The sequence below is a fragment of the Canis lupus genome, chromosome 6 (genome assembly GCF_011100685.1).
Source record: "Canis lupus familiaris isolate Mischka breed German Shepherd chromosome 6, alternate assembly UU_Cfam_GSD_1.0, whole genome shotgun sequence".
Lineage (NCBI taxonomy): Eukaryota > Metazoa > Chordata > Mammalia > Carnivora > Canidae > Canis > Canis lupus.
In genome coordinates, this window is record NC_049227.1 from 49,169,358 (window position 1) to 49,230,305 (window position 60,948).

Sequence of the window (60,948 nt, forward strand, 5' to 3'; positions counted from 1 at the left end):
GTTTTTGAAAGCCTTTATTTTTCCACGTTCTTGCCTTGGAATTGTCCCACTTTTAAATTTTCTCCGACCTAGTGGATTTACAATTGTTTATCATTGAAGTTTTGATAGGCTTTATTTGATTCCCAGTGGAGTTGAATACCATTCTAAATGTTCATTGGTTATTTAGATTTCCTCATCTTCGAAGTCTCTTGCCCATTTTTCTATTTTTCTCTTTAGTCTTTTCTTTTAAAACTGATTTATAATAATTCTCTACGTATTATGAATATTTTGGTTAAAATTGTTGCAAATGTGTTCTCCCTTTCTGTGGTTGCCTTTGCATTAGCTTAGTGGTGTATGTCAATGAACAGAACTTCTTAATTTTAATGGAAATTGATCGATCTTCTTTTAGTTAATGCCCTTTGTGTCATGCTTAAGAAATAATTTCCTATGTAAGGTCATGAAGATATTCCCTTTATTATCTAGTACAAGCTTCATTGTTTTGTTTTTTTTTATATGTAAGTCTATAATCCACCTGGAATTGATTTTTGTGTTAGGTATGACAGGAAGTCCAATTTCATTTTCTATAAGAAAGATGTCCAACTGTCCCAGCACCATTTATTAAGAATACCAGACTTTCCCCCACTGCTCTGCAGTGTCACTTTGTCATAAATCAACTGTCTATATATGCCTGGTCTTTGTTTTTCTGGATACTCTATTCTGTTCATTCCCCTGTCTATTCTTGTGCTAACACTACATGGTATAACTTAATGTAGATTTATATTAACTTGGCTCTTCTTTAATCTTTGTAGTTTCATATAAACTTTAGAAGTAACTTTTTACATTCCACAAGAACGAAAACAAAACTAGTGAAATTTGTATTGGATTTGATTAAATCCATAGATTGATTTAGAGAAGAGAGACATTTTGGCAAATTTGAATTTTCTAATCCATGATCAATGTCTATTTCTCCATTTATTTCAGCATTTTTAGTTTATCTTAATAAAGTTTCATAGTTCTATCTGTATATTTACTTCTAGGTACTTTGATACTTTAATTAAGCACCTTATTTAAACTTCAGTTTCTACTTGCTGCTAGTATATATAATTACTTTTGCATATTGGTCTTTTAGAGTTACTCTGCTAAATGATCATTAGTTCTAATCACTTACCTGATTAGAGTTAAATTTTCTGCATATAATGTTACTATTTCATCCAAGAATAATACAAATTTTGTTTTTTCTTTCAAATGAATAAAAGTTTTATTCAGTTTTGCTATTGTTTTGGTGATTTAGTGTTTTTGTTTTTGATGTATCACACCAGATAATACCTCCAGGATAAAAAAAAAAATCATATACAGCTAGTGATAGTGAGCAACCTTGTCTTGCTTTTAAACTAACAGGAAAATTCTATGAAGCTTTAGTATCAAACCATTAAACATTAAACGTGATATTGTTGTAGGTGTTTATTAAATACTTTTTATCAAATAAAAGAAGTTCCGTTCCATTCCTACTTTGCTACTTTTTCTGAACTTGATGAAAATATTGAATTTTGACAAGTATCTCTGTTCATTTATTAAAATTACCATATTTTCCAACTTTTACTCTGCAAATGTAATAAATTTCATTCATTTTGTATATCAACCACATACTCCTGAAATAAACTCAACTTGGTCACAATACACCATCCCTTTTATTTATCACAGTATTAGATTTACTAATATTTTGTTTAGAATATTTTCATCTGGGATGCTTGGGTGGCTCAGTGGTTGAGCGTCTGCCTTCAGCACAGGGTGTGATCCTGGAGTCCTGGGATCGAGTCCAATGTTGGGCTCCCTGCATGGAACCTGCTTCTCCCTCTACCTGTGTCTCTGCCTCTCTCTCTCTCTCTCTGTCTCTCATGAATAAATAAATAAAATTTTTTTAAAAAGACTTAGAATATTTTCATCTATGTTTATAGGTGATTTTTGCCTATTTATTTTCTTGTCAAGTTCTTCAGATTCATTATTAAAGTCATGATAACTTCATGATACTATGAATTGTAAGACAAGTCTTTAATCTCTGGGAAGTTTGTAAAAGATAGCAGTTACTTGTGTCAAAGCTTGACAGAAGTCAATAATTAAGTCACCTAGGCATGATATTTTCTCTATGGAAAGTTTTTAAATTATCTTTTCAATGTTTTATACAGTTATGCAATCATTCATATTTTCTATTTCTTTTTATGTCCATTTTGGTAAATGGTAATTTTCTAAGACTGTCTCTATTCTATTTGAATTTTCAGTGTTTTGTCATAAAATTGCTCATAATATCCTATCATCATTTTTTCTGATACTGCAGGATATGCAATAATATCCCATTTTTGATTCTTGGTCATTATTTTTCATGCTTTCATTGTTTTCCCTAACCAGTCTTGGAGGAGAAAAGAAAGCTGCACAAAGAATAGAATGGAGTTCCCTTGATATAATAAAAAGTATCTAATAAACAAACCCCTATACCACATGTTTTTTAATGGGTTTGGTTGATCCCCATTGTGTACTCCCTGATGCTGCCATAGTTTCATCTTGGGTATGTGAGGCATGTGCCAGAAGCTTCTACAAATGGTTACAACTGAGAGGTTGCCAGTTACCTTTCTCTTATTTTCAATTCTTCCTCATACACAACAGAACAAACTTTTCCTTTCAAGGAAAGCCAGGGACTTACTGATAAGGTAATTGCATTCACTCAACAAGAAGGCCACTGCCCTTGACAACTCTCTGGTCCCCCAGCTCACTGGGCCATGTCCTGGGCCTGTGAGATGCGTGAAGCCACAGGTTGCCAACCAGCAGAGTCAGCAGAAGATGGGAAATGACATGTGAGATCTCCATGAAGTACGTGTGGAAGATGGATGATCAGCTAATCTGCTGCAGAGCAAGAGTAGTGTGAACACTCTTGCAAAAAGTGGTTTTGTCATTATTTTTCAGTGCACATCTTAAATACATAACTATTTTATTGTTTTTCATTATTTTCCAATTTATAGCAAACCCTGTCGGCAATGAGTTCAGAAGAATGGAACTGTATGTTTAGTGAAAAAGTAAGTACTACGTAACTATCCCTGAGAAAGTGAATGAAAAATTGCCAAGATTTACCATCCTCTATGAAGGTAGTAGTGACATCACTGAACACGTAGACATAGATCTCCTGAAGAACGCTCAGAATCTATTTCAAAAGTGGGTAAGAAGACTGAGTTATGAAATAATAATCCAATACGTGAAGCTGCAGAAAGTGCATTTAAACAAGACTGTGAAGCTTATCTTTTCATTTAGAGCAAAGGCCTGTTCTTCTAAATTAATTTCAACTCATTTTGATTTCAGGCTTTTCTTGGGTATCTTCAAAATGCAGGGCAATATCTGTAAATGTGTGAGCTCCATTAGCAACAACAGACCCTTCCAATCCATCAAGTGATGCCAGTTTCATGGTATTTTACAGTATTTTCAGTTACTTTAAAGAGAAATAAGTTAGCGGTACCTGGGTGGTTCAGTGGTTGAGCATTGGTCTTTGGCTCAGGTTGTGATCCCAGGGTCCTGGGATTGAGTTCCGTAGCAGGCTCCCTGTAAGAGCCTCTGCTTATGTTTCTGCCTCTTTCTCTCTGTCTCTCATAAATAAATAAATAAAATCTTTTAGAAAGAGAGAGAGAAAAAATAAGTTAATTCCACTAATGTTTTTATTTTCTCATCCAGTTCAAGAAATTAAGAGTAAAGCTTTTGGAAGATCATTATGTCACTGGAGAATGACCTGGCATTGTTGAGCCTGGTATTGAAAATTGTTTAAAATTAATGATCATTAAAATATTAGTTTTATGGTGGTAATACACAAAATTTGGTGTTGTAAGGCATCATGGTAAAAAATGGTCTTACAAATATAATAAACACACTGAGATTTTAGTATGTGTGTACCTATATTAGTAAACTTCACCTATTTTGTGTGTGTATATATATGTATATATATATTTACAAACTTATTAAATAAAATTAGCAAACTTGACTATATATTTGAGTCAAAATTTAAATAAATTTAGGAAATTTGAACTGTTACCTATAATAAATATTACATATCATGTGTTATATAATATAAGGCATATTATGTGTAATTTTATAGTATATAATAATATATAATAAATATGATATATGTAATAATATAGTTATATAATATATTATGTATTATGTTATACATTCTATTATATTCATTGTTATATTATGCATTATGTATTGTATTATTTCTTATATATATAAAATAGGTCAAGTTTGCTAAATTGTTATTCATATCTTATATAATCTTGCAAGATGTTTTCAAGAGTCTTCATGTTCTATCAATTACTGAGAAAGACATATTAAAATGTCTTGTTATGACTGTAAATTTGTCCATTTCTCCTTACAGTTATGTTAGTTTTTATTTTGCAAGTTTCAGTACTGTTACTATGTGAATAAATGTAGATTTGTTTATCTTCAAGAAAAAAAAGAACTGTTTACCTTCTTACAAAATTATCTTCTTACAAAAATTGAACATTTATCAGAATGAACATTTATCAGAAGCAGATTCTCCACTTCTAGTAATGGTTTTCAACATTTCTGTAGTTTTGATGTTTAGGTATGTTTTAAATGACATTATGTTATTTTATTTTTTATCCAGTGTGTCAAACTTCAATTTTTAAACTAAAGGACTCGGCTCATTTAGGTTAGATTAAATTTAACACATATTTGAATGTAAATGACCATCTTATTATGTACTATTTGTCCTATCTATTTAATGTTCCTGTTTAACTCCTCTCCTACTTTCCTTCGGATTGAGAATTTTTTTATTATTCTATTTTCTCCTCTACTGCTTTGGAGATTTTATGCCCTTTTTCTATTATTTTTGGGAAATTACATCATACATTGTTGACTCCCCAATATAAGGAATACTAAGAAATATCTTAGTACATTTATCCCTCCCCCATTCATATTATATTATCATTGTATACTTTAATTACATAGATAATTATAGCTAAATACAATATGTTAATAGACATATATATCAATTATATTTACATATATTATGTGGCTATATTATATGTTATATGCACATTATATGTATGTTATATATTATTATACTCCATGTATGTCATTTTAAACCTCACAAGATATTTTATTATCATTTTATTTGGCCGATATTCATTCAGACTTACTAAATGTTTGCCCTTTTGTTGTTTTTATTCTTCCCTTCAGCTCTAGCTTTCTGTTTCTTTTCTTCTGCCTAATTAACACTCTTTAGTATTTCCTTTACTGTAGGTATGCTTGTAGCAAACCACCTCAGTTTTTATCAGCTGTTAATATCTGCATTTCAAATCATTATTAAATGATATTTTTAGTGGATACAAAAGTGGTTAGTAGTTTAAGTTGGCTGGCATTTCAGCACATTAAATTTATCATTTTATAGTCTTCCATTTTCCATTAATTCTGGTCAGAAGTCAGCTCGAAGTCTTACTTGTGTACCTATTTTAAAGGTAATTTGTCTTTTTTTGTTCTCTGACTATTTTTAGGATTTAAAAATATTTTTTTCTTTGTCTTCAATTTTCTGAAGTTCCACTCTAATGTATCTAATTGTGAATTTATTTTTATTTATCATCCTTAAGATTTGTTAGGGTTTCTGAACCTGTGTATTTCATCAGTTGGAGAAAAATAGAATGGCACAAGATAAAGATAAAAAAAATCAACAAGTATCAAGTGTGAAAAAGCTACGAAGTTATGATAAATCACAACTTCATGACTTTTATTTGAAATGCAATGAGATGCCTTCAAAATATCTTAAGCAAAGATGTCATACGGCAAATTGCATTTTAAAAGCTATTCTGGGGGCACCTGGGTGGCTCAGTTGGTTAAGCATCTGTCTTAAGCTCAGGTCATGATCCAGGGTCCTGAGATTGAGCCCCACGTGGAGTTCTCTGCTCAGAAGGAAAATCTCCTACTCCCTCTCTCTGCCCCTCTCCCCTGCTTGTGCTTTTTGTCTCTCTTTCTCTTTCTCAAATAAATAGTTCCTCTCTTTTAGGTAAGAAATATTAGAGAAACAAAGAATAGAAACAAGGAGACCCAGTGGAAGTTATTGCAGTTGTCCAGACAAGCTATAAAGTGGCCTGTTCTAGGGCATTGTCAATGAAGATGAAGAATAGTGGACATACTCAAAATATATTTTACAAGTTAAAAAAAAGAAGCTGATAGGCTGCTTACAAGATTTAGGGAAAGAGAATATCATGAATGACTATTGTTACTCTGACTTGAGTGATTTGATGGAGCCAGTTACTAAGATGGGAAGGAACAGAAGTAGAACAGATGACGAATATAAACAATTCAAACTTTTGATTTGGAAGTATCGTTGAGACATCCAAGTGAGATGTCAGGTTGATATAATAGATAGATGAACTAGAGATAGATATAGACAAATGGGTGAATAGATAGATAAATAGATATTGACTGAAATTCAAAGAATAGTTGAGTTTGAGATAGAAATGTAGCATTCCGCAGTATAATAGATGGAATTTAAAGTCATGGATATATATTATAATACCTAGAAGAAAATATAACTAGAGGAGAAAAGAAGTTCCAAGACTGAGTCCTGAAAAGCTTTAAGATTTAGATGTCAGGTATAGGAGAAGTACACTAAGAAGTAGACAAGGAGGAAAATCATGAGATTGTGATGTCTTAGCCACCAAGAGAGGAGAATTTCCACATAAAGAAAATGTCCACTGTGTGGAAGGATTCTAGAGATCAAGTAAGTTGAAGGCAGATAAACAACCTTTTAAGTGAGTCACATAAAGGCCCTTGGTGTCCCATACAAGAATATTTTCAATGCAATCAAGGTGCAGAAGTTAAGCTAAAGTTTTTAGTTTAAAAAATAATTGAAAACTGAATTAATTATACTTTTCTATAATGTCACTATTATTTTGAGATTATTTCTATCATAACACTTCTTATTTTATAATACAGATAACCATTCTCCTTTCAGAATCTAAAGTCAGGGGCAGCCTAGTGGCTCAACGGTTTAGTGCCACCTTCAGCCCAGGGTGTGATCCTGGAGACCTGGGATCAAGTCCCACATCAGGCTCCCTGCGTGGAGCCTGCTTCTCCCTCTGCCTGTGTCTCTGCCTCTCTTTTTCTCTGTGTCTCTCATGAATAAATAAATAAAATCTTAAAAAAAAAAAAAAAAAAAAGACGGATGCCTGTGTGGCTCAGTGGTTGAGCGTCTGCCTTTGGCTCAGGGTGTGATCCCAGATCCTGGGATCGAGTCCCACATCAGGCTCCCTGCATGGAGCCTGCTTCTCTCTCTGCCTGTGTCTCTGTCTCTCTCTCTGTGTCTCTCATGAATAAATAAATAAAATCTTTAAAAAAAAAAAAAGAATCTAATGTCATATGAGCTAGATCTATATCTCACAGATCCCTATGTCCTATAAAGCTGACACATGATAGGTTTTCAATTTAAGTTTGTTGAATAAACAAATTGGGGAGTGAATTAGTCTAATTAATTAATTAGTTAATGAATTAGTTCCCTAAAGCAAGCTACCTAGGGAAAAATGGGAATCAAAGGGGCAATTAAAGGAGCTGGCCTATGTCATGTTACAATTTTGCTTCTTTAGGCCAATATATTAGTTAATCTAAAAGAAATGGATAAATTTCTAGAAACATATAACCTATCAAGACTGACTGATGGGGCAGCCCGGGTGGCTCAGCGGTTTAGCGCCGCCTTCAGCCCAGGGCCTGATCCTGGAGACCCGGGATCGAGTCCCACATCGGGCTTCCTGCGAGGAGCCTGCTTCTCCCTCTGCCTGTGTCTCTCTGCCTCTCCTTCTCTCTGTGTCTCTCATGAATAAATAAATAAATAAAATAAAATAAAATAAAATAAAAATCTATTTAAAAAAAAAAAAAGACTGACTGATGAAGAAATAGAAAATCTGAACAGAACACTTATGAATAAAGATTGAATCAGTAATCAAAACCTCCCACCAATAGAAGCCCAGGACCTGATGATTTCATTGGTGAATTCCACCAAACATTTAAGAAGAACTAAAGCCAATTCTTTTCAAACCCTCCCAAAAAATTGAAGAGGAGAAATGACTTTCAAACTCATTTTACAATTCCCACATCCCCCTAATACAAAAGCCAGATGAAAATACTACAAGAGTCAATATTCACGATTAACCTAGATGCAAAAATCCTCAACAAAATATCAGCAAACCAAATTCAACAACACATTAAAAAGATCATACCTAGATCAAGAGGTACTTATCCCTAGGATGTAAGGATAGTTTTAAAATGTGATATACTACATAAACAGAATAAAGAATAAAAATCATATGATAATCTGAATAGATACAGAAAAAGCACTTGACAAAATTCTACAGCAGCATTACCTGATTTCAAAATAAACTATAAAACTATAGTAATCCAAACAGCATGACACTGGCATAAAAACAGACATCTAAACCCATAAAGCCAAATAGAGAGTTCAGAAATAGATCCATGTATTTATGGTCAATAGATCTTCAAAAAAGATGCCAAGGACACACAATGAGGAAGGGACAATGTCTTCATTGAGCATGGAGCTCATGACCCTGAGATCACGACTTGAGAGGAAACTAAGAGTCAGATGCTCAACTGACTGTGACACCCAGATGCCCCTATTTTAGAATGTATTTTTAAAAATATTCAGCCCCCAAAGTCTGGAGGGAATGTTGGACTCTTCCCAGGGGAACCATCGGCAATGCCCTGTGCTTCTCTGATGATTTGTCTCCTCTCCCTCATACCACAGAATTTTTATCTACCTGGATATCAGAAAAGCTCACTCTGACCCACAATATATTCCTCCAAATCTGCACTTTGGGCATAAATTCTGCCTACTGATCTCAGGGCTAAGGCCTCTGATGCTCAAATTCCAGATTCTTGCAACTCATGAACCAGAAGCTTCTCTCTTACTTTAGAAATAGGCTCTAAAACCCTTCCCAAGAGGCACCTGGGTGGCTCAGTCAATTAAGCATCTGCCTTTGGCTCCGGTCCTGATCCCAGAGTCCTGGGATTGCGCGTCACAGCAGTCTCCTTGCTTAGCTGGGAGCCTGCTTCTCCTTCTTCCTCTGACCCTCCCCCTGCTTGTGCTCTCTCGTTCTCTCTCTCTCTCTCTCTTTCAAAAAAAAAATAAAATAAAATATTTAAAAAATAATAATAAATAGATAAAAATCAAAACCCACCCTGAGCTAATTAATGACCTTGACTACATGGAAGAAGGTCAAGAGTTCAAGATACAAAGAGGTAGGGAGACGCACATGTCAAAACAGCTAAAATATTCATTGGAATATGATAATCTTATAGCTATCAGACTGTGTTCTACTAGAACCTTAAGACATAATTACATTTTCTAAACATGATTCTTAAATTGCCACATTATTTGCTAATATAAATGTAACACACATAATTTATTAATAGAAACAAACTACACTGAAGTCTGCCTTTATGCTTGTTGGGATGAACAATCTCTAGCCAGTAAATCACTGAAACCTCCAGAAGCAAATTGTTGGAGACCTGTCAAGTCCTCTGAGACTCTCCAGAGTTTCCTTAAGAAAGAGTTTTCTCCCTGGGGCTCCATTCAGCTGGGAGCATGGAGAGGGTCACAGAAAGGGCACAAGAATTGCCACCAGACATACTTGGTTTTCAATCCTAACCCTACCATGTTCTTGTTGTGAGAAACTAAGAAAGTTACACAGTTTCTCAGAACTTACTTCTCATATGTTAAAAATAAATAAATAAGAAGAAGAAGAAGAAGAAGAAGAAGAAGAAGAAGAAGAAGAAGAAGAAGAAGAAGAAGAAAAGGGAATAACACCCCCTGCCTCTCATGGTTATTTGAGAATCAATGACATACTGTCTCAGTAGAACACAACAGAGGGCCAGACATGGGCTAAGTACTAAGTGAACGACAGTCACCCTTCCTTGTCTTTCTTTCAACCAGTCTCCAAACCTCATAGAAAGGACTGTTCCAGGGACACCAGGGTGGCTCAGTGGTTGAGCGTCTACCTTTAGCTCAAGTGGTGATCCCAGGGTCCTGGGATGGAGATTCACATTGGGTTCCCTGCAGGGAGCCTGCTTCTCCCTCTGCCTATGTCTCTGCCTCTCTCTGTGTGTCTTTCATGAATAAATAAGTGAAATATTTAAAAGAAGAAAAAAAGAAAGAGAAGAAAGAAAGGAAAGAAAGAAAGAAGAAAGAAAGAAAGAAAGAAAGAAAGAAAGAAAGAAAGAAAGAAAGAAAGAAAGAAAAGAAAGAAACTGTTCCAGCTCATAGTGAATCCCAGCTTCCACAGAAGGTACCCTATCTACAACCACATATGCTCAAATATAGAAAAGGCATGTTTTGTGCATATGTTTGGTGCCCTTAATTGTATCTTCTTCTAAATAGCTTCTCCACCTCTACCCTGCCCTCTCATTTGGAAGTCCTTCACAGGGTTCCGATTGGCTCTGACCCTAAAACAACTTACTTTTGCTTCTGATAGTCCATTACAAAAAAATAAATAAATAAATACACATTTTTATAGAATATAATAGAGAGGCTGCCAGCAAAAGGGAGAATCTGACATAAGACTCAGCCTGCCGCAGTTCCCCGTCAGCCACACTACAGAGCACGTCATGCATAATAAACAGCTGCTTTTTAGCCTGATGGAGCATGCAGAAAATATGAAATGATGGGATGCGGCTACAGACCAGTCGCAGGGGAATGTGCCGGGGTGGGGGGGACCGAAACGTGGGTGCCACTGACGGAAATGCCAGAAATCAATTCTGACCAGCACACATTTCTTTATCAGGCAACCTGTGGGAGATGACAAAGCACAGGTCCACTCGGCCCTTCAGGGAAGAGGACCACTGTCCAGAGCGTGCTCCTCCATCAATTGGTAACAAATCTACTTTCCTCCACCTGGGGATGCTACTAAATACACATATAACATGGATAAAAGTAAATTATCTGGAAAGCTTATTTTTCATGTTAAATTAGCAAGGATATATGAGGATTCATTTCATGGCTTTAATCCATGCATCCCCCTCCCTTCTCTTTTTCTGAAACAGACCAAATTTCTCTTTGTGACATTATCTGTCTTGGGAGCATTTGTTACAGCACGAAAACGGGAACTGGTCGGCCAGCAAGCCAGAAGGGGCAGATGATGTAAACCCCATAAGGCAAAAGTGAGTGTGGGAGAGAATCCGAGTTCACACTCCTCTCCTCTGACCGCTACTGCATTTCCTGAAAGACCATCAAAATTGCCTCATCTATGGCAGTTCGAGGGTAGTGATCCCCACATTCCAGCAGAGAGAACAGAAGTTGCCAAGTACATGTCAATTGCTAATGCCTTTCCTAATAGTATTTTAACCCTTTCTTTTCAGAATACAATACTTCTGTGATTTCATTTTGTCCTGTTCCATGATGACTTTCTGATCCAACTGTGACAGAATGTCACGGAATAACATCCTGCTGGAATCGTCAAATTACAGAGTATGTGCCTCAGATTATGTCTAGCCAAATTAAAGTTGAGCATTTCATAGGAATAAAACCCTCTCCGATGACCTAGGTATTTCCCATCTTCCAATTCTTTATGTTTGGTATTTCAGGTCAATTCTTATTTCCTCGCACAATCCAAGTAATTGCCACAATTCCCGGTTTTACTTTGCTGGTATTCACACAAAGTAAGCAGACAATTTACAATAACCCACCACAACCAGTTAAAGCTGGTTCTACATCCAGTGACCTTACTGTCCGAACCAAAACTGGGACACATGGGATGCCAGTGAAATAGATTGCTTTCCATCCAGTCTATACCCCTGAATCAGGCTCAGCTTCCATCAAATGAGTCCTCAAAACTGCCACTGGGATTATCTTCCTAAAATTGAAATCTTATCAAGTCACAGCCCTGCTTTAAACCTTTTGACATCTTCCTCTTTCTCTGTAGGATGAAATCTAAACTTGTTGGTCGAGCAAGCAAAGCTCCAAATAGCCTGGGGCAAGCCATCTCTTTCATCGTTCCATCTCATAAACCCTCCCAACCAGCCATTCTGCACTTCTCAGCAGGTCTTTCTTTTCTTTTTTTATTTTTAAAGATCTATTTATTTATTCATGAAAGACACAGAAAGAGAGAGACAGAGGCAGAGACATAGGCAGAGGGAGAAGCAGGCTCCTCGCAGGAGCCCGATGTGGGACTCGATCCTGTACCCCAGGATCACGACCTGAGCTGAAGGCAGCCACCCACTGGCTGAGCCACCCAGGTGTCCCTCTCAGCAGGTCTTAGCATGGCCCTTCCTAGATTGCATATTTTTGCACCTGTTATCCTGTCTGTGGAAATACTGTTCCCCGTACCCCCACCCATACCCCTACTTATCCTTTAAGACAAACTCAAGTGTCCCCTCTGAATATCTTTCCTAGACCCTCCCATGCAATCAGGTGTTTCTGAACAACTTATTTGTCTCTCTATCAAAACATGTACACATTTTATCTATTTATGTGTTTAGGTGTCTCCTCAGCTGAAACTTACCATAATTTTAAATAAAGTGCACCAAGAGATAACTCCAAGTTATAACTGTCTGCTGTTTGCTGGAGTCTCTGTTTTGATCTAGCACTAGCTGTGTTCTATTGTGGTTAAGACTACCACTTGGGGGAGATGTTGTAAAGATGGTACCAGCACTGAATGGGTAAGGGGACAGTAACCTTTAATAACTCTATTTTAATAATCTTCCAAGCCTAAGATGATAAGTGTACAGGAATAGAAATAATCAGTGTGGAGACAGTTCAGTCGTTTCATCAATAACCAGCACCTGCAAAACCAGGGTTTCCATCGAGTCTCACTGTGTAGAAAGGCAGTGTATATATGGCTCATTCATTAGGTTGAAACTCCACACTCAACATAGCTTGGTAAGGTTTAATAGGTATGACTGATTTATCTCTTGAAATATAATTACAAAGACTATCATTCCCTTTTTCGTTGGTAATTTAAACAGTTTAAGGAGGTGAATGTATTGGGGAAGTGTGAGAAGTTAGGGTTCATTTGGATAGTGCTAATTCCAAAGAGAGCACAATAATAACAAAAAGGCTTTCTTTTCCTTCCACAGAAGTTCTCTTTGAACACAAATATTAACTCTAGGCGAAATGCTTTGGCTCAAACATTTAAACTCCTGCTGACAACCGGAGTCAATGGCGGACTGATGTCATGCCAAAGGACATGCAGTGTAAGCCCTTAACTCAGAGCTTCTAAGGCTAATTAGACAGAACAATTATACCAAGCCACATCCAGTTCTGGGATCTGTACGCCAACTCCAGAATCTGATAACAACTATGTACGGTGTCACATCTTCGGACCTGACCTGAGACAAAGAATAAAATACTTTGAAAAGAATTCCTAAAGAACAGAAGAGGATTCAGCTGACTTGACTCTTCACAGACATCTAAAACAAAGAGAGAAAGAGAGAGATAAAAGGGTTACTGTGCCTTCAACAAGCAAATCTTTCTCATTTCTCAATTTTTATCCACTTGATTTACAAGTTATTTTTTCCCCTCTCCTCCTGGCAGTAGAACAATAAAAACATAAGCCTCTTGTATTCAGTTTCTAGTATAATGCAATACAGTGCCAACATTTGTTCCCAGAGCTCAAGACCCCATACCAGCCCTGGGATCCCCACATGTGCTCTCTCCAATAACCATGGGCCCTGGAATTTAGGAAAGGTGCTGTCAGCTGACCTAGGCTGTTCTCACCCTTGCCCAGAGTCTGAGGCCAGTCCTGTCCTCAGTGCCCTCCTCACACATGGGGGATACTGATCTATTTGATTCTAAATCCCAGTTTCCCATAAGCTTTGGTGACTTGGACTAGAATCCTGCTCCACCTCTTCCTCCTGGGGAGCCTGCATACCACCAGTTTGTCCTGCAGGGAGGTTAACAGAGTTTTTCCAGAAGCAATCATCTAAACCAAACCTCCATCATCCAAAAAAGCATAGCCAAGAGGTAATCAGAAAATAAGTTTCTAGGAGAAGAGAGGTATCGGAGATCACTGATCACAGCATCTGCTGAAAATTTCTTATCATCTCCAGACAGCCAAAATTATCAAAATAATGGGCCCATTATAAAGTTGCTCTTTTTCTTATCAGTACATTTGAAGAAAACGACAGGCCTTGGTCCTACGGTGCTCATTCAGCTATGGAATTCAGTTCACCAGAAGCTCTACAATTTGAGTGTTCTAACTGCCTCTTTCCAGAATCATTGAAAAGTCATTTATTTAGTGCTGATATGGGAACCAGATAGAAGTGGTTCTGAGATAAATATTACTGGGGCCAATTTATTTTAATGTGAAGTATGTTAATACTAATAGCTTTTCAAAAGTATAAACACGGAGAGCTTAGGGAGCAAGCTGAAGCAATCTTGTATCAAATAAATAACCATGTCTTTTGACCTACTTTTCCATAGAAACAGTAGGAACTCAAGTCGCGCATCCCGAGGAAGCAGCAGAGGCCACAGTGGCATCTGGTATCCCAAACCTAGCCTGTTTCACTCCCTTCTTACAATTACGGTTCTGTTTGCCCTTATCCTAGTGATAAGAGCCAGAATAAAATCTCAAAATCAAATGTTAAAACCCGACATTATTTATAGCTGCCCAATTTCTTAATACGGCTCCATTAGATTTCATTCAATTGTATGTGACTGGGAAAATTAAGCACAAAGCATGATTTTCAATCTACTCCTCTAGTATCTGGGGTGCTTTCCTGCAATTCAACATGTGTGCACTTTCTTTTTGGTGGAAAAAAAAAAATACAAAGATGGATGGCATCACCTGAAAAGTAAAAGAAGTGAGGGCCTCTACGCCCGTGGAGGCAGTTTAATCACCTGCAAGCAGTTTATCATTCAACATAATAACACAGGGCCTTAAAAAGCCTGCTCTGACACTCTCATTTGTCCTGTGATAGAGTGCTCACTGCATGGGAATTTAATATCCCCAATGCAATCAAACTTTGCAAGGCACAAAATGTGCCCATCATCCGTAAGCTGGAAGTCACAGTACAACCCACTTCAGCGACCAGGGGAAGGCCAGCGTCGGTTTCCCACAGGGAGGTCTTAACCCCACTTTACACATAAGACTCATTTCTGGATGCCAAGGCCCCACCTCAAAGTGCATGATGCCAGGACTTGGACATTTTTTTCCAGAGCTAAGGCAGATGGTTCTGACATAGAGCTGCATCGAGAATCACAGGGATGCGGTGCTGACCTTTTAGCACCACTGCTGGTGCATTGTTTTGAAATTCTGTCCAAGGGTTGGTGAACCCTGCCTTCAAGAAAACGAAGCTGGCCCCATTTGAGGAGGTGTGCGATGCAGGTGGGCAGCACCCCCTCCCCGGAAGTTCTCTGATGGGGTATAAATCTGCCTTTCAAAGAAACAAGCAAATCTGCTGCCTGTTCCTGATTCGCCTGGGACAAAATATCTTGTTCCAGGGAAAGTAGGTGCTATTATCCTCATTTTATAAATAAAGAAATGGAAAATCTAAGTTCCATACTACTGGCTTAAAAAGTAGCTGGCTCAAGGCAAGATTAGGATGTCCTATTTCTAAGCATATTTTTTTTTAATTTTAATGCATTTCCTATTGTGTTATCTTCACATATGAATAAAATTTCAGGGTTAGGAAAACAGGATGTCCTCTTTAAAAAAAATAAAAAGTAGTTTATTTTAGAGCAGTGGTTCTCAAAGTGTAGTCCCTGAATGAGCAGCGTGAGAGAATCACTTGGGAATTTGTTAGAAATGCAAATTCTCAGTCCTCGCCCTGATCTTGAGAATCAGAACCTCTGGGAGTAGGGTCAGCCCTTCAGGCAATTCTGAAAGTTTAAGAACCACTCTTTTAGACAAAAGCCAAACCATAAATCCCTTCCCCAAATTCTTGTTGAAATAGGACCCCATACAAATATAAAAAAAAAAAAAAAAAAAAAAAAAACAGAGGTAAAACTAGAGAGATGAAGTCGTTTTCACAGAAAACTAGCAGAGGTGGGGTCTTTTTGGCTAGAAAATAATCATTGGACACTTATGGGAAATCACCCCCAAATCACATTTCTTTTTTCTCTTGAAGAGAGAAAGTATTTAAGTAAAAGAGCAAGCAAGCAGAAACAGTTTTTAAAAAAATATGTTGGATTTATGGGACACCTGGGTGGCTCAGTGGTTGAGCATCTGCCTTCTGCTCAGGGTGTGATCCCTGGGTTGGAGATGGAGTCCACATGAGGCTCCCCATAGGGAGCCTGCTTCTCCCTCTGCCTATATCTCTGCTTCTCTCTGTGTCTCTCATGAATGAATGAATGAATGAATAAATAAATAAATCTTTAAAAAAAAAAGAAAATATATTGAATTTAAAAATATATATATAATTCTCTGGCAAGGAAGATACTAGGGCTTCATTAGGTCCTCAAAGTAGCAGAAGATATGGAAAAAGACCCCAGGGAGAGCGATGGGCAAGTTTACCAAACTTATTTCCCTTTCTACTTGGGTACACAGTCAGCCTACATTCCCAAGCCTCCCTGCAATGGCCCTAGGACTGAGCTCTGACCACAGAATGTGAGTGGAAAGGGTGGGCACTACTTCTACAGTGCGTGTAGTCCAATCAATGCAAAAAGCCTCCTTCATAAGGCCTTCTTTTCTCTCATCTCCCACTGACTGGCTGCAAGAAAAAGATTAGCATAGGCCCCACAGCTCTAGCTGGAGACTACTAGATAGAGGGGTTCTGAGCTCATGGATCACATTCGAGAAAGCTGCTGGCCACCCACTTGCACAGAAATACTATGTGAATGAGACTTCAATTCCATTGGGCTAAGCCAGTAAAGTTTGGGGATCATTATAGGCAGCACCTACCATGTGCCATTTAAGGCTTTACCACAGTAATTAAAACAAACAAATATTTAGCCAAAGCAGCAACTTTCATTCCCTGTTCTGAAGCCTACGCATCACAGTGGTTATAGAGCAAAAGCTGTGAATTCCTAAAGATCAAAGTCCAACGGGCTCCACAAGTATCAGCCACACACATCTGCAACTGGTTTCCTCTGTGAGGCCTCCCCAGTAACACAAGTTCCCACTGTTCCTGTTTCCCAGATTGTCCCTTCTGGAATTTGCCATCATATCCACACGATGCTTAGAAGACAGAACGGTGACCCACGTAGGGCTAAAATTTTAAGTCTAACACTAATAATTGATCACAAACCTCATGATGAATATGTTTTCAGAAATCTTCCATTCTCTCCTCAATCCTGCCTTTTGCTGTGACTGCCCCCATTTTCCCTTAATGCCCTATTTCACAACTCTTGCTCAATATTCATTCACTGATTAAAAAATTATTTATTAAAAGCCTACCATGAGCCAAAGCTATTAGTTCCTCTGGGAACAATAGTGAACATATGAAGTTTACACACTAGTAGAGGAAATAGACAATCCTTTTTTCATTCTCTTCTTTGCTTCTGACATGCATGAATGTTCTCTGGCTTACTCCTATTCTCTGGCATTTCCTTCTCTCTGCTTCACATGGTCATCCTTCTCCATCCAATAATTAACTGATGTTAAATGATGGAACTTCTTCAAGTCTCTGTCTTAGCCTCTCTCTCTTTCCAGTTTCTATATTCAGGCTATTGTACCTACTTACATCAATGTCTTTAATTTTCACCTACTCACACATAATTCACAAATTTGTGAATATTCCTCAGGCACACACCTTTCTTTGATGCCCCAGATTTATATAACCAATTATTTATAAATGTTCCTACTTGGATATCTCAAAGGCATTTCAAGTACAACATACCACAAAATTGAGTTCATTGTCTCTAGCCCACCTCCGTAGTTGTCTTGCAGTGTGACCATTATCAGTGAATGACACAAGCTTCCACTCTGATAAGTGAATCAGAAACCTCAGGATCATCCTTGATACTTCCCTCTCCCTCACTCCAATGTCTATTCCAAGGCCACGTCTTATTGATTTGACTACTGAAACATCACCTGAATCTGCCTACTGCACTATATGTCTTCTACAGTGTCCTAATCCAAACTACCTACATCTCTTGCTTGAATGTGGCAGGACTCTTCCCACTTAAACCATTCTCTACAATGGACGATTGTATGGTTGATTCTCTGGCCCATTCTCTACAATGCAGACTGATCTCTTTCAAATTGCAAGTCTGATCACATCATTCCACTACTGCTTACAACTCCTCAGGGGCCCGCATCAATGCTAGCCAGTGACCCAAATGTTTAACATTGTCCACAAGATCCTGCCTTGGCCTGGATCCCACCTGCTGCCCAGCCTCATCTCAAAGCCTTTCCTTCACTTTCTCTCTGCAAGTCCACCACAGCAGCTTTTTTCTTGAATGGGCATGTTTCTCGAACCTTGGAATTTGGAACATACACCTTCTTCGGTCTTAATCCCCCTACCCATCTCATCTCTCTTTCACATCTTTTACATTTTATCTCACCCTGTTGCCCTTTCTGAGGGAGCCTAGTGTGACCTCCACTTTGTGGTTAATTGCCTCATTCCTAAGGGCCCCTAGAGCCTCACCATCTCCACATTTATCATAGTTGAAAATTCCCATGAAATTGTAGGATTCTTTCATTACTGCCTATCGCCCTCACTAAACTACAAGCAGCCCCATAAAATCAAGAACCACATCAAATTCTGTCCCACCATAGTATCATAAGTCTCTATCTCATTGAACAAATAGTCAGGTGTCAGGAAATATTCTAGCTGCTGAGGACATAGTTACAACAAGACAGAAAAGTTTCCATCTCTTGTGGTACTTACAGTATAATGGGAAGAGATAGGCAATGACAAACACTTTTTTTTAAATAAGAAAAATAACCGACAATAATTGCTATGCAGAGAATTAAAATAGGATGACATGATAGAATGTGGCTAGATGGTTACCTCAGATTGAAAAAAAAGACCTTTTTGGAGTGGTGAAATCGAAATTTCAATTAAGATTTGAATTACAGGGTGAGACCAATCATGTAAAGATCAAAGAGAACATTCTAGGCAGAGAGAACAACTATAGAGGCCCTAAGATGGGAGCCTGGCACAATGCCAGACCCATCATAAATGTTCGATAAATATTAATTGGCTGTTGTAACAGTCAATGAGCAGGTAAGCAGAACCCTCTGAGAGGCCACTCCCCCAGACTTCTCTTCTTCAAGCTGTGAGACGGGGAGGGGGACAAAGCAGAAAGGGGCAGGGGATGTGAATGGTTTCTGTTGTAGCTTCTATTGACTGGTAGATCCTCACACAGCTTTGCAGGGAAGCGAGGTGTGACACATAGATTTCTGTAACTTCTATCGTGAGATAGGGATGACGAGTCTCATTGACAAGAGTGATTCAGTAACTTGTACGCAGTAAGACCCTGGGCAGGCTGAGGGAAAAGCTGCGTCTGCTGTAACTATTACTATTTTGCTCAAATTATGGCTGACTCCAAAACATTGCTTTGAACTAGGCACGGTTTAGTTGAAATGATTTTCTTGATTTAAGGTTCTCCTTTCAAAGTTAAGCTAAGTGTGTCAACAAATTCAAAATATCTAGGGGGTACTTTGAACATAAAATATAATTTCCAAGTCTAGCATCATCTCATATCTGCTTCCCAGCCCTTGGGTACTCTCCCAAATTGCAGTTGTCCTCAGTGATTTTTCTCCTCCTCTAACTGTGGAGTAACAATAAAACTTTACACATTGACTGATGACATGCTCTTCCCCAGGCAGAAAATAGGATCAGAGCACAGTATGTTACTCAAGTCATCAGCCCTTTTAGAAAGCAAATGTTTCTTCACAGGATGAACTAAAATATTTAAGGTTTAAAAAATACAGTCTGGAAAGTCCTTTAAAGTTGTTCAATTGCATAAATAAATTGTTCTGTTGAGTAAGAGTTTTAAGACAATCAGTTTTCATATTTTAAAAAATGTCTGTGTGTGTGTGCATGTGTGTGCATATCACAAAAAGGAGGAAAGACTTAGAAAACTTTCTAAATAAAATTATTTAGATAAAAGACCTGGTATGCCTTTCCTTTTGAAAAGTAATTCTTGATGACAGAATTTGAACATGCTTCAGTTATTCCAGATCATTATCATTAATGAACTAATAATCAACCTTATGTTAACCAAATCAGCTTATTAAATGGCACTTCCTTTGGGAAAGTTACGTATTCTCCCTGAGTCTCAGCATCCTAATCTGCAAATTGTAATAATATTACTTTCCTCACATTTAGATAATACCAACAGCATCTAATACATCACTTACATGTGCAAGGTATAAAGGTAAAGATAATTTTTATTAGCATGATGTCTTCTTTGGACAAAGGAGAATCAGACTTAGCAACTCGAAGAAAAGCAGTAGGGAATACATTTAGATGAAATACTTAACCAGCAGTCTACTGACATGACCAATCAGTTGTTTTCTGGGAATGCCACCTAACAAGTTGTTCTCCATTCTCGCTGATCATCCGAATCACCTGGGGAGTATTTTTTCAAGGACAAATTCCCAAAGGAATCTGATAGATTTGGGAACTGAGTTGCAATATTGTAGCAACTAATACTGTAGAACATTTCTTAGGGATCCCTGGGTGGCGCAGCGGTTTGGCGCCTGCCTTTGGCCCAGGGCGCGATCCTGGAGACCTGGGATCGAATCCCACATTGGGCTCCCGGTGCATGGAGCCTGCTTCTCCCTCTGCCTATGTCTCTGCCTCTCTCTCTCTCTCTGTGACTATCATAAATAAAAAAATAAAAAAAAAGAACATTTCTTACATATTACCTCTTGTAAAGCTCATGACTACTCTTAATTGCATTGAAAGAAGAAGGGAATTTGGAGTTAAAAGAACTGGACTTGGAGTTCTCACCATGTTACTTTTTAGCTGCATGAGTTACTTCACCTCTGTGATTCTCACTTTCTTATGAATAAAATGGAAATAAAGTGTAGTTATATCTGCCCTACATGACTGCTAGGCCTTTTGTAAGTGCCTAAGCAACTGCAAGTATAAGGCATAATTATTAAAAATGATAAATATTGTCCTTATTGGGAGGAGTTATGTGTCCTGAGTGTCTTTATTAAACAGTAAAGCTAAGTAAGAACAGTAAGAACATGGGCATCTGAAGGAAGAAGATGTATGAATGCGTTCGTGTGTGTGTGTGTGTTTATGACACTAGTAGAGCTAAATTGAGCCCAAGATTTTTAGATAGCATCATATTTAATAGCACTCATTTTTTTCTCTCAAGATGTCTAATTGTTTGGAAGACCAGTTTGAGTGTTAAAATATCTCAGTGTTTTGTTTTGTTCTGTTTTTTAAGATTCTGTTTTTAAGTAATCTCTATACCCAACGTGAGGCTAAAACTCACAACCCCAAGATCAAGAGTCACAGGCTCTACTAACTGAGCCAGCCAGGCACCCCAAATTATCTGTTTTAAATCTGAGCTTTGGAAGAAAATTATCCTCTAGAATGAGAGACAATATCCCTATATTAAATTATTTGGGGAAAAACAAATTATTTGGGAAAACTATTGTCATTCTTTAACTTTTTATGTTGTATTGTGAACTATTCTAAGAGCTTATAATAAGAAATCATTATGGGATTCTCAACCTCTTCTATAAAATAACTTTAATTTTTGGTTGGTTTTATTTTAATAGTTTCCATTCTTCTAAATCACCGCCTAAATTAGATTTTGTAGTAAATGGGAACACTTACAAAAGAAAAGAATAAAATTAAAAAGTCATATGGTTTTTAATGCATATGCTACAGAAACTAATTTTTTCCTATGGATAGAGAATCAACTTTCACTTATGAGCCTAGATTATGGGTTATAAGGCAATTGCAATGGCTATGTGAAATGAGCAGATAACCGTAATGCCAGCCTTAAGAAGGATGTATATTACTCTTCACATAGAGAATAGACAGTGAATACTTAAGGCCTCAAAGTAAAGTGTCCTCCTATTATTTTTTTTTAACGCTGGATATAAAAATCAGAAAACAGGTGGAAAGAGCGAAGGCATAAAAAAGACATACTCTCTGGGACTAAAAGTAATCCACACAGAATGAATACGATCCATTGGCACCTAGAAAACATCCCAGAAGCAATTAGGAGATGGTCCATCGAAAACGTACTCATCGTAAAATTGGATGTTGACATTGTAAAGATGTTTGGAAGGTACCACAGTGAGGTATAGAGCTGAGACAGGAGTTGGGTTTGGGGCCTATGCAGGGGCTATAGAAAAGAAAGTTGGAAGAGAATATTTTAGACATGTGTTTCAGCCATGTCCAATGGAAGAGATAATCTGAGTTTTTTTTTTTTTAAAGTCCAAATTATGGATCAAAAAAAATTCTAGAAAAAATAAAGAGATTTCACCAAATCAAAGTGATTTTTAAAAACTATCCATTCCCTTTGCTCTAAGTCTGAATCTTCAAGCTCTATTTTCTTACACCATTTGGTTCCTAAGTGAATCAAGCCACACAGAAACCTCAACGATAATAGGCCAAAATATTTCCTGTAAATCAATATTAACTTTCTGAATTACAAAAAGGCCTCTTGAGAGTTTGGTTAATATCAAGAAATCTCACAGAGATTGATGAAGTAGAGGAGTAAGAGTACCACAGAAGTAACTATGACAAAATGCAGTTATCAGGAAGCACCATCTCTCTCCCTCAAATGCACATACATACAAGCACATATATAAATACAAGAAAAGAAAGCCCTCAAATCTGGGAGGCTTTCAATCTCAGAAAATAGACCCTCAAAATTAGGATCCACAGATTTAGCAAATAAAAATACAGGATGCCCAGTTAAATTTGAAATTAATTAAGTTTGGAGTGGGATCCACAAATCAGAATTTTTAATAAGCACCTAGGAAATTATAATGCAGGAAGTTTGGGGACCACCTTTTGAGAATATTGGCATATTGAAAAAGACTTTTCACAACACGTGGTGTAGGATTTTGGTTAGATTAGGTAACCTACAAATCCCATTGTCAATAAAATTCCATGTTCTTCACATCTATGTCTGCAGAATCTACAGCTGTCTATTCAGTTGGGTATTCCATGTGCAATAAAATTCAGTGAAAAGACCAATAAACTTCATGGGGTCAAAAGACCCCATGACTTCATCTTCTGTGCTAATCCAATCCTATACTAGCCCAGCCTAAAGGGTACCAGTCTGAACTGAAAGTGTCCAGTAGTTCTACCCCAAGAGAGAGGGACTCAAATTAGTCTTAAGGTCTACACAAAGATCCTGAGTGGGAGGAGTCATTGACTAAAACAACAAATCAGGTAAGGCATATAATATTTTTTAAAATATCAAATTGCTGAATTCAGGCATATTTCTATATGGTCACTCTAGTATTTAGCAATATTTCATTTGCCTCATATTTGTAATATTAATGCATTGAATTTCAAGCACAAAATGTAAATTCTCCAGTGTTAAAAATTTTACAGCAAATGAAATTTTATGACAGAATTAGCAAGCATAACCAACTACTGAATTTTAGAAGGTAAATATTAAATGTAATACACTGGATTGAACGTCGCCCTTTCACTAGAAGCAATGTTTAAAAATGAGAATTAAGGGTAAATGCATGTACCAGCTAGTGCATGATGATCACATAGATGATGATCCTGAAATCCTAAACTATTGCAATCACTCTAAAAGTACAGCAGAGTTGTAACCCACTATACATTCCAGACCCTCATCACAAGAGTAATCTGTCTGAAGTCTTGTATTACCTACTACTATAATTATACTTTCCTTCAGCTGAATCAGTCAATCTGAGAAGATCAGGACAAAAAAATAAGATTAAGCAAGCATGTTCTTAATTCAGGGACAAATTTTCTGTCACCTTTAAAAAGAAAGCATTCATCCTCATGTCCTAGAGACATTTTTCAACATTTTTCAACATTTTTTCTATGGTATGTTGATTAAAATAAGCAATATTCTTGATTTCATGACATTGTAATCAATAGTTCCCATTAAATGTATTTTATTCAATTTCCCCACTCAATGAAAACTTTTTATATTACCAATACTGAAGACAGAATTAATACTCATCTTTAAGCCACAGATATTACATCAAGCCTTCAGCTAATGCAGTGAAAATTCAAGGGACATTATTTGACAACACATTATTGATGGTATGACAGGTAGAAGGATAGATAGATAGATAGGCAGGAAGGCAGGCAATAGCAGTAGTAATGTGATTCTCTCATTTATTCTTTTTTTTTTAATTTTTTATTTATTTATGATAGTCACAGAGAGAGAGAGAGAGGCAGAGACACAGGCAGAGGGAGAAGCAGGCTCCATGCACCGGGAGCCCGATGTGGGATTCGATCCCGGGTCTCCAGGATCGTGCCCTGGGCCAAAGGCAGGCGCCAAACCGCTGCGCCACCCAGGGATCCCTTCTTTTTTTTTTTTTTTTTTTTTTTTTTTTTATGATAGTCACAGAGAGAGAGAGAGAGAGGCAGAGACACAGGCAGAGGGAGAAGAGGCTCCATGCGGGGAGCCTGATGTGGGACTTGATTACGGGACTCCAGAATCACGCCCTGGGCGGAAGGCAGGTGCTAAACCGCTGGGCTACCCAAGGATCCCCAAGAAACAGACTCTTAATCATAAAGAACAAACTGATGTTTACCAGAGGGGCGGGGATAGGGAATGGATAAAATAAGCGATGGGATTAAGGAGGGCACTTGTTGTGATGAGCACTGGGTGTTGTAAGAAAGTGCTGAATCGCTATATTGTACACCTGAAACTAATATTACTCTGTATGTTAACTATACTAGAACTAAAAATTTTTAAATAAATAAAATGCAACCTAGCGCACATATAAGCATCCGTCCAGTCCCATCCACATCACTTCTGCAAGACTCAGGGACAAGTGGAACTGATGCACGTAGCCCAGTGCTCATGCTGCCTGCTGCTTCCTAGGTAATGAGGTCCTTCATCCCTGAGCCAGGATTTGTCCCTGAGCCAGGATACTCTTATCTTCAGCCAGCATCCATGAAACGTGTTCATTTGCAAGCAGGTTAAAATCTCAGACCCTTCGCAGTTCGTGATACATATGACTGCTATCATCAGCAATATCCTCCCATGAAAGCTCATTATCTTCTTATCTAAGGTGCCATTGTTTATGAGATGCCTCACTGATTTAAAAATAGCATTCAACAGAGGAGTGGAAACTGAGGTACTTAAGGTACACATTTAATATACAACATATTCCAATTTCAAAATAGTTACCAAAAATATCAAAATTAAGCAAAAAAATTACTAAATTTTTAAGATTTGGCTTGAAAATCAGCCTAGAAATCTCCAAAAAAAAAAAAAATTGAAATTCTCATGCACTTAGTTGACAAATACTGATTATCTCTTATGTCCCAGGCATGGCTCTAGGTGTTGAGAATATAGCATTGAATAAATTAGATAAGAATTCCAACTCCCATGACACTTTCATTCTAGTAGGGAAATCAGATGGTAAAGAGGAAAGTAAAATATATCATATATAATATATTATGATTAGTGCCAAGGAAAAAAAATGAAAAGGGAATAGGAAATGTTGGGAAGGAACACCGAATTTTTTAAAGGAGGGACTAAGATTAGAAAGCCTTCACAGAAGATTATTATGGAGTAAAAATGTGGGGAAAAAGTAGGGGACCCAGCCCTGTGGATATCTGCAGAACTAGCATTCTAGTCAGAAGAAATTGCAAACACAAAGACATTGAGATAGACACAGCTAGGAGGCCAGTGTGGCTGAATCAATGTGATTTAGGGAGTGATAGGAGCACATGAAGACAGAGAGCTATTGGTAGAGAGTTTCAAGGTAGAGGAGATAAGGGATAATTGTGTAGGGCCTTGAGTTCATCCTAAGGATTTGGCTTTTATAGGACTGAGACGAGAAGCCAATGCATGGCTTGCAAAAGAGAAGAAATATAATGTATCTGTATGCAGCTTTTCCAGAGAAACAATATACATATTTGCATTTGTTTTTATTTTATTTGTATTTTTATATATATTATATATATATATATATTTGTATTCTTTATATCATATCATAATAGAAAAGAATTATTTTAAGGAACTGGCTCAAGTGATTGTGGAGGTTTGGCAAGTCCAAAGTCGGACAGGCAAGTCCAGCAGGCTAGAGACCCAGGAAAGAGTTCAAGTTCAAGTCCAAAGGCAGGGTGCAGTAGGACCAGGAAGCAGAGGCAGCATGAGCATTGACCCATCTGCATCAGGGAAGCCATGTTGTAAATGAAATCAAGAGACAGCTGGAGAATTTTCTTTCTCAAGGGAGATTCAGCCTTTTGTTCTGTTCGGGCCTTCAACTAATTGAACATAACCTGCCACATGTTGGAGAGTCATTTGCTTTTCTCAAGGACACCTACACCCCGATGTTTCTAGCAGCAATGTCCACAACAGCCAAACTGTGGAAGGAGCCTCAGTGTCCATCAAAAGATGAATGGGTAAAGAAGATGTGGTCTATGTATACAGTGGAATATTCCTCAGCCATTAGAAACGACAAATACCCACTATTTGCTTCGACATGGATAGAACTGGAGGGTATTATGCTGAATGAAATAAGTCAATCGGAGAAGGACAAACATTATATGGTCTTATTCATTTGGGGAATATAAAAAATAGTGAAAGGGAATAAAGGGGAAAGGAGAAAAAATGAGTGGGAAATTTCAGAAAGGGAGACAGAACATGAGAGACTCCTAACTCTGGGAAACGAACAAGGGGTGGTGGAAAGGGAGGTGGGCGGGGGGTGGGGATGACTGGGTGACAGGCACTGAGGGGGCCATTTGTTGGGATGAGCACTGGGTGTTATGCTATATGTTGGCATATTGAACTCCAATTAAAAAAAAAGAAAGAGAAAGATAAATAAATAAATAAATAAATAAATAAATAAATAAATAAATAAATATCCACCAATTTAAATATAAATCTTATCCAAAAACAATCCCACAGAAACATCCAGAATATACTTGAACACGTTTCTGGGCATTGTGGCCCAGAAAAGTTGACATGTAAAATTAACCATCACCTCATCTGAAAAGATGGATGGAGTGGAAGAAAAAATAGAGTTGTTCTGGCAGGTGAAGACAGTAGAGCTTGTTCCTGTGGGTGGTGGTTACAATTAGGTAAATCTGTTTCATATCAAGAACTACTACTTCATAAACAATTCAAGTAAAACTTGTGTGATATTTGAAAAAAAATTATTACTGCCTTAGTAGGCGGAGCCACATGAATAAGTTTCTGTCTCACCCATGAATCTCATCACTCTGTGATTTGTTCAGGTGATGTACCAACAGAATTGACACAATGCTTCAAAATTTCTGACTCTCAAATGGAAACATCAGTTCATGCCAAATGAACCACATCTTTCAGAGGAAATCCTGATATTTAGTTCTTAACTATAGTGATAATGTATCAACTGTCTTAGCTCTGGCTGCCATAACCAAATACCATAGGCTGGGTGGCTTAGACAAAAGAAATTTATTCTCTCACAGTTCCAGAGGCTAGAAGTCCCATATCCAGGTGCTGGCTGGTTCAGTTCTTAGTGAGAGCTCTCTTCCTGGCTGATAGACAGCTACCTTCCCCCCATGTTTTTACAGAGAGAGAGGCAACCAGGCAAGCTCTCTTGTGTTTCTTTTCTTTTTTCTTTTAAAGGTTTTATTTATTTGAGAAACAGAAAGAGAACACAAGCAGTGGGGAGGGGCAGGGGGAAAGGTCGAAGCAGGTTGCCCCTGAGTAAGAAACCAATTGTGGGGCTAATCCCAGAACCCTGAGGTCATGACCTGAGCTGAAGGCAGATGCATAACCATTTGAAGCACCCAGGCACCCCTCTTGTGCCTCTTCTTATGAGGACACCTATTCCACAAGCAAGGGCCCTCACCCTTATTACCTCATTTAACCTTAATTACATCCATAAGGACCCCATCTCCAAAAACAGTCCAAATATTGGGGTTGAGACTTCAACATATAAATTGGGAGGTAGGGGTGTTGGGCAGCAGAATACATTTAGTCCATGGTACCAATTATTTCTTTCTGCAAATTGCCAACTCAGTAGGATTTATATAAACATAAGAGAATTTATGGTGCTCATCAAAGTGAAACAGATTCTAATACCTCTCTATTCCTGCTGGTGGCAGTATGGGGACCCTGAGAGGTAAAGTGACATCTAGCTTGTCATCTCCAGCCAGTTGTGGCTACCTGGGGCACTGTACTGAAAGGCTCAGCTACAGGGTCATAATCTGTTAATAATGCCTGCCAAGGCTATGGCCACATATTTAGCACATACCTAGCATGGACCTAAAGGACTCTAAACAAAAACATAATTATACCATTACCTTAGCCTGTTCACCCAATGTAATGCAATGTTTTATTATAATAGCGAAAACAATAGTAGGGGTTAATTTAGGTTAAGTTATCTCTCCTCAATGCAAGAATATCAACCATAAAATATGATTTAGATATTTGTTAGATGATGGGAAAGATGTTTATGATGGATTTATTATGTGAAAAAGTGGATTTCAAACCATATGAAATATGATCACATTTTTAAATAGATTGTTGAGATAGGAAATATTTTAGGAAAGTATTTATGTATATATGAGTATAAGGCAAGTCAGAATTTTCTTCCTCCCTCACCTTTCTTTTTATTTTTATGTAATCTCTCCACCCAACATGGGGCTCAGATTTATAACCTCAAGATCCAGAGTTACATGTTCTACCAAAGGAGCCATCCAGGCACCCTACTCCCTCGCCTTCATGTTTTCTTTTCCCTTCTACTTCTTCCTGGGAGGAGTTTTGCATTTTGTTATGTCGTTACTATTGTTGTAGTGATTCTTTTGTTCTATTTTATTTTGTTTATGCCCTTTTAAGGCAGGAAATAAAGAGATAGGAAATCTATTTAGCCTAGTAAAGTACTGAATTTATTCTATTAAAGTCATCAATATAACAAAAGCTCTTGTTTGCCCTGTAAATGTTTCACTCTGAATAAGTAAAGGTCCCCTTCCAATGCAGCACAGGATAAATGGTGCTGACACCACCTCTCTGGAAGGTGAAGCCAGTCAAACCAATAAAGCAGGAGGGAGGGGGACAAAGGTAAAAATTCTAAGACAGGAGGGAGGCCAGAAGAAGTCAGAATGAGGCAAACCTGGATGAACAGACACAAAACTCAAAAGAGAAAGCAGAGGAATGTTCTACGGCCTCCTTAGAATTCTGAGTGTATTCCAAACATCAAGTCATGCCACTTTCTTAAAGCACTGAACCATAATACCCTTTGAGATGTCACTGACATAACGAAAGGGTGTATGTGTGTGTGTGTTTTCAGAAAAAAATTGTCAGAGACTGTATACATCAAGATGTTAATAGTAGTTATCCGAAGAGTGGTGAAATTATACAGACATAATGTTCATTATTTTTTAACCTATTTATTTTAATTTTTCTCTATGGTAAATATGCAGAGTTTTGACTAAATTTTTTTTTAATTATAACTCAGATTTTAAGAGAGAGAGACTGCAAGAGAGATTCAGACAAGGCAACTCTGACACTCTGCACTTTTTTTCCTGCACAGCAAGCAATAAAACATGTTGTGTACTTCTGGACATTGTAAAGCTGGAAGGGATCTTAGAGGTTGATAGGTTTCCTTGCTCTCATTGTAGAGATAAAGGAAATCAGGCCTGGAGATGCTTGGTATTGTACCCAGTAAAGATCCACAACAGCAAGGTAAGGAAATAATTCAGATTTGTTGATTCTTAATCCAATACTTTTATGAGGTAGGAGGAGAAGCAACATGGTAACAATCTAAAGTTCTATAGTATCTCCAATTCATTCTGTCCAGAAATTAAAAAAAAAAAAAAAAAGTTAAAAATGTGAGTTCTTTTGGCCAACAACAAAGGAATGGAATCAGTAAAGCTTGCAAGTGTAGGTCCAATCAATTTGGAGACATCTCAAGTCAATGGCCAATCTCCCAGGATGCATTGAAAGGATATGCATGCCCCTCCTCAAACGAAACACAAGTCTCTGTCCTGTATTCTCTTCCTTTAGAACACTCTTCCTGAGTGAAGCCTGCCTTGTGGATCGGATCACTGATGACCTCTTCATACCATCCCAAGAGAGTGAAAGAAAGTTATTATTATTAAAACCCCAGCTTTTTTTCTGTGTCATATTTTAAATTATGGCTAACTGATATATAGGCAGTATTTTCCTTTTATCTTTCTCTTACACTTGAAAGTAGAGCTTTAAAGAAAATTTTACAAAAATACATGCCTCCAACTTGTCTCCAGTAAAAGGAATGTGACAAAACCAACAAAATACCTTGAGCTCCCAAGACACAGACGTCAGGCATGAACAGTACAGGAGCCTTGTGCTCATGAAAGGTTATCTGCTGAACCTGGCAAGCCACGAACCATAAAATAACTTTCCAGCAGCCCATCTGTATTTCCCAACTAAATACAGAAACTGAAACTAGGAACCAGTAGTTTGGGGCAGAATCAAATGCCAAAATTGTTCTGCAGCCTGGGCAAGAAAAAAGGTGAGAGGCACAAAGGGGAAGCTCTGTGAGGGCACATAGCCTAATGAAGTTGACTTTCAAAATTAACTTCTTCCTTTCCCACGTACTCTAAATCTAACATCTTTCCCAGAGACCTGCAGATGGTGCCTCGAGGGTGGCTCTCACTGATCGCTCAAGGGTAAAACTGGAACTGAAACCCACAAGCCTTGCACCTGCAGGGTCAGTTTCATTAACAGTGAGACCCTGCTGGTCTCCAAAACCGACCCCAATGTCACTCCCAGCAAAGGGCATCTAGAACCCTTCCTTCTCTTTAGTGGGCCAGTTTCAAATCTTGCTCTGCATTGATCCAAGATGGGTGTCTTAAGTCAACCTTGATCTCTCTTCAGTACAACTTGAGATGGATACTTTCTGATTGACACATTTCACCCAGCAGAGGAAAGTTTAACTGCCAATTTACATCTTGGGCCTCAGTTAACATTTTTTGTATGTTTTTGAAAAGTAATTAATTACCAGAAAATCATGCCTCTACCTTTCCTCAGTCTCTATCACCCTGATTTTCCGATTTTTACTCTGCTTGTAATAAGAACATGCAGAGAACACATAGGTAAGCTCAGCTAGCTGTCTTACCGCACATAAATTGCCATTTTCTGCACTAGGAGCTGTTCCCACATATAGGGGAAATCTGGAGAATCCTGTGAATAGCAGATTAGACCATATCTACTTTGGATACAGGGAAGCTATGGAGTAGAGGTAGAACTGCCAGGAATTTCTGAAAAGAAAAAGGATCATGGGGCAACCTGGGTGGCTCAGCGGTTTAGCGCCACCTTCGGCCCAGGGCCTGATCCTGGAGACCTGGGATCAAGTCCCACGTGGGGCTCCCTGCATGGGGCCTGCTTCTCCCTCTGCCTGGGTCTCTGCTTCTGTGTGTGTGTGTGTGTGATGAATAGATAAATAAAATATTTTTAAAAAAGAAAAAAAAAGGATCATGAGCTTGTCCACAATACTCGCTCACCACTTTACAGAACAAAAAACCTAGGTATAATGAGGTTAATTTGCCCAGATTAAACAACTAAATTATAAATTTTTCTATAAATATTTTTTCAGTATGTAAAGCATGTTATACATTTATTGAAACATTTAGCATTACTGAGTAATTGTCTTTCTAACAATTTAGGACCTTATGTTTTAAGAAATAAAGAATGAAATTGTTAATTTTGAGGAAGGCTTTGGGCTGGCAGTGAATCCAGATGACGGTTTTATACAATTTGAGAACAGCAGCTCTTTGCATGGTAGTCCTTAATCACAAGACAAACTTGGCCCTAGGGCACAAATGACTGTTTTACTTAAATTCCAAATATCTATTGAATACTTACCATGAACTAATCCCCAGTACTATACTGGTATGCCACAGAGATATGGCCATCCTTTCTTTTTACAAAATTCTCAAAATCAAATAAGGGTTGAGAAATAACCAACTATAACATAATGCAGAATAAAGAAGTCTCTAAATAAAATTGAAAGTGAAGAACATTTGGGACACAGAGGAAGTAGTACAATGACCAAGGAAAATTTTAAGAACTCCTTGTCCAACATTAGCTTTCCAGCCATAATACCGACCTGAGCACTGCCCTCCCACCCCACCCAACCCAAAAGAATAAGCTGTTAAATACAGGATTGAGCTGGAGATAATTTGGCCCCTACATGGTGCTGGCAAGGTGCAATGATTAGAGGAATTCCACAAAGGTTTCCTGGAGGAGGGTAGACACTCAGAGAACAAATTAAGATGTGGTAGGGTTTGCTGTTCAACAGAAGAGAGAATGGTTTATACACAGTGGACAGTCAGCAGGAAGTCAAAAGAAAGGAAAGAGAAATAAAAAGCAACATGGCTAAAACCTAGTTTAAGCCATTTAATCGGTGGCTTCTATTTAATGCAGAGATAAATGGAGGGAGAATAAAACCATCAGGATGAGCAGAACAGAAAACTCCTAAGCACCATGGTGCCCTCATTGGTGGCAGTTTTCGGAGAGCTTCGCTATGTGCGGAACATCATGTGTCGTCGCACTCAGTCCGCAAGGCAGAGAGAAGACAGCCTTTGCTTTGGAAGAACACACAGTGTAGTTAGGGCCCCAGGAAATGCCAAATGAGAGTTATATAAATAATAATAATAATAATAATAATAACAACAACAACAACAATAATAATAATAATAATAATAATAGTGTGTTGGTTAGCAGAGGATGAAGTAATCAGGAATCTAGAAGCCAAAAAGAGAAGCAAGTAAGGGGCTATGGTGAACCAAGGTTGGGATAGTGGGCCCCAAGAGTGAAGGGGGTTAGGAAACACTTTGCAATGAAAGTAGAGAAAGAGGAATTTGACACAATGTTAAAAAGCTATAAAGATACTCAAGTATAATATTCTGTGGTTCATAACACCTTCACTTACACACACTGAAACTATTTAGGCCCCAGGGACTTTTCCGGGCTATGAAATTGCAAATAGGTCCTCAAAGAGTTAGAAAACGGTTCATTGAAAATATGTGTATGCTTTTTAAAAATCCTATTTTCACATAGACACACCATACTTGCCCTATGATGGCCAAAGGCAGGTCCCATTTTAGAGAACAGAGAATGATGAATGTCTCTCATACAAGTGACACAATTAGTCAGCAACATATTCTGTGAGATATTTATCTATGAATCCTGTGTTTCTGCATTCAACTATTCAGATGTATTGCTTTTACACATGGTAACTTGCAGAGAATACCTTACAGCTAGCATGGGGTGGGAGCAATCTTGCATTTAGAAAATGTGAAGTCAGTCTCTGTTGTTTAGAAGATGCAGTGTAAAATGAATATGCTCATTTGGAAAGTGTTTTATTTCTGCCAATACACATTGTACTTATGTAGTAAATAATTAATTTACTTCCTACTACAATCAAGATTCAATCATCTCCCAGATATCTTACGGTCCTCTTTGAAGTACCAAACACATCTCATACTTTCCATTCAAATTGTATATAAAACACCTATAAGAACTTTCAAACCACTTTTTTGTTGTTTTTGTTTTTTGTTTTTATTCTCTTAGTACCACTTTGCTTGGCAATCAGTAAGATGATTGTGGATATCTGAGCAGAGGTGAAAGTAAGTATCTGCCATCTGGGGTATCTAAAATTATAGGGTTCCCAAAGATCTCCACATCCTAGTCTCTCAAACCTATGAATATGTTGCCTTGTAAGATGCAAAGGTGGCTTTTCAGATGTACTAAGTTAAAGATCTTGAGGTGAGGAGATTATCCAGGTGATTCAATGTAAGGGTTCTTAGAAGAGAGAGATAGGAGGGTCAGAGTCAGAGAAGGAGATGTGACCATGGAAGCTAAGGTCCAAATGATGAGAAGAGGGGCCAGGGCCATGAGCCAGTGAATGGAGGCAGCCTCTAGGAGTTGGAGAGGGCAAAGAAATAGAGTATCCCCTGAAGTCTCCTGAAGGAACACAGCCCTGCCACCCCATTTTAGACTTCTGACCTCCAGAACACAATAATCTTCTGTTGTCTTAAAGCATTAAGTTCACGGTAGTTTGTTATAGCAGCAATAAGAAATTAATACATGATCCATTTTGAAAGTCAAAATCCTGTGTTTACTTGGCTCATCTTACTCACTCCAGGTCAAGTCTACACAACATGTGTGGGGTACTGTTCCCACTAATGGAAAGGCATTGAGGAATAGTATCTGACCAGCCATGACTGTTTATGAGGAAGGTTTCTGGGGCTGGATGTATGAAATTTAAATTAAAATTTAGGACTTTGACCTCACCATGTTCTAATCAAATAGCAAACTTTTTTTGTTAAAAGTCAGATAGTGAATCCTTTCGGTTTTGTGGGTGATACAGTCTTTGTCACAATTAAATTCTGTTACAGTGCAAAAGCAGCCACAGACAATGGAAAAATGAATGGGCTAGCTGGCTGAGTTCCAATAAAACTTTATTTATGAAAAAGGTGGTGGGTCAGATTTGGCCAAAGGCTAACCCCAGAACCACATATTGACATCAATCAGTAATATACAGAAGATTAAATAGCTGTCCTTTGCAAGGGCTTAATATCTGGGGGAGAATCGGAGCTCATGGATGGAAACTTTTGCCTAAGCAAAGGAAGAACCTTGGAGACTTCACACCAACATACCAGAAGAGTCTAAGACACCAGTATGAAAAAGGCTTAGTACATGGGATTACAGGGGCATTTATCACCAAGTCTAGGCAGGGGATGAAAGGAGCCTAATTTGCATTTCAGGATCCTGTCTGTTTTGGATACATTTCTTTCAACCCCTTGACTCACTCCTGACCAGTACAGATCATCCCAGATTTTCTCTTACGAAAGTGCTTTTAGCCCAAAGAATTCTTCACTCCTAGTGTCGCTATGGCAAAGCTTAATTTCAGTTTATAGGCAAGGCTCATAGCCATCTTGGGAGGGTTAACGGTGGACACCCTGCATCTCTTCCTTTGTTCTCTGTGTACCATTTAGTCTCTGAATTTTTTACTTTGGAGCATATGAAATGTTTCAACTCCAATTATCTCCACAGGAATAAGGACTTTGTCCTCCTCTTACATTACAGTTCAGAGAGAACTGCATATCCATTGTGGTGGCAAAAGATTCTTTCAAAGAGGGGAAAGAAAACTCCCTACAAGAAGAGCGTTCTCAATAAATAATTTCTCCCAGTATTTTCAGTTATTGCATTTAGTATCCTTTGCTCAAAAGAAATCGCAGGAAGAGTTCAGTAGAAAAATGCAAAGCTTCTCATTTTAATTTCAAGCACTCTTAAAAAGCCCTAGAGTCATTGTCCTAAAAACAGGGTCCAAATGCTACTCATCTTGTTCCCCACCACTCCCTCTGCTTCCAAGTGTTTCTCTGTCATTTTCCATCCATTCTCTTGAGCAAATCAATCCTTCAGCAGGCAAGTAGCATCATTTATAATGAATTCTTCTGGGAAGGGTGTTTATCTCACACCTAGACAATGGCAACCTTTCCAGTGGCTCCTCCATTTCTGTCCTGATGTGCCTTCTTAGAGTTTCAGTTCCTGAATATGGTATCGAACAGGGAGCAGGATAAAAGGACACAGAAGAGCTCTGCATAATAGATGCACTTAAGAGTCTGAGATACTTGCCGATGCATAAGACAAATCTCCAATGTTCCCGTGCTCGCACATTAGAATAATGTCAGGGAAAGTGCAAACTCACAAGACTGAGTTGGGAAAGATTTGAGATTGTACCTATATTACAAAGAAATGTTGAAAGGTTAACAGATGCCCAAGTGGTCAATTTAGATTAAAATACAACTCTGATGACAGACATTCGATATAGAAGTCAATAGACTTGGGCTGATTGAAGTAACTAGCACTTCAGGACTTGAATCTTAACAGAATGCTTCTCTCCCCACACAAAATTTTGCATACATATATATTTATAAATACATATATTTTATAAATTACGTGCAAAGGTATATATGTAAATATAACAAGTAGGCTATGTTTTTTTTTTAATCCCACACATTGTTTTAAAATGGACCAAAGGAATCATCCCAAACCAGTAACAGTACCAAGGAGTGATTTTTGTCACTATAGGCTTCTATATTTCCAAATGTTCTTTAGTAAGTAAATATAACTTTTATAATAAAAAAAATAATCAGCAGTAGTGGGTGGCTCAGTCAGTTAAGTGTCCAACTCTTGATCTCAGTTCAAGTCTTGATCTCAGGATCGTGAGTTCAAGCCCTGTGTTGGGCTTCATGCTGGGTGCGGTGCTTGCTTAAAAGAAAAAAAAAAAATAGCGTTAGTAAAAACCCTCTTCTTCATTGCTTTTCTTAATCCTTATGGATTTCATTTCATCCTCAGGGCTAGTGGTACTTTTATTAATCGCATGTTACTTAGCAAAAAAACAAAAACAAACAAACAAACAAAAAAAGCTCAGGAAAGGAAATGATCCTGGGTTCACACAGAGAGAATGCAAACCCAGGTCTGTCTGGCTCCCAGCTGTGTCACACAAACCCCTCTCTGAAGAGTTAGGTCCGGCTCACACACAGAAGACCAGAGGGACAAGTTGTGTTACTATACAAATTGCTTACAAGCTCTATTATTTATATTTCTCCAACCTAACTTTGTATTTTAATTAAATAGCAGATTTGATGGATATGTTCTGTATATGTCTTATTGCTAAGGAACTCTGAGGAAAGAAAAGAGGTCAGCGTATTTTAGCAGTTCTGTTTTGAGCAATGCTGGTGACAAAGGGGGGAAATCAATAAAGAAAACTGTGCATTAGGAAAGAAACACTGGACTAGTGGTAAATCAGAATGTCTTAAGCAGAAACCAGACAAAACTGGATCTACTTAATGCCTTCCCACAGTTTTTCAAAGCCCATGTAACAGAATTAAAGGGGAAATAATTTATATTGGTTTGGGTGAGAGAGAGAGAACTGATTTCAACCATTTCTTGTAAATTTGTGCTTGTACCCAAGAACTTCTGTCCTCCCCTTCCGGCCAGCAGCCTCTGTGCTCACTGGGAAAGTGCAAATGTGCCCAGTCAGGAGGAAAGAGCTCTTAGCTTGCAGAATATCCAGGAGCAAGGTACCAGAGAGCCAATCTAATAAGCCTGACACCCAAGAAAGGCAGAGTCATCTGAGAGCTTTGGAAGTGTCCCAGGAATGTGATGGGCCTTTGAACTAGTTGACAGAAACTGATTTTATTTTGTTTGCTTTACAATGACACACTAACATATGATGTGGTGTGTGTGATATGCTTACATATGTGGTTTTGTATGTGATGTGTAGTGTGTCCATGTGCAAGACAGATATTGTGTACATATATATGATGTAGTATATGTGCGATTATGATTTGTGATTGTGTGTGTGTAAATATGATGAGAATCTATATCAGAGACAGAAAGCAACTGCCCCTCTACTCAGTGAGGGGAATACACTGCAGCAAGAGACCAACGATGACCAGCAATGCACCAAAGAGCAGGACAGGGCAGAGACAGGGAGCAAGGGAGGATTCCCATTGGGAATCAACAGAGCCTTTGACTGCAGGAAACACAACCAGATCTGGATTCAGAAAAAAACAGTTCTTATGTAAATTACAGTGAAACTAAACATTGGTCTTCGCCTATCAGTTTGATCAATATTAAAAACAGTGATAATATTGAGGGCACCTGGGTGGCTCAGTGGTTGAGCATCTGCCTTTGGCTCAGGTCATGATCCCGGGGTCCTGGGATTGAGTCTGGCATCAGGGTCTCACCACAGGGAGCCGGCTTCTCCCTCTGCCTATGTTTCTGCCTCTCTCTGTGTGTCTCTAGTGAATAAATACATAAATCTTTAAAAAAAGATTAATAATATCTAATTTTGGCAAAGGTATATAAGCCATTTGTACACATCTGGTGGGAGTGTATCTACGACATTTCTGAAGGGCCATATATAATGTATATAATGGGCCATTATATCCTATAATGTAAATCATGTACATGTTTAACTCAGCAATACCTCTTTGGGGAAATGAAATATCATAGAAAGGAATATCACAGGAATCAAATATCATAGGAAATGAAGGGATGACTGTGGAAAGATGTAAGTGAAAAAATATTCTTTCCAACACCCTATGTAATGGGAGGCAATGCCCATCACTGAAGGATCTATTAAATAAATAACAATATTGCTGTTGGAAGGATGAGTTGTAGGTCTGGAGATAATTACCCAGAAAAGTGACCAATATATGGTGTTAGGTAAAAGATCACATTGCAAAATGGAAAGTGTTGCATCTTTTGTTTCAGAAAAAAAAAAATTTACATTTACATTTATAGAAAATATTTGGAATGATCTATAACAATATGTCAACAATGGGTTTTGTCTGGTAGGTGATAACATTGCCAGAGAGGGGAGAGAATTGCATTTTCTACTTTATATGTAGTCTTTTAATTTCTACATTTGGGGGGAAATAACAGTAAGGATTTTGCCATTGAGGAAAAGAAGGAAGTTTTCTCATACACTATCGTAGAGCAGACTCAGTCTTTCCATTTTTGATCTGAGACCACAGCCAGATTACTAGGCTACACAAAAAACTGAAACATTGCATTCTCCAGATTTCCAAATCTGTTTTCCGACTGATTCGTAGCCTGGTACTTCCTGAGCAGGCTGTGCTCCTGCAACCATCTCTCTGCAAAACGGAGCTGCTATGCTAGACAAGCAGGAGACAAGTCTTTTTCTGAGAGCCCAGCTAGCTAATACGCACTGACAAATAGAAAGAAAAGAAGAGCTTTGGCTCTTTAGGACCTTATGGATGGTTTAATTTGCTCCAATAGTAAAAATGAAAGCAAAGGGTAAATATGCTCTTAAAACAAAACCACCAAACAGCATTAAGAATGCATGCTACTCAGCGTACAGATGTACAGATCACCTTTTTATATATAGCAATAATGTTTAGATTTCAAAGTGTATAGTAGAATAATGAAGCAGCATCCTACATCCAACAATGCTGTAGCTCTATCCAATTGCTTGGGGCTTTGTTTTCTGCCTGTGACTTGCTGAAATAGAGCCTTCATCATTTATCGCATGTCTTGCTTTCACAAAGCACACTACCATAGCTCTCCCGTCTGCGAAAAAATGGCTTTTATTACAGGGGAAAAGACACTGCAAGCCATAAAAGGTTTCATTTTCTATCACAATTTTTCCGAAGTTATTATGAATTTAATATTTTTCTGATGGCCTAACAATTTTCCAAGTGGGTTTTTAAAATTCTTTTATTGATCTTTAATCACTGTGATTTCCTAAAACATTTTCTCTTTCTCTCTCTGCCCTCTCTTCTTCACCATCATCACTTCTCATTTCTTTGTAATCTATAAATAAAATCCTAAGTATATTAGACGCATTCTATTTAAAAGAATTCTGGGAGAAAAGCCTTTTGGGAAACAAAGAATTATGTAGGCCAACTCTATAACTTAACCTGTTTTGCAAATTCCCCCCATTTGAATCTGGATTGCTTATTAAATGATTATGCATCCACATTTTCCTTTTTCTTGTGTATAAAAAAATAAGTAGGAGGAGAGAAGGAAGACCTTGAGACAATTTGCAAATTAATGGCAATTGAATCAGGAACCCTAATTCTCAGTTACAAACAAGGACTAATCCACAGAAATTAAAAAAAAAAAAAAAATCCTGAAAACAGATAACTTCCTTGAGGGAAAACATGCAACTATTAGCTCGTGCTAATTTCTCTGACAAGACTATTGGTCAGGTTTACCTGGGATGCAGCTTCTTTTTCTTGGGTAAAGACTTCTTTAATCTTCCTGACATCAACATTTTGTCAGTGACCTGAAGGAGGACATGAGGAAGCAGTAAAGCAAAAGTAAATAACTATAGCCTCATATACAGAGTCTGGAATTAAAGGAATGGAGCCAGAAAGACAGTCCATATGGTCATCTCTCTTTGTATATGTTCACATCACAACAGGAAAATATGCGAGGTGCCTATAGGTGCATATTTTGACACCAGACAAAATACATGGCAAAGGATTCTGAATTAGGTCTAGCTCTTTGACTTTGAATCTTACGTGACCTTGTAGCTGGTGTACAGCAACTCTCAGCCTCAAGTCTCTCTCAGTTGCTTGGAATCTTATTGTGGAAGATTCAAACACTACAGAGACTTAAGTAGACTGGAGTCTCTTTCACATTTCTAGTCCCACACCAGGGGACTACTGATACTTTGGCGTTCAGGACTTTTCCATCTCACCACATAGATATAAATACAGAAAAACATTTCCTTTTTATTGTATTCGTAGACTTCTACAGCTTTGGTGATCGCTTCTACAGCTTTTACAGCAAATTATTGCCCACTGTCGGTTCCCCTCGCTGAATGGGTAGCATACATGGCTGCCCACTGCTATGTGATTTGTGGTCTCTCCCAAAAGGTACATTTGAGACCGTGGAAATTTGCATATGCAATTGGAACACCCCAGATGGATCTCAGGCAAGTTGGAAATAATGTGATGTGAAAATTTGGGCATTGTCGTATGAATGATGGTGCTGTTCTCTGAATAAGGGAGCCACAGAGAGGGGCCAGTACTCCATTTACTGTGGCTACATAATAAATTACCCCAAAACTTAGTGCCTTACAATGATAATGAAATTTAACGTTTCCTCACATGGTTCTGGGATTTAATTGGGCCCAGCTGGGCAGTTCCCCTTCAGGCTTGCTCAAATGTTTGCCGGCAGAGGGTGGCTCACTCACTCATATGTCTGATACTTGGGCTGGAAAGACTAGAACATCTGGGGATCTTCTGACATTTTTCTTTGTCCATTTGATATATCCACATGATCTCTCCAGCATGGTGGCTGTAGAGTAGCTGGACATCTTACCTGATGGCTCGGGACTTCCAAGGTACATATTCCAAGGGAGAGCAAGTCATGTACAAGCTGCATCCTCACTATGGGCTAGCCTTGGAAGTCACACAACATCACCTCTGCTGCACACTGTCAGTCCAAACAGCAGTCACTGAAAAACAACATTCAAGGGGAGAGAGCATAGACCCCCACCTCTTGGTGAGAGAACTGTCTCAGTTTAAGAAGCACATGGGAAGTGGGATATATATCTAGCCATTTTTGGAAAACACAGTCTGCCACAGCCAGATTTAAGAACGGCAAAATGAGCTCGTAGAGATCATGTCAAAATTCTTGTGAGCTGAAAATTATTATTGCCACTATTAAAATGACTACTTATTTAAAAATTCTCACCCAAACTACTGGTGAATATGAGATGATTAGTATTGAAATTGATTTATAATTATGCTTTTATTTGTCATTAAGGGGAGGTATTTTGCCCATCTTCATGTCACTTTAATCAGTATATTAATAACCATTTATATGAATAAAATTCATTGATCCCTGCTTCTCAGAGCTTTTTTTTTGCATAACCTTTTGCGAAGACAATTACTGAAAACATGTAAAGTACAGTATAAATAAGATTAATGGGAAGACTTTATTATAAATGCATCAATAAATTGTTCATAGTAAGCCTAATTTCCTTACCTTCAGTGAATAAAGATCTAAGAGGAGAAAATAAGACTATAAAACAAGTTATTTATTCAGAAAGCTGCAAGTTTCTGGGAACCCTGTACTGTAAAAAAGCAAAAAACTCAATGAAGAATGGAGTTGAAATAAGAAATTGACCAGGCAGAGATTTTTATCTGCATTTCTGAATTATTTATATCAAACTGGTCTCTGTTATTCGGTTAATACAATTCAAAAATGCAAAAAGTTATTAAAATGCTCACATTTTCAATAATTATGAATACTTGAATGAAAATATGAGATTTGCAATTATATGAAAGCTAATGTGTTAATTAATTCATGGCACAATTTCTAGTTATCAAGTGTTTCATCAGCTACTGGTTGTTATACCAAAAAAAGGCTATATCTACTATATTAGGTTAAAGTTAACTGACCTATATAATGAGGCATTAATAGCCACGGCATGCCCTTTGCCGTCAAATCTGTACAGTTTCCAATGAAACAAAATAGTTTTCCTGTTGAATATCAAATCCTAATCTTCATATCTGGCACAAAACAGGAATCAGACTTTCAAAGGAACTAAATATCACAATACTTTAAGTATTCATACCAGAACATTCTAGACTAAACATTTCACCTACCAGATAACAACAGCACAAATAGCCAGTTTATTTTGGAATTAATTATTTTAAGTCCTATGATCTTGGGGGGAAAGAAGGTTCTAAAATCGTGATGCCAAAATTTCTGGTCAGCTTGAAAATTTTGCACGTGCCAGAAACCTAACTCCGTGTCCCTTGAAAATGGAATGGATTGGTTCACATAATTGAAAGATCCAGGATAACCCTTCCTGTGAAGTTGGTGTCAGCAACTCGGGTGACACAGTCTCCTGCTCACTGTATATATTGAATACTGTCTGCCTCTCAAGGGAGATCATCCAACACCATGACTTAAAATACCGACCTTTAAAGCACTGCAGCAAGGAAGGAGAAGAGAGAGGGAGAGAGGCAGGAGAGGGAGAAGAGGAGGACAGAGGGAGGAGAAAAAGGAAAAGGGGATAAATGCAATCAATGTGCTAAACCTGTGATAACTTTTGAATCTGGATGGTAAGAATCTAGGAATTCATGACATGTTTGCCCCTGATTTTGTAAGTTTTTCCAATTTTTTTTTAAACTTAAGCTTTAATTTGTGAAAGATTGCTTCAGAAGGAGGAGGGAATAAAATAAGAAAGGAAGAAGCACTGGATCAAGGAGACAAGACCCACACAGAAGAAGGGTGAGATCCAAAGATGACTATGCACAACCGACGTGGGGGGACAAAGATCGGAGCAGAAGGATCTGTATCCCAAAGAGCAGAATAAAGGGGCACAGGGGAAGGAGTGACAACTAACAGATGCTCAGACTTGTGAAACTATTTAGGGAAAGATTCTTCAATGTGTACAGCAAATCTAGTGAAGCATTTGGAAAAAAGTAAGAGTGGGTATATAGGGGATCCAGGGACTAAAAAAAAAAAAAAAAAAGGCAGTTTTTAATTTCAAGAAAGAATTTTTAAAAATATAAGAAAAGAAATGTAATCATGGTATAACAGTAGCCTATTCAGTAAATAAATATATATTTACATAATAATAATAATAATAATAATGTAAAGACTGATTTTGACTTTACTAAAATTATGGCTATTACTCATAGTAGGAAAAAGAAAGGAGCAAATTTGGAGACTGGTAGAAAGCTAACTCAACTATCATAAATGCAACTCAGTAGAAAATATCTAAACTTCGGAATCAAGTGAAAAACAGTATACTGAAGTTAATGTCAGAAGAGAGAGCAAAAATTGTTAAAAGCAGTCTACTTAGAGGTAAAGAGGAACAGGACAGGGTGCTGCCATTTTTTTATTGTTTTATGACTATATGCATATATTCTATTGCACTGACATTTTTTTAAATGGGAGCAAACATTTTTTAAGTTGATGAAACAAAAAAATAAAATTTTACATGATCTTTAAAAATTTATTCTTGAAAACGTCTAGCTCATTTTTATGCATTACTTCAGGAGTTTAAAAAATACAAAACACACTAGGCAAAAAATGAGTCTTAATGTCTGCCTTTGAGCAAAGCAGAAGGCATGGTCTCTAACACATCACCATTAAGGCATCCCTAGGCTTGGAAAAGAAGCCATTCACTGAGGGCTTTTAATTTCCCATAGGGGAACTCAAGTGGTCATCAATAAAAACCGTATTCTGTTACTCATCATCAGGGAACTACAGATCAAAACCACAATTAGATACTACCCCACACCTGTCAGAATGGCTAAAATTAACAACACAGGAAACAACAGGTGTTGGTGAGGCTGTGGAGAAAGGGGAACCCTCGTACACTGTTGGTGGGAATGCAAACTGGTGTAGCCACTCTGGAAAACAGTATGGAGGTTCCTCAAATAAATAGAAATAGAGCTACCCTATGACTCAGCAAAAATACCACTAGGTATTTACCCAAAGGATACAAAAATACTAATTCGAAGGGGCACATGCACCCTGATGTTTATAATAACACTATCAACAATAGTCAAATTATGGAAAGAATCCAAATGCCATCAATGGATGAATGGATAAAGCAAATGTTGTATATAGATACAATGGAATATTACTCAGCCATCAAAAAGAATGAAATCTTGCCATTTGCAGCAATGTAGATGGAGCTGAGTGTATTATGCTAAGCAAAACAAGTCAGTCGGAAAAAGACAAATACCATATGATTTCACTCACATGTGGAATTTAAGAAACGAAACAGATGACGGTAGGGGAAGGGAAAAGAGAGAGAGAGGCAAACTGTGAAACTCTTAACTATAAAGAACAAACTGAGGGTTGCTGGAGGGAAGGGGGATGGAGGATGAGCTAAATGGGTGATGGGGCACTTGTACTGAAGGGCACTTATGATGAGCACTGGGTGTTACATGTAAGTGATGAATCACTAAATTCTATTCCTGAAACCAATATTACACCATACATTAATTAACTAGAATTTAAATAAAAAATCTGCAATAAAGCGAAAGTTTAACTTTTAACCAAAAACCAAAAAAAAAAAAAAAAACTTATTCTAGTAAACTAGTTAGCCAACTTGTAAAGTGATTTATATAAATCTGTGAAAGCAGAATAGATTTGAATTAGGTCTTAGAGAGAGTGTGATCATTGCAAGTGTGTCTTTCTGAATCCTTTTAGGATTTTTAGTAGTTATAGAATTGTGGGATCCAATAAAGAGTGGTAGCATGGAGCTTGATGAAAGAGAAACCACAAGATCTGTGTTTTGACACCAACTACACAAGCAACAGTAGTGTGCATCTTACAAGTTATGAGCCTCAGTTTCCTGGTCTGTAATTCCCTTCAAGTTTGAAAACACTATGATTTTGGATTGATTCTCTTTTTTTAAGATTTTATTTATTAATTCATGAGAGAGAGAGACAGAGACACAGGCAGAGGGAGAAGCAGGCTCCATGCAGGGAGCCTGATGCGGGACTCGATCCCGGGTCTCCAGGATCACACCCTGGGCCAAAGGCAGACGCTCAACCGCTGAGCCACCCAGGTGCCCCTGGATTTGATTCTGACGAGAAATGCCAGTGTGACAGTGTGATGTGAGTAAGAAGTAAAAGGCTGGTTATTGTTTTACTTTGTTTTCATTTTAAATTTAGGATCATGCTGATTTGGTATTACGAACGTTCAGAACTCATAAAGGGAATATGTTATATATATATAATGAACAACCTTCACCCAGGCAAGAAAAGAACTAGAAGGGCTTTTCTGAAGCCAAAAAGTAGCAAAACAGCTTGTCCTTTAAATTCCAAGTACCTTTTGACATGAAGATACAACAAAAAGAAAAAAGAAAAGAAAAAAAGAAAAAACTCTAAAGGACAAGAGAAAATAATGACCCTGTGAGAAAGGCTATTTGATCAGTCGAATAGATGAGGTCAAAACATTCACTTACCAGAGTCTATCTACTTGGCCTTGTGTTGCAAGGACTCAGAAAAAAATATTACCCCATCTCATGTGTATGAGATGCAGGGAAATAAAATAAGTCAACGGAACAGCAGCAGAGTTTGGGGCCACGCTGAGAATATCTCTAGGCTTTATTTGACTTCATGGTCTCTTTTGAGCTACTAACGAGTTTTCTTCGTTTTTCCTGACCGCTGCTCTTCTAGCTTCTCTAAGTATGTACATCCCTCCTCTAAGCGTATGCAAACATCCATTGCAGACAGAGTCCTGGAGGGCATAAGAGGGGGCACATGTGGCATTATGAATGGGGGCAGGAATTGTAACCAAACAGGCAAGAAATAACCCCCAAGTCAAATGTCCCTGTCTGCTCATTTCTCACTAGCATGACCCAGAAGACAGAATTATTCCTTTCTCTGCTTTTTGAGTCCCAAAGTCCTTTTTAGGGTTTCCTCTGTTTCACCTCTTATTGATACCTTCCCTGATTCAGGTCAGTGAGCATATAAGACCACCTGTGGGAAGATGCTTTCCCCCACCCCAAAAGAGACATATCTAGTCAGTCGATCAGCTATAACACTACTGGGAATGAGGAATAGGAGGAAATCACAGAAGAGTTAGTGTTTGTTGGTTGTTTACTAAGTATCAGACATTATGTTAAGTGACTGTTATGTCATATTTGTCTCATTATTCCAAAATGCTTAGGTCCCACTGCCGGAGGTCACCCAAATCGAAGGTGGTATGCACAGCACCCGAATGCGTCTCTGTCAAGCTCCAAAAGCCCCAGTGTGCTTACCTCTATGCAATAGTGATTGCAAAAAAGGTCAGGGTATGTCACTGTAATAGTCTATTTACCACTCAGAGCACATGGGGGTGGGTGATGGCTTAAAAGAACTTTACATGCTTAAACAGAGTTCACAAAGCTCACCACCTGGTATGTTGTCATCAACACTAGTTACTTAGTTCACAAACCTTAGCTACATAAAAATCACTGGAAAACGTATTTGAAATAGATTTGTAGGGGGCACCTGAGTGGCTGACCAGTTAAGCATCTGCCGTTGGCCCAGGGTGTGATCCCGAAGTCCCAAGATCCAGTCCCACATCGGGCTCCCTGCATGGAGCCTGCTTCTTCCCCTGCCTGTGTCTCTGCCTCTCTCTCTCTCTCTGTGTCTCTCATGAATAAATAAATAAAATATTTTTAAAAGAATAAATTTGTAGGTTCTTCTCCAAAACAATGAATCCAAACCTGTGGGAGCAGGACCTGTGTTACCAGCATCTTTAACAAGTTCTACTGGTGATTCCTGCATAGATGACCCTTGTCCCACAAGTTGAGAAACACTTACTGAACATCTTTTGACAGATTTTTCCTCTAACCCAGCCATTCTCAAAGCGAAGCCCCCAAACTGGCAACACCAGCAGCATCTGAGAACTTGTCAGACATGCAAATTCTCGAACCCTACTCCAGATCTTGCTGAGTCAGAAATTCTGGAGATTGGGCCCAGTGATCAGTATTTTAACAAGCCTTCAAGGTGATTCTGATGCTTATGAAACAGTGAGAACCATTTCTGCTCTAATCCATCCTGATCCTGAATTTTCAGGCCTGCTCCACATTTCCAATATCATGGAAAAGCAAGCATCCAACACCTTCATGGTTTTATCCTGAGTTCGCAACCAATCCCACCACTCTCTGGGCAGCTCAGTCCCTCATCTTTGGACTGTCTAGTCAACACTGTTGGTTGTCTACCCAACATCCAGTCTTTTCTTCCCCTTTCTCAACAGAACCCCACTGTTGTTCAGCCATATACTCCATTTTTACTGGAGTATGATCTGTATTACAGATCAACCAACGTGCCAGTTAACACATGACCCAGTGATAGCTCTTGGCCAATAGATTGGCATGTGATCTGTTTGTCCAATCAAATTAAAGCAAATGAATTATATTCTTTGATCAAGGAGAAGGTTTCTTTCTTTTCTCTGTTGCTGGGCATAAACAAGGAAGCAAGCAGCGCCTGTTGCCAACAACAACTTGCTACCGTAAGGGGAATCACCATCAGGACAGCAGAGCACAGAGTTAGATAGACCTCAGGCCCTTGAAAATATCAGTGAACTCCAATCCAGATTCCTGCTCTTGGGCCCACCACCTCCCTCACATCTACATGACTAGTTCTGTGAGATAATGCACTTACTCATTGTTTAAACTAGCTCCATATTCATAACCAAAACTGGTCATTCCTAAAAAACAAACATTCTCTAAGGCCCCCTCAGGTTGATTCTCCTTGGATTCCTCCCATCATCATTTGGTCCGCAGCATTCAGACTCCTGTATCTGAGGGACAAAATTCCCTGAAGAGACTCCTTTCTTACTGACCTGCCTCTGGTAAGTTACTGCACTTGTGCCTGGCTTTCTCAAGCCCCCAGATTTGTGCAGTATTAATGTATCTCTTCTCAAGTTTCTTATGTTCCCTAAACTCTGATCATTTTCTCAAAGTTCCTCTTAATGTAAAAATTAGGGTCATACTTTTGATTCATATTTCATGATTTTGGGGAAAAGCAGAAAGTCTGAGATACTACAAGTTGGGTTGATCCAACTGTGGATATGCTATAAGAAACACATTAGCGGGATCCCTGGGTGGCGCAGCGGTTTGGCGCCTGCCTTTGGCCCAGGACGTGATCCTGGAGACCCAGGATCGAATCCCACGTCGGGCTCCCGGTGCATGGAGCCTGCTTCTCCCTCTGCCTGTGTCTCTGCCTCTCTCTCTCTCTCTGTGTGACTATCATAAATAAAATTAAAAAAAAAAAAAAAGAAACACATTAGCTTCATCGTAAGATAAACCAGACTGTACCTGGAAATCCAAACCCATATAACCACTCAAATGTCTATTATTGAAAACATACATGAAAGGTTATTTCCTTAAGACCAATTTTCCCCCAATAAAAGAATGATTTTACTTCAGGGTTTTAATTTCTCTTTGGAAACAAGAAGTAGAGAATTGCATTTTGTTAGTTTGGAGCATTTTTCTATTTTTGGCCTCCCATGACTTGGAGAATTTTGTCATGTACAGTGTATAAATCTCTCTGCTAAGATAGCCTGGACACTGGAGCTGCATATAATTTGAGATGGGAAACAGCATACATTTTAACCAAACCCATAACGTGGCCTTGGATATCATTAATGTTTTGTTTTGAACAATTGCAGTAACTTTGGGGAGCAACATCAAAAAGCACTGTGTCTTCAGTTAAAATGCCCATCAGTGCCTTTCAGAGTAGGATGGATAAGGAAGCCATCAACAGACCCCATCGACACATTGCTCTAGTGCTCTGATGGCTTCCTCCAGGAAGCACTGCAACAAACCCAACTTGACTTTTAAACACTTGTGGATTAAAAAAAAAAAAAAATGCTAAAAGACTAAAAGACTGTAAGGTAGAAGAATTTCCCAATCCTGTTAGAGCCCTACACTAGCCATGTTTTCCACCCAGTCCTGCTTTGAGGATTATGGGCATAGCCAACAATAAAGTCACATCCTGTTTCCCTCAGTTATGTTTCCTTTTATTATCTCCTTTGGGGATATTCATGGCATATACCCTCAGGGGGAGAAATTACCACAATTTGGGGCCTGTTTGGGGGCTTTCCTGGATTCTCTATGTACAATAGCATATTAGAGACATCCTAAAACTCCAATTGTCAACATAAATTCTATGTTAACAGGATATCACACCATCTAAAAATATATGAGATGTTCTATTAACCAGGAAGAGCAACATAACTAACATATCTACCCTGTTCAAGTAAAATAGCTCCTGAGATTTGGTGACATCCTGAGTCACTATTCTGGGAGGCCTGGTGGCTCAGCGGTTGAGCAGCTGCCTTTGGCTTAGGGAAGTGATCCCGGGTCCAGGAATCAAAGTCCCACATGGGGCTCCCTGCATGAAGCCTGCTTCTCCCTCTGTCTGTATCTCTGCCTCTCCCTGTGTGTCTCTCATGAATAAATAAATAAAATCTTTTTTTTAAAAATTGTAGATTCTTTGTGAATAACCCAATGAGTTTGAGATTAGCTCTAGTAATAAGGGAATTTAATAATTTTTTTTTAAAGATTTTATTTATTTATTCATGACAGTCACACAGAGAGAGACAGAGAGGCAGAGACACAGGCAGAGGGAGAAGCAGGCTCCATGTAGGGAGCCCGACGTGGGATTCGATCCCGGGTCTCCAGAATCGCGCCCCGGGCCAGAGGCAGGCGCCAAACCGCTGCGCCACCCAGGGATCCCTAATAATTTTTTAAGGAGGTACAAAGGGCACAGACTCTGGAAGAAGACACCTCTAGGTACAAGTACTGGTTCCTCCATTAACTATGTGATCATAAGCAACTTATAGTACCTCTGTAGGTATTCTCATCCTCAGTCTAACATCCTAAGGTTGTTTCAGGGATTTGAGATAATATTTGTAGAGTACCCAGTTCAGTACCAAGCACATTGGACATACTAAACAAACATTAGATCCCTCAGCCTTCTTAAATTCAAAACCGATACAAGGATCTTTATTATCTGGAATATTGTTGTTTTTTTTTTAATTTTTATTTATTTATGATAGTCACACAGAGAGAGAGAGAGAGGCAGAGACATAGGCAGAGGGAGAAGCAGGCTCCATGCACCGGGAGCCCGATGTGGGATTCGATCCCGGGGTCTCCAGGATCGCGCCCTGGGCCAAAGGCAGGCGCTAAACCACTGCGCCACCCAGGGATCCCTATTATCTGGAATATTGTATTAATCAAACTACATATTCCTAGTTACGATGGAAAACTACTAAGGTAATCATATGAAATATTAAAATTCCTTTACCCCAAACTCTGCTATGTCTATTAGAATGTCCCTGTGCATAACAATACTTAATTGGCATTTTGCCTAAATAAAAAAAATTGGCTCTTTATCATTCTTCCCTCATCTAGTCCATTCTTCACAATTGAATGTAGTTGCTGTGAATATCAGTCTGCAACACTATTGTGAGGAGAGTCCTGTGTTGTGTGACAGAAGGTTTATCAGTGTTCACTTAACAAATGAACATCTTGGGGGCTAATCTCTGAACTCCGTGAATATGTTACCTTATATGACAAAAGAGACTTTACTGATGTGATTACATTAAGGATCCTGAAATATAGACACTACCCTGGATTATCCACGGGGGCCTAATGCAATCACAAAAGTTCTTAAAAGAGGGAGGCAGGAGGGTCAGAGCCTGAGAAGGCGCTGTGAGGATGAAGCAGAGGTCAGAGTGATGTAGCCTGGCCGGGCAAGGAATGCAGGCAGCCTCTAGAAGTGGGGAATCGCAAGGGAATGGATTCTTTCCTGGACACCCCAGAAGGAACACGGCCATGCCCACCTGGTTTGATGTTCTGACATCTAGAATTTTAAAACAATAAATCTGTGTTGTGTTATGCCACTACATTTGTGGTAATTTGTTATAGTAGCAATAGGAAGGAAATGAATACATTAGATATCATCAAAGTTAAAAATCAATGTTAAAGAAGTATAAAAGGCCAAGCTACAGACTGGGATCAAGTAGTTACAATGCATATATCTAATAAAAAGCCTGTACCCAGAATATATATAGAAATCTTGCAACTCAATATCAATAAGACAACCCAATGTAAAAATGGGCAAAAAAATGTTAACAGATACTTACAGAAGAAGTTACCTGCCTGCTTATAAACGTGTGCAAAGACACCTAAAATCATCAGTTATGAGAAATGAAATTTAAAGGCACAATGATATCTCACTGCACACTGGTTAAAATTTAAAATAGAATACCAACTATGGGCAAGTATGTGGAACAACTAGAACTCACAGACAATGCTTACAGGAATATAAAATGGTACAACCACTTTGAAAAACAGTTTGTTGATTTTTTTTATAAAGTTAAATATATATTTACCCGTAGCCCAGAGATTCCACTCCTTGGTATTTACTAAGGAAGGAAGGAAAAGGAAGGAAGAGAAGGAGGAAGGGAAGGAGGGAGGGAAGGAAACAAGGAACCATATGAGCCCCAAATTGGAAACAACCCAAATACTCATCACTAGGTTGAACAGGTACACAGAATGCAGTAAATCCATACCATAGCATGCTACTAAGCAAGAAAAAGAGAACAAACTGCTGATATAAGCAAAAACACGAGTGAGTCTCAAAAACATTATGCTGAGTTTAAAAAAGGGGAGGCAGCCACAAAAGGGTATATAAGATACAATTCCATTCATATGAAATTTTAGAAAAGACAAAGTAATTTAGAGGGACAGAAAGCAGCTCAGTGGTGGCTTGGGGTGGAGGGTGGTGAAGGACTCATTGCAGAAGGCAGGGGGGACTTTTCACAGTAATGCAAATGTTCCATACCTTAATTGGGACGATGGTTAGACCAGTAACACATATTTGTATGTAAAACATAACTTCATGAAATTGGTCTTTAAAAAGTCATAGTGATGAATCCAACATTGGGAATTGGAAAAATGAATGTAATGCATATTCCAACTCATGGGCGCCATAGGGAGAGCAACAAGAACAGGATGTCAGTACGTCCTATGGATGAGTAGTTGGATAAGCCTTGGTACTCTGCCAATGGGACCAGTGTCATGGGCTGACATTCGGCATTGTTCAATGTCTGACAAAAATTTTCTAATGAGAGGTGGTTAGGCAATATGTGAGAAAATCAATTCTCCCCTTTTGGGGAAAAATAGGTTTTAGATAGGAAAGTGTTATCCCCTATACATACCTTGTACATCAGAGGGCTGAACAGAATGGATTTGAAGGAACTACATGGAGATACAGTCTGGAGGAGAGAATTTTCTGGAATTGGTTGAATAGTCACAGCTCTCTAAACCAAAACAAATAAGAGCACAGTCTTCATCAGAGCCTCGAGGATCCTCCACTTACTGTGTGACTACTGCTTTGAAAATGGACAGCCCTGCGTTGCAAAAGGCTCCCTGCTGATTCCACAGTAAGTGAATAAATATATTACTTCTTATTGGTATTTATCTGAACTGGCTAAAGACAATGTGGGTGTTGTCTCTTGAATCGCAGTACAAAAATTTGTATTTAGGTTATGCAGTTGTACAAAGATGCATCACAGTTCACCAGAGAAGCTCTTCTTAGGGATAAGGATACCCAGTTATTTCATCAGAAGTTAGAGGAATGAATGTATATGTCTGTGTGGGCCTCTTAACCCAGGGCTAGCCAAGCACTCTTCTCTTGGAAACCTGTCTGCCAAGACTCAAGGGAATGACCAAAACACTAGCAAGCGTTCCTAATGCTGTTGATGTCCAACTTCATCCCGGCCTTTTCCACCCTACCAGTGAAGAGGAAGAATGAGAAGGTCACTACTCATTCCTTCACTTAATTAATAAAGGAGAGTCAGGTAATGTTGAAGTTCAAAAAGAGTTGTGTACCTAACCACCAGGATAGGGGTGGTTTAGGGAGGCACAGTAGACTGAATAACAGGTCCTCAAAGATGTTCACATCCTAAGCTTCAGAACTTATGAATACATTTCTTTATATGGAAAAGTAGACTTTGCAGATGTGATTAAGGTAGGGACCCTGAGATAAGGAGATTTTCCTGGATCATCTGGCCAGGGCCAGATAAGAGAGGAGCAGTAGAGTAAGAGTCAGAAGATGAGGCAACAGAAGCAGAGTAGTGTGCTTTGAGGATGGAGGAAGGGGCCACCAGCCAAGGGCAACTGGCAGCCACTAGAAGGTGGAACCCCAAGGAAACAGATTCTTCCCAGGACCCTTTAGGGGAAACACAGTTCTGTGGGCACCTTGATCCTAGTTCATAAGATCCATTTTGGACTTCTGAACTCCAGAATCATAAGATTAGAAATTTGTCTTGTTTTATGGGATGCCTGGGTGGCTCAGTGGTTGAGCATCTGCTTTCTGCCCAGGGATGATGCTGGAGTCCCGGGATCGAGTCCCACATTAGGCTCCTTGTGAGGTGCCTGCTTCTCCCTCTGCCTATGTCTCTGCCTCTCTCTGTGTCTCTCATGAATAAATAAATAAAATCTTTTTAAAAATTTCTAAAATAAAGAAATTTGTCCTGTTTTAAACACTAAACTTGTGGTGAGCCGTTACAGCAGCAATAGGAAAATAACCCAGGAGATAGCCAAGATTTTTTCTTAAGATTTTATTTATTTATTTGAGAGAGAGAGAGAGACAAAGAGAAAGCACAAGCAGGGAGGAGGGGCAGAGGGAGAGGGAGGAGCAGGGAGCCGGATGATGCAGGGCTGGATCCCAGGACCCTGGGATCATGACCTGAGCTGAAGGCAGATGCTTAACTGACTGAACCACAGGTGCCGCTGGAGATGTCCTAGATTCTTTGAGGATTAGACGGAAATAGATACTTAAGATTCAAAAATACTAAATGTAAAGTGCTACTGTATTAAGATCACCCACTGTGATCTTTCCAAACTCAAAGAATTTTATCTCTTCTTCAGTGTGTTTGTGTGTATGTTCAGTGTATGTACAACCCACCACAGTATACAAACTGATGAAAAGGGAGTCAAGATACAAATAGAAAGTAGATATAAGGCACCTCTTTCCCATTTGCCCTCTTAGTTCTCTCCACCCCCCACTTTGGCCCCAGAAACTCAAATACATTTGTTCACTTTACCTGGGTCTGTTATATCATGTATCCTCGTATCCTCCCAGCAAAAACAAGATCTGCTCTGTTCATGGTGGGGTTTTTTTTTTTTTTTAGGTTTTTTAATGTATGTATTCATGAGAGACACAGAGAGAGAGGCAGAGACAGAGGCAGAGGGAGAAGCAGGCTCCATGCAGGGAGCCTGATATAGGACTTGATCCCGGGACTCCAGGATCACACCCTGAGCCAAAGGCAGATGCTCAACTGTTGAGCCACCCAGGCCCCCCTGCCCTATCTTTATGTAACCCGTAAGGTCTACCTTCCTACCCCCAGCCCTGAGTAACTCCTCATTGCAAAGAACCTACTTCCTATCTATTTTCATTTCTTGAAACAACTGGCAGTTTGCCACAAAAGCCAGCATTTCTTATGAAATCCAGAGCAATAATTTTATGTCTCATTCTAATTAGGTAGAGAAGGGGCACTGGAGGACCAGTCTAGCAAGGGTAATGTGATTGTCCACTAAGACGTGAATAAGGAAAGAAAGGGAGAAGGCATTAATGTAGCATCTACTATGTACCAGAAGCATCATTAAATACACGTCCTAGACCTAAATAACCCAGAAAAGTGTTATTTTTCTCTTTATAGATGAAGAAGCAAAAGCATGGAGCAGTCAAGTAACTTGGCCAAAGCTGCCCAGCTAATAAAATGGCAGAGCTAAGACCTAAACTCAGTAAGCTTAGCAACTACACAGGAATACAGAGTAGAATGAAAAAGTTCCACCATCCACTTGAGTGACCTGCCTTAGCTGCCCAGAGCCCCAGGGTTGGTTGGCTCTTTTATGAAGAATTTCCAAGTGCCACCTCATTCCAACCCTTAATTCTAATCACATCTTCTGATGGTGGTGCAGTTGTGTCTTATCTGCCAGAGAGCAGGAAATGGAAGCAGTCTTACTCTGTACTTAGCAATTCAGTATTTTGTAACAAATGAGAGCTTTGGTGGGTTTTCCCTGGGCTCCTGCTCCACTACTTTGTCAGTGCTCCCATCCAGAACAGGTTGCTGGGTGGAAAAATCCCTCCTCTGTGGGACTCTAAGCTTGGAAGCCCAAGAAAAACAGCAGAATCATTTCCTTGGGCCCCATCAAGAGCTGAAGCCCCTTGGCCTGAATCAAGGACAACTCCCAGGCAAAGGCAGGCTATTTGCAGCTCTCTGATTCTGTGATTCTGTGCCTCTCTTCTCCAGGAACAGAAGCCAGACATAAGCCCTGGGGAAGTGGGAAGAAATGAGTCGGCCTGGGAGAGACCTTGAGGCCCACCAGAAATTGGCCTCCTATTTTCTTTTTATTTATCCAAGAGAGACATCAAGAGAAATATACTGCTCCTCCTAACCCCAAATTCTCCGTGGAAACAAAAAAGAATCACAAGTAACCATTGCCTAAAAATCAATTTTGAAATAGTAGCTCCACAACATATTGAACATGCAATTTTGTATTTCTTGATAAATTGAGGTCAGTAAGTGTTACCATAATTGGCATATTGTATTTGTGTCCCCAGAGACTAAATGCATGGGGCTGGAGTGGTGGGAATTAAGAATTCTTGTTTCTGGAACTTGTTTGCTGGCAGCTCGTTTGTGCTTGATGGTCATCCAGAAGACACCAGACCCATCTGCATATGTGTGTCCTGTCATGGCTCCTAGTGATTTAAGGCTAAAATCTCTCACAGTAGAGAATATCTCTGGTCTCCAAAGGTTCAAAAATAATGATGTGCGGAGGATACAGATGCACCATTCATTTTATCCTTCTTTCTTCAACAGAAACACACACACACACACACCAGTTTTTTTTTTTAAAAAGTTACTTAAAGGCAAAGATAAGAAAAAGGCACTTTCATACAATTACACTTTCAAAAGACTTGGCAAGAAAATATTTTCAGCTGCCAAGTCAGCAATTTTCCAAAGATATCCAAACAGAAAAAAGGATTAATGGAAAAGAAATTATCAGGGGAAATTTAACTATCGTTTAGAGAACAGCAGGTGGTACACAGCACATTATTACTTTTTTATTCATTACTTGCCTCAGAGACTCAAAAAAAAAAAAAAGAAAGAAAGAAAGAAAGAAAAAAGAACCAAACTGGCAGACAGCAGCCCAGCACTGTGACCTTATGAATACCAAATCTGCACGATAATAGCATCGCTCTGACCCCGCTGTGCTCCGCCTCACACATCCATTACAGCCTTCCCTAAAGCACGCAGCAAGGAGCAGCCTCCCTGATTTGCAGAGAGGGAATCAAGCGTCAGGAGACAGAAAGACCTTCCCCGGGGGCTCTGGAGAGGCCTGGGGGACACATAGGCTTAGATGTCTCCCCTCCTCCCCCTCCTCTCTGCACCTCCCCAGCCAGCCTCCAGCCTCCGTCATCAGCCTGACTCCTCTCTGACCCCCAGCCAAATGGATCCTTCTTGCCATCCAGACAATGGGAAATGCTGACCGGGCTTGTGCAATTGGTCTAATGTGACTCCTGAGTTTTCCTTGGAGATTTTAATTTCAGAAGTTAGAAGATTTATGCCTCAGGGTGATTTGGTGAACATTTTTTTTATTGCAAAATATGCATGAAGTTTGGTAAATTGCCATGAGAAAAATAGGAGTGCTATTCTGAGTTTACATCAACTTTCAATTTATTGTAGAGCTGCTTATCCAGTTTGTGTGTTATTTATATTATTGATTCTCCGCTCTCTTGCTGTCTACCATTTTAGCCATTTTAATGCTCTCAAAACTTTCATAAAAGCATGGTAAGGAATACATTTCACCATTTTATAGTGAAATACCAGAGTAGGGAGAGAAATTTAAAATCCTAACTACTTTTCAACAGTTTGCTACAATATATGGTAAGAAAGAAGAAGTCATGGCTATAATTAAAATTGAAGGGTTGTTCGTGCATTTTACCTATTTTACTAATTAGTCTTTCAAACAATACTTGTGAAGAACTGACTGTATGTAAAATATTCTGAAAAAGAGTTCTTTGGTAGAAAAGAGAGAAGAAAACGATATATACGGTTTGCAGCCTGATAATCACATCTTATTTTTGGTTAGTGCAATTTTCAAAATGTTCTCACTTTGAAATAATATTTATTCCTTCAGTAATACATATTACATTTCTACTGTGTACCAAACTCGGAGATAGGTTCTGATATACATTACTGCTCACTGGCCAAAATCGACTTTCATTGTTTTTGGGTAAACATGCATACTCTTAACAGCTACCATTTTACTAAGAACCTGTTACATGCTAAGTACTACATTAGTACTCTATTAACAATAAAGACAGTTGAAATTCATGGAGCTCATCAGAGCTGGGTACTGTGTGTTGGGAGACAATTCTCAAAGGATCTCTCACATTCCTTCACATCTTGCAAACAGAGGCTCTGACAGCTTTTGTTCTGGATTGTCTTTTCAAGGGTATTTGCATAGCTGATAGTCTTGCAAGATAGAGCGATTGTTTTTGTCAGAGCAAAGGAGGAGGTTTACTCCCTGTCTCTTATAGAAATTTGGAGTTCCCTTAGGGGTGCCTGGCTGGCTCAGTGGGTAGAGCTAGGACTCTTGATCTCAGGTCTTGAGTTCAAGCCCCACATTGGATGTGGAGCTCACTAAAACTACATACATACATACATAAAATTAATTTAGAGAGAGGGGAAAAATAAAATAAGTAAGCAAAATATTGGAGTTCTCTAAGATGCAAGTTTCTCTCTGTAACAAACTCACTATATATACAGGCGTCACCTGGCCCTGGTAGCTTTGCCTTGTGGGAAGCAGAGCTCAGGAAACCAGTATAATTGCTGTGAGCGATAGTCATTTGTCTCTGACCCAGGAGTCTTATGTCTTTTGTTGGCATCTATGAAACCATAACATGCTAACTTGATTACAACCAAGGCAAAGTGTTCATAGCTCCTGACTCTGCTGAATGTTTTACCAACACTACTTCACTGAATCTTCCCAACGAACTCTTCATATTATCCCACTGGTAAAGATAAAGAAACCAAGGCTTGGTTGGGGGAGGAGGAATTCCTGCACAAGGGTACATAGGTGGTCTCCCCCATTGCACAATACTTTTTGTCTATAGTGAGCACAGAGCCCTGATTCCAGCCCAGATGCAAGAGTCCCTACTGTAGGTCTGTGCATGACAAATGCCTCTGAGAGAACACATTGATGAAGGCCACTGGAGCAGATAGGCCTCAGAAGGGATTTTTGGGTCTGCAAATTCCAGGCTCTACACTTGATAGAACAGATAAGACCCAAATACTAAAGCAGAGGACGCTTGAGGAGAGTCATACTTTGGAAGGAGATTCTACTGGAAGAACTGTCACATGAAAATGCTCAGGCTGGGCTTGGAAGCAAGGGGAGCCAAAGTCAGAGAAGGCAGACATGGAGACACGGGTATAATCAGAGAGGCTACACCGGCAGCTACACCATTGGCTTGATGACGACTCAAACCCCCTCCACAAGCAAAAGTCTCATTTCCGAGCTACTGAGAAGAAGACGACCTCTCAAACTCCCAGATCTGACTCATAATGAGAAGTTGCTCTGGAGATGAACAAAGCCTATTGGCTGCCAACTCTGTTAGCCCAAAGTGTCTTTCCCATATTACTAAGACAGATGACAGAAGCCACAGCACGAGCCTCTTAATATCCTCTCAGACGCAGATCCACTGAAGAACAGCACGGAGGCCTGAGCTCTTCCAAAACCACTAAGCGCTGTGGGCAGAGAGAGGAACCCCATCCCGTGAGAGAAAACAGGAAATGGGTCCCTTAGGATTTAGACTCCTGCCACAGGAAGACAGTTTGTCAATGAGATAGACAGCATGGGTTTTCAGCACAGTGTTTCAGGAGGAAAACAAGGGTCTGCAGAAAAATCAGATGCTTTTCCTCACACTCAATGACTTAGCATGTCCAAAACTTGAATTGTACCCAGGAATGAGTCAGAATCCAACGTAGCATATGTGGGATCATTTGAACATTATCAAACGAAGAAAAGAAAAATATTACGTCTCAGAAGGCACAGCCAGCCAGCCAGCCCCAATTGTGCCCAGACCCAAGTGCATGGACAATCCTGATTTCCACATCCGGGCATTTTTTGTGATCCTTTGGGGAAAATTCACAAGTGCTATTAATAGCCTTTGACCTTAAATATATATCATGGTCAAACAGGAAAAGTTATAATTAGGAAGTGCAGTCTAGGAGGTAAAGGTCAGACAACGCTCTAAAATACTGCTTAATATACAGAGCACTGCGCGAAAGTGCTGATGCAGGAGAAATGACTATTGATTAAATCGGGTGCTTCAAATCCCCGCTAATGCCATAAAATTTAATGGATTACAAAGGGAACGCACAAACCACAAGGAAAGCTGTGGGAAGCACAGCATCAGTGCCTCTTCTAATTAAGGCAAGTTCAGAAAACATACTCTGGGTTTTTTTTTTTAAGCCAAACCTTTAAAGATGGGATAAAACTGGCATCTTTATTTATACTACCTAATGCTGTTATCCATCCCTTCTTCTTGAAGAGAATTTACTACCCACAGAAGAAACAGCCCTGGAGACTGCAGGGCTGTTGTGCCTTTTCTTTATGGCCAACATAATTTGGGCTTTGAAAAGTTCAAGCCTAACATCCCCACGGTCCTCGATCAGACTCCCTGCTCTGTGCTGTCAGTGTGCCCAACTGCAGCAATGGGGGGCCAGCCAGGGTCACCTCTATCCATTGCCATTCTCTGTGGTCACTCAAAGTCCAAGAACATGGCTCTAGAAGAGCCATTCCAGCCCGTGAGGGCGGCTCGTTCAATTGCCACCTCACTTCTAACCTCTGCACCGCTGCCAGGGCGACCCAACCAAAACAAGCCTGAGCCTGTGACTTCACTTTACAGACAAAGGCTCTTGGTTACACAGAACAGACACAACTCTGCTTGCTTCATTAGAAAAGGAATGTACTGGAAGGTTCAGAGCGTTCAGGGATTTGGTGTGCAGCCTAGAGAACCCGGTGTGGAACACAGACTTGTATCAGGAAGGCAAAGCACAGCCAAGAGGGGACATAAAAATGGTCTGCTTAGCACCGTGTCCCAGTACTGCTTTTTATGGCAGAGCCCTGGCTCACCCCCACACGTGTGGACTCCATCGCTTTTCACTCCCAGGATTAAAAGTCCCAGGCTGGGGGCGCCTGGGTGGCTGTTGGTTAATCATCTTCCTTTGGCTCAGGTCATGATCTCAGGGTCCTGGAATAGAGCCCTGCATCAGGCTCCCTGCTCAGTGGGGAGACGGCCTCTCCCCACTGCTTGTGTCCTCCCTCTGTCTCTCTTTCTGTCACAAATAGATAAATAAAACCTTTTTAAAAGAAAAAAAAAAAAAGAAGTTCCAGGCTGGAGCATCCATTTGGCATAGGCTAGGTCACACACCTGGCCTGGGCCAGCCTGGCACCTGTGCAATGGGACAGCTGCCCCACAAGGGGTAACTCCTGCCTCCAGCGACGGGAAGGGGTTTGTAGATGCCAAGCAGGCACAAACTGAATACTTTTAAATAATCTTTATTGCTTACAGCATAAAGTCTCAATTCTTTAACCTGTCATAGAAGGTGAGGATATGTCCCAGTTTCTCTGAGACAATCCTAGTTTTACATTCTTGTCCTACAATGATTATTAAGACTTCTTTCTTTTTTTAAGATTAATCAATTTATTTTAGAGAGCAAGAGAGTGAGAAAGCATCCATGTGAGAGCAGGGTTGGGGGTTTGTGCAAAGGGAGAAGGAGAGAGAGAATCCCAAGCATGCTCA

At 39.0% G+C, this 60,948-nt stretch overlaps 1 long non-coding RNA gene across 1 annotated transcript; it reads right to left on the reverse strand.

Annotated features, from left to right (window-relative positions):
- Nucleotides 1-39,798: 39,798 nt before the first annotated feature.
- LOC111096512 lies at nt 39,799-52,443 on the reverse strand. Its single transcript, XR_005360412.1, has 3 exons — nt 52,289-52,443; nt 40,913-41,048; nt 39,799-39,869 (listed from the first exon to the last, which is right to left on the reverse strand). It is a non-coding gene; the product is annotated as an uncharacterized LOC111096512 (long non-coding RNA).
- Between the last annotated feature and the right edge of the window lie 8,505 nt (nt 52,444-60,948).